The sequence below is a fragment of the Pleurodeles waltl genome, chromosome 9 (genome assembly GCF_031143425.1).
Source record: "Pleurodeles waltl isolate 20211129_DDA chromosome 9, aPleWal1.hap1.20221129, whole genome shotgun sequence".
In the NCBI taxonomy this organism is placed as follows: domain Eukaryota; kingdom Metazoa; phylum Chordata; class Amphibia; order Caudata; family Salamandridae; genus Pleurodeles; species Pleurodeles waltl.
Window position 1 is genome coordinate 188,972,483 of NC_090448.1, and position 72,089 is coordinate 189,044,571.

Genomic DNA, 72,089 nt, shown 5'->3' on the forward strand with positions numbered 1-72,089 from the left:
AAAGAAAAGAAATTAGCAAAAACATAGAATTACCAAAACACAGAATACAAGAAAAAGAGAAAAAGAGAAGAAATTAGCAAAACACACTAGCACTTACCACTAGACACCAGGGAGGATCAGGTCGAGGAGTGCCTCGATCCCTTGGCAGCAGCGAGGGAGGGGTGGGGGAGACACGGGCACGGCTCGGTGGTGCTGTGCGCGCGGGAAGTGTTCACCTGCCGAAAACAGGTCAGGGGTCACTCCTAACAGAAGATCTGGTTCCCTTTGATTGGGGGGTCTCTGGTACTTTAAAAGTAGCTGTGAGTCCTGCCATGCCTGTAGATTGTCTGTTGATCAATGACCTTGAGCACGCTACCTGGAAAGACGTGGAGCTCAGGTCCCAGTGGAGATGTTAGGTTTGCCTGAATGGGTCCGCATGACCACATGATCCATGGCTGCCCGGGAAGGGAGTCAAGTGCAAGGGGCGCTGGAAACTGGCCCCAGAAGTTCCTGCAGTGGTTGACGGGTGCCCAGAAGACGAGGCCCCTGGGCCAACTGGGGAAGAGATTGCCGCCCTGGGTAACCTGCCTGAACTTGCCTGCTGGCGAGTAGCAGGTTGGCCAACCAGGGAGGAATTCTGAAAAGCGCAGAAGTAGTGCCCCACTATTGAGGGTCTGAGGCAACAGGCCTCAGCCCAAGCAGCAGGTGAAGCCTCCGGGGATCACCACATATTGGGAGAATTCTGTCCTCTACAGTAAACCTACGGTACAGGCCGCTGGAGCTGCACAGGTGCTGGTGGTCCCCCAGTGTTACCAGGCCTTCCTACTGGCCTGGCTCATGACATCACCCTGGTGGGACATTTGGGGCAAGACAAGACCTTTACCAGGCTTTTCATCCACTTTTATTGGCCACGAATGCAGGTAGCCTCAGATGCTTTCTGTAGGTCCCTTGGACACCAAAACCTCCCTAGGCAACAGGGTTACCATACCACCCGCTATCCAGAGGCAATCCCTCTAAGTGACTGCATCGGTGGTGACCAGAGCTATTATGGGGATATTTACCTGTGTGGGGTTTGTGAGAAGTTGGCCTGGTTTGTAGTGGGTACCAGAGGTACTTACACCATATACCAGGTCCAGTGGTCCACCTTAGTGTCTAGCAGCTTAGGCTGTCTAGCTGTAGCGACGCAGCCAAGGCTGAACTAGGAGACATACATAGCTCTTGCGATACCACTATAGTCACACAGTACTTATATACAAGAATGACAATACCAAAAATAAAGGTATTTTATTTTAGTGACACAAGGCAAAAAATATCTTAGAGGCTATACTCACTTTGGAGGTAAGTATTATACACAAAATATACACTAGTATTAAAATCAGGTAAGTAAACAGTCATAGAAAAGTGCAAACAGTAAAAAACACAATAGGTTACAATTGGCCTAGAGGCAACACAAACCATGTACTAAAATAGTGGAATGTGAATGTTGGTTTCCCTCCAAGTGTATTGTGGAGAGGGGCCCTGGGAGTGTAGGAAAACACCAAAGGTAAGTAAAGTACCCCACAACAGAGCCCAGCAAAACAGGAGTAAAGTACAGCACGTTTCCACATAGCACACCAGAAATCGTGGTAACGGATTATACAAAAACCAAGCAAGACTGCAAGTCACCAATGATGGATTTCTGGACCTGAAAACCTGTGGAGAGAGGAGACAAAGTCCAGAAGTCGATGAAGAGTCCAGGAAGAACAGGAGCCCCTGCTAACCCTGATGAAGGTGCAAAAGAGGATTCTCCAGTTGGAAGAAAAAGTCAGAAATGCACGAAGAAGACAGCTGCGGATTCCTGCTTGGTGTAAGAGATGTCCCACGTTGAGTCGTTGGATGCGGGCTGGTTTTCGATGTTGGATTCTGCCAACAAGCCTTGGCTCACACAAGTGTTGCAGTTGGTGGAAAAAGGTGCTACCTGGACCCAGGAGGGACGTGGGTGTCTCAGCTCTGACTGTGGAGACAGAGGGTGCTCTCAATACTTTATAGAGCCCTCAGACGACCAGGCAGCACCCACAGGGGTCCCAGAACACTAGGACAAAGGAAATGCAAAATGTGGTCACCACAGCACTACACACAGGGATCCCACACCGCCGGAAAACAACTCAGGGAGCTGAGCGTCACAGGATAGAGTGCTGGGGACCTAGGCTACGCTGTGCATGAAGGATTTCTGGAAGAAATGCATAGAAGCACTAGGAGCTGCAGAACATGCGGTGCACAGGGTACTGCCTCGGGGAGGCAAGCTCTTACCTCCTTCAAATTTGTCAGCTGGACCTTTGGACAGTCAGGATCACTTCGGTCCATCACCTGTGTTCCAGGGGTCACACTCGTCACCAGGAGAGGAGTCAGAGAGTACCTGTTGTCATTGCAGAGGGGTGCCTGCTGAAGCAGGGAAGTGACTCTGTCACTCCAGGGGAGATTCCTTCAGTCCGTCCGGTGCAGGATGAAGACAGGCATTCCTCATAGCGTGCACCATCTGGATACTTTTGCAGTTGCTGGCAGGAGCTGAAGTTGCAGAGTTGTGGTAGCATTCTTGGATCCTTTGTTGCAGTTACAGTCTTCCTGGAGCAGTCTGTGGGTGATACGACTGCCAGAAGCTTAAACAGAGGATGCAGATGAGTCCTGATGAAGTCTTGCAAACTGAATCTGAGGACACACCCACATGAGAGACCCTAAATAGCCCTCAGAGGGTGATTGGCTACCTAACTAGGTATGCACCTATCAGGAGGGGTCTCTGATGTCACCTGCTGGCACTGGCCACTCAGATGCTCCCAGAGGGTTCCCACATCTTGGAATACAAGATGGCTAACAACAAGGACACTCTGGAGGAACTCTGGGCACCACCCCTGGGGTGATGATGGATACAAGAGTGGTCCCTCCCCTTTCCTTTGTCCAGTTTTATGCCAGAGCAGGGATTGGGGGTCCCTGAACCGGTGCAGAACAGATTATGCAAGGAGGGCACCGTTTGTGTCCTTCAATGCATTTTCAGCGGCTCTGGGAGGCTACCCCTCCCCTTTGTGTTTAACACCTATTGCCAATGAGAGAGGGTGTAACACCCCTCTCCTAAAGGAAATGCATTGCTTTGCTTTCCTGGGATTGAGCTGCTCAATCCCCAGGAGGACAGAAACATGTCTGTGAGGTGGCAGCAGCTGGGGCTGCAGTATAAACCTTAGAGAGCTGGTTTGGCAGTACTGGGAGTCCATGGTGGAGCCCCCAGGATGCATGGAATTGGCCCCCAATATGAGAATTGAACTGGGGGTGCAATATTTCAATCTTAGACACCTCACATGGCCATATTCAGAGTTGCTATTGTGAAGCTACATATATGTATTGACATATATGTAGTGCACGCTTATAATGGTGTCCCGGCACTCACAAAGTCCGGGAAATTGGTCCTGGACAACATGGGGGCACCTTTGCTAGTGCAAGGGTACCCTCACACACTGTAACTTTGCACCTAGCCTTCAGTAGCTGACGGTTAGACATATGGGTGACTTATAAGTTACCTGGTGCATTGAAAATGGCTGTGAAGTAGTGTTTGCACTATTTCACTCAGGCTGCAGTGGCAATCCTGAAGGAGTATTTGTATGAGCCCCTTATGGGTTGCAAAAGAAATGCTGCAGCACATAAGGATCTACTGGAGCCCCAATATCCTGGGTACCTAGGTAACACATACTAGGGACTTATAAAGGGGGTCCTGTGTGCCAATTTGGATTGGAATATGGAGTCACTAGACTATAGTAACAAATTTGGAAACAGAGAGAGCATAAGCACTGGAGTTCTGGTTGGCAGGACTCCAGTGACACACAAGCATACTGACAACACAGTAAAACATACTGACATATAGGCCACGAACTATGAGCACTAGGGTCCTGCCTAACAGGATGCCAGTGAGACAGTAAAACCTCCCTGGTTATAGACAGTTACATGCTGGCCCTCTGCAACCAGATGCAGTGTTTCTGGAAACAGGCCAAGAGCAACCTCGAGGCCAGTCAAGAGGTGATGAAGGAATGATGTGACCAGAAGGCCACCCTTGTAGAATTCTTACCTGGAGACAAAGTATGGGTGACGGAGCCAGTACAACCTAGAGCTCTCAAGGACTGCTGGACCAGCCCATTCAAAGTCAAGAAGAAAAAGGGGGAGACCACTTACCTATTGGACCTCAAGACCTCCAGAAACCCCCTAAGGGTTCTCTATCACAACCGATTGAAGCCTAATTTTGAGAGGTCTGAGGTCAGCATGTTTCTCGTGACAGATGAGGGCATGGAAGAGGAGAATGAGCCTCTCCCTGAACTCCTCTAGCCAAGGAAGGTGATGGGTCAGTGGAGGGTGTTAATCCCTCTGACTCCGTGACACTAGATCAGAGAGGAGCCTGTTACGAGTTGTTGGAGCAGTTCTCCTCCCTGTTCTCCCTCACACCTGAGCTCACACACTTGTGTGTCCATGATATTGACACAGGAGACAGTTCACCTGTAAAGAATAATATTTACAGGATGTCAGATAGAGTGAATTCCAGCATCAAGGATGAAGTTGCCAAGAGGCTGGCTCTTGGGCTGATAGAGAAGTCCAGCAGTCCCTGGTCCTGCCCAGTGGGGTTGGTTATCAAGGCTGCTGCTGCTGGTGCCAAACCAGAACTTAGGTTCTGCGTAGACTACTGGGGTCTCAACCCTGTCACAAAGGCAGATGCTCACCCCATCCCCCAAGCTGATGAGCTCGCAGACAGGCTAGGCGCTGCCAAGTTCCTTAGTACCTTTGACCTCACTTCAGGGTACTGGCAAATCGCCTTGACTAAAGGGACTCAAGCGAGACCATCTTTTTCTACTCCTGAGGGCCCTTTCCAGTTCAGAGTAATGCCCTTTCGATTGAATGGCGAGGTGAACCCCTTCCAGGTCAAGATTGAAACTATCAAGGCCTGGCAACCACCTAGAACTCAAACAAAGGTGAGGGCTTTCTTAAGACTCACCGGACATTACAGCAGATTTGTTAAGGATATGGCACCATAGTAGCCCCTTAACAGAACTGATCCAAGAAGGAACCTAGGTTGGTGAATTGGACAGAGGCTTGTCTGGAAGCCTTTGACTCCCTGAAGGAAGCCATGTGCACTTCCCTCGTGCTCAAGGCACCTGCCTACTCCAAAGAATTCATTGTGCAGACAGACCCTCCAGAGCATGGCATAGGGGTGGTCCTAGCACAGCTGAATGAGGAGTAGTCTTTGTTAGCAGAAAACCATTACCACAGGAACAGAGGTAGAGTGCTATTGAGAGAGAGGCATTTGCTGTGGTCTGGGCATTGAAGAAGGTGAGACCATACTTGTTTGGTACTCACTTCCGGGTTCAGACAGACCACAGACCCCTCAGATGGCTCATGCAAATGAGGGATGAAAATCCTAAACTCTTGAGGTGGTCCATTTCCCTATAGGCAATGGGCTTTATGGTGGAGCATCGCCAGGGATTGAGCATGCCATCTCTCAAGATACTTCTGCCTTAGTGATGAGAGCTCCCCAGGGGGTTGTGTAGCTCGTCCCACTTTTAGCTGGGGGGGACACATGTTAGACCTGACAGCCTTAGGGTTGTCACCCCTAACGTTTTGCCTGCCTTTCTCAACTTTTCAACACTGTTTTTGCTGGTTTTGGGTACTCTGTGCATGTTACCACTGCTAACCAGTAATAAAGTACATACCCTTAAAACATGGTGACCTAGGCTACGCTGTGCATGAAGGATTTCTGGAAGAAACGCATAGAAGCACTAGGAGCTGCAGAACATGCGGTGCACAGGGTACTGCCTCGGGGAGGCAAGCTCTTACCTCCTTCAAATTTGTCAGCTGGACCTTTGGACAGTCAGGATCACTTCGGTCCATCACCTGTGTTCCAGGGGTCACACTCGTCACCAGGAGAGGAGTCAGAGAGTACCTGTTGTCATTGCAGAGGGGTGCCTGCTGAAGCAGGGAAGTGACTCTGTCACTCCAGGGGAGATTCCTTCAGTCCGTCCGGTGCAGGATGAAGACAGGCATTCCTCATAGCGTGCACCATCTGGATACTTTTGCAGTTGCTGGCAGGAGCTGAAGTTGCAGAGTTGTGGTAGCATTCTTGGATCCTTTGTTGCAGTTACAGTCTTCCTGGAGCAGTCTGTGGGTGATACGACTGCCAGAAGCTTAAACAGAGGATGCAGATGAGTCCTGATGAAGTCTTGCAAACTGAATCTGAGGACACACCCACATGAGAGACCCTAAATAGCCCTCAGAGGGTGATTGGCTACCTAACTAGGTATGCACCTATCAGGAGGGGTCTCTGATGTCACCTGCTGGCACTGGCCACTCAGATGCTCCCAGAGGGTTCCCACATCTTGGAATACAAGATGGCTAACACCAAGGACACTCTGGAGGAACTCTGGGCACCACCCCTGGGGTGATGATGGATACAAGAGTTGTCTCTCCCCTTTCCTTTGTCCAGTTTTATGCCAGAGCAGGGATTGGGGGTCCCTGAACCGGTGCAGAACAGATTATGCAAGGAGGGCACCGTTTGTGTCCTTCAATGCATTTTCAGCGGCTCTGGGAGGCTACCCCTCCCCTTTGTGTTTAACACCTATTGCCAATGAGAGAGGGTGTAACACCCCTCTCCTAAAGGAAATGCATTGCTTTGCTTTCCTGGGATTGAGCTGCTCAATCCCCAGGAGGACAGAAACATGTCTGTGAGGTGGCAGCAGCTGGGGCTGCAGTATAAACCTTAGAGAGCTGGTTTGGCAGTACTGGGAGTCCATGGTGGAGCCCCCAGGATGCATGGAATTGGCCCCCAATATGAGAATTGAACTGGGGGTGCAATTTTTCAATCTTAGACACCTCACATGGCCATATTCAGAGTTGCTATTGTGAAGCTACATATATGTATTGACATATATGTAGTGCACGCTTATAATGGTGTCCCGGCACTCACAAAGTCCGGGAAATTGGTCCTGGACAACATGGGGGCACCTTTGCTAGTGCAAGGGTACCCTCACACACTGTAACTTTGCACCTAGCCTTCAGTAGCTGACGGTTAGACATATGGGTGACTTATAAGTTACCTGGTGCATTGAAAATGGCTGTGAAGTAGTGTTTGCACTATTTCACTCAGGCTGCAGTGGCAATCCTGAAGGAGTATTTGTATGAGCCCCTTATGGGTTGCAAAAGAAATGCTGCAGCACATATGGATCTACTGGAGCCCCAATATCCTGGGTACCTAGGTAACACATACTAGGGACTTATAAAGGGGGTCCTGTGTGCCAATTTGGATTGGAATATGGAGTCACTAGACTATAGTAACAAATTTGGAAACAGAGAGAGCATAAGCACTGGAGTTCTGGTTGGCAGGACTCCAGTGACACACAAGCATACTGACAACACAGTAAAACATACTGACATATAGGCCACGAACTATGAGCACTGGGGTCCTGCCTAACAGGATGCCAGTGAGACAGTAAAACCTCCCTGGTTATAGACAGTTACATGCTGGCCCTCTGCAACCAGATGCAGTGTTTCTGGAAACAGGCCAAGAGCAACCTCGAGGCCAGTCAAGAGGTGATGAAGGAATGATGTGACCAGAAGGCCACCCTTGTAGAATTCTTACCTGGAGACAAAGTATGGGTGACGGAGCCAGTACAACCTAGAGCTCTCAAGGACTGCTGGACCAGCCCATTCAAAGTCAAGGAGCAAAAGGGGGAGACCACTTACCTATTGGACCTCAAGACCTCCAGAAACCCCCTAAGGGTTCTCTATCACAACCGATTGAAGCCTAATTTTGAGAGGTCTGAGGTCAGCATGTTTCTCGTGACAGATGAGGGCATGGAAGAGGAGAATGAGCCTCTCCCTGAACTCCTCTAGCCAAGGAAGGTCAGTGGAGGGTGTTAATCCCTCTGACTCCGTGACACTAGATCAGAGAGGAGCCTGTTACGAGTTGTTGGAGCAGTTCTCCTCCCTGTTCTCCCTCACACCTGAGCTCACACACTTGTGTGTCCATGATATTGACACAGGAGACAGTTCACCTGTAAAGAATAATATTTACAGGATGTCAGATAGAGTGAATTCCAGCATCAAGGATGAAGTTGCCAAGAGGCTGGCTCTTGGGCTGATAGAGAAGTCCAGCAGTCCCTGGTCCTGCCCAGTGGGGTTGGTTATCAAGGCTGCTGCTGCTGGTGCCAAACCAGAACTTAGGTTCTGCGTGGACTACTGGGGTCTCAACCCTGTCACAAAGGCAGATGCTCACCCCATCCCCCAAGCTGATGAGCTCGCAGACAGGCTAGGTGCTGCCAAGTTCCTTAGTACCTTTGACCTCACTTCAGGGTACTGGCAAATCGCCTTGACTAAAGGGACTCAAGCGAGATCATCTTTTTCTACTCCTGAGGGCCCTTTCCAGTTCAGAGTAATGCCCTTTCGATTGAATGGCAAGGTGAACCCCTTCCAGGTCAAGATTGAAACTATCAAGGCCTGGCAACCACCTAGAACTCAAACAAAGGTGAGGGCTTTCTTAAGACTCACCGGACATTACAGCAGATTTGTTAAGGATATGGCACCATAGTAGCCCCTTAACAGAACTGATCCAAGAAGGAACCTAGGTTGGTGAATTGGACAGAGGCTTGTCTGGAAGCCTTTGACTCCCTGAAGGAAGCCATGTGCACTTCCCTCGTGCTCAAGGCACCTGCCTACTCCAAAGAATTCATTGTGCAGACAGACCCTCCAGAGCATGGCATAGGGGTGGTCCTAGCACAGCTGAATGAGGAGTAGTCTTTGTTAGCAGAAAACCATTACCACAGGAACAGAGGTAGAGTGCTATTGAGAGAGAGGCATTTGCTGTGGTCTGGGCATTGAAGAAGGTGAGACCATACTTGTTTGGTACTCACTTCCGGGTTCAGACAGACCACAGACCCCTCAGATGGCTCATGCAAATGAGGGATGAAAATCCTAAACTCTTGAGGTGGTCCATTTCCCTATAGGCAATGGGCTTTATGGTGGAGCATCGCCAGGGATTGAGCATGCCATCTCTCAAGATACTTCTGCCTTAGTGATGAGAGCTCCCCAGGGGGTTGTGTAGCTCGTCCCACTTTTAGCTGGGGGGGACACATGTTAGACCTGACAGCCTTAGGGTTGTCACCCCTAACGTTTTGCCTGCCTTTCTCAACTTTTCAACACTGTTTTTGCTGGTTTTGGGTACTCTGTGCATGTTACCACTGCTAACCAGTAATAAAGTACATACCCTTAAAACATGGTGACATTGGCTCATACCCAATTAGTTTATTTAATTTACTTATAAGTCCTTAGTAAAGTTCAGTACATGTGCCCAGGTTCTGTAGATTAAATGCTACTAGTGGGCCTGCAGCACTGATTGTGCCACCCACGTAAGTAGCCCCTTAACCATGTCTCAGGCCTGCCATTGCAAGGCCTGTGTGTGCAGTTTCACTGCCAATTCGACTTGGCATTTAAAAGTACTTGCCAAGCCTTAAACTCCCCTTATACTACATATACGTCACCCCTAAGGTGGGCCCTAGGTAATCCATAGGGCAGGGTGCTATGTAGAGAAAAGGCAGGACATGAACCTGTGTAGTTTATATGTCCTGGTAGTGTAAAACTCACAAATTCATTTTACATTGCTGTAAGGCCTGCTCCTCCCTGGCATTAGGGTTACCCTCATATACTGTTTGAGTGGTAGATTCTGATCTGAAAGGAGTAACAAGGTAATATTTAATAAGGCCAGAATGTTAATACAAAATCCTACTGACTGGTGAAGTTGGATTTAATATTAATATTTTAAAAATACCACTTTTAGAAAGTGATAATTTCTCTGCACTTAAATCCTTCTGTGCCTTACAATCCACATCTGGCTAGGTTAGTTGGCAGCTACCTTTTGCATGTCACTCAGACAACCCCAAATACAGGCTCATTCACATCTGCACACATCTGCATACTGAATGGGTCTTCTAGGGCTGGGAGGGTGGAGGGCCTGACACTTACATGTCAAAGGACAGTGGCCTGCCCTCACACGATGGACTACCAAACCCCCTACTGGGACCCTGGGTGACAGGATGGAACTGTAAGTGGACCTTGTGAACTTCTAAGCCACTCTTTGAAGTCTCCCCCACTTCAAAGGCACATTTGGGTATTATTTAAACCAGGACTCTGACCCTACTAACTCAGAAACTTCTTGACAAGATACCACCTGGGAAAGAAACTCTGAACCAGAACCTTCAATCTGCTGAGAGAAGCTGCCTGGCTGCCCAAAGGACTCATCTGACTGATTTGCTATAAGGGACTGCTGTCTTGCTGGTGGGCTGCCCCCTTGCTGCCCTCAGGCTCTGCTGAGAAGTGCTCTCCAAGGGCTAAAATTGAGGTTGCCTCCTGTTGCTGAAGTCTTAGGTCCAAAAAGACTTTACTGTCTGCAAAGAAATTGTTTTGAGCAGAAAATTCGACACACAGCCTCTTGGAAACGATGCACAGCCTGCACCGCAATGAAAATATTGTTGCATCGCCGAACCGGAACAAAAGAGCCTGGCTCCCCAAGAGATTGATGCATCGCCAGCGTTGCGGCAGGAACCTCAACGCATGGCACACCGGATCAACGCATTGCCGAACCGGAACAATGCAACCCGACTTCCTGTGAGAGGAATCGATGCATCGCCTGCCTTGTGACACAAATTTCCCCGCATCACCCACTGGATTGATGCAGCTACTCTGACTTCATCCTGTGCACCCAGGATTTCTCTGCTTTGTCCCAGTGGCATCCAAATACCCCACAACTCGAAGAGGATCCAAGTCTGAGCGCCGCAAATTGAAGCAAAGCTCTTGCTGCGTGGAAAACAATTGACACATCATCTGTGTGTGCCCAGAGAAAATGATGCACACCTTCCTGTTTTGCACGCATCTCCTCCTCTACAGTCCTGTGCGGATAATTAAGACGCAAGCCAGGTACTTTGCAAGGGGCCATTGTTGTCTTTAAGAACTAAAAGACTCTTTCATTACAAAAGTGATATTTCAACTTGTATTTATCAAATCTTGATCGTTTTGACCTTAATGTACTCAGAGAAATATTCTATGGGGCATATTTATACTTTGTTTGCGCCAAATTTGTGTAATTTTTTTAAAGCAAATCCAGCACAAACTTATTTCCATCTTTAGATCTTGACGCTAGACCCGTCTGCGTCAAAATATTGGAGTTAACGTCTTTTTGTGCCTGTGGAAAACTACCTTGCGTCATTGAGATGCAAGGTAGGCTTTCCCAAGAAAAAAATTACTCTAAGGCCATTGCGCCTTATTTATCCTCCTTTGCTAAAATCACGCACAGGAGGAGGAGGGCCTTAAATAATGGCGCTAAGCCTGTATAGCGCCATTATTTAACGCCTGGGTCAGGGCAGGCGTTAAGGGTCCTGTGGGCCATTTTTAATGGTCAGAGGCCATGGAAACAGCCCACAGGAGTCCTTCCCTGTACCCAGGGACACCCCCACTCAACCCCACCCGCACCTGGAGGACACCTCAGGATGGGGCGACCCATCCCAGGTAAGTCCAGGTAAGTTTTGGTTTTCTTTTTATAAGTGCAATGGGGGGGTCTAACTTTGCCCCACTCCCACATTGCACTGTGCCCACTGGCCATGCCCAGGGGACATAAGTCCCCTGAGAATGGCCAATGGGTAGGTGGGCATGACTCCTGTCTTTACTAAGACAGGAGTCATGTCCATGGGGGTTGGGCGTCAATAAATGACGCTATTCAAGTTAGTGTCATTTTTCTGATTCTACCCTGACTAGCGCCATTCTTTGACGCACAACCTCCTGTTTCCCCTACGCCTTCCCCACCCGGTTAGCATCATTTATTTTGATGCTAAACAGCCTTACCGCTGGCTAGTGTCATTACTTAAATATGATGCCGGCTGGCGTCCAGGAATGGCGCTAGCGGGCGATACACTTTTTGACGCAAACCTGCGCTAACACAAGTTTGTGTCAAAAAGTATAAAGCAGGGCCTATATTTTTCTAAACCTCTGTGGTGTATTTTTTGTGTTTGCACTGTGTTATTGCATGATTTATTTCACAAATACTTTACACATTGCCTTCTAAGTTAAGCCTGACTGTCCGTGCCAAGCTACCAGAGGGTGAGTACAGGGTAATTTGGATTGTGTGTGACTTACCCTGACTAGAATGAGGTTGTTTGCATGGACAGGGGGTAACCTGACTGCCAACGAAAGACCCAATTTCTAACAGTCACATATACCTCCTCATGGTACAGTAGATAGAAGAGAATTTTTTTAAATGCAATGCTCAGCAGTGCAATGAGAACCAAATGGATGTAAAAACACAACATTATCAGAAGATGTTGTACAGTGTATACATGATCATAGGACTATGAAATTGGAAAGGTTATATGCAAACCTTGATCACCTAACGATACTGAGATGTCAAGAGTGTGATTTCACTTAAATAAAAAGTCAGACAAAAATGGATGTGCATAGACACAGTTCTTTCCACATAGCCAGATCGAGTGATTTAGATGTGAACTTACCTCAGCATGGCAACAGTTGTGTACCTCTAACCTGAATGTCCAATTGCATAGTTGAACGGATCACAAATATATTATGCACTCAAAGGTGAAAAGTAAGTTGAGTGTGTGCCACTACATATGCCTATGTGAGGGAATGCAATCTCCTTGGACCAGGAGGCACTCACAAAGGCCTGCACTCAGATTCTATGTAGTGCTACTAATGTTGACAGGAGTAAGATACACATCATGTGTGAATGACAGTGCCTTGTTAATTGAACATCACAAGTATAATGGACTATTTAATAGTCCTGGGTAGAGTGTGTGAGTTCAGCAGCGCTGAAAAACCCTTCCACTCTACACATAGCTCTGCAAGCAGCAGAATTTCGATAAGTCAAGTTGTTCGCACTGATTTTCAGCACCAGGAGTTTCTCCTGCGCTATAAAATCAGAATGAATGGCATCATGCAGAGTACCAGAGGGTGCTAAGAAAATCTACCTGAGCGGCTTCTTTCTCAACGCGAATGGCAGCTTTCTTAACGCGGGCAGCAGTGACCTCCTGCGGCCACCCTCGTTTAGAAATCTTGTTCATGCTTGCCAAGTTAGTGATTTCTCTCATATATGTTGATCACAGTATAGTTTACATGATGTCCTGTGAGCGTAAACAGAGGGACATATAATGGGCATGGCCACACAGTGCAGCACAGATAATCACCCTATGCCACACCAATGTTTGCAAGCACATTGCATAAAGGATTAAAATGTTGACTCTTGGCCGGTGCTTGATTGGCTTCCTAGGCCCAATGCAGGCAATGATGCCCCATGAGGAAAGGATGTAACAGTTACATGCAAGAAAGGATGTGACTGTAATGGTGTATTGTACTGTTAAACAAGAATTTCTGTGAGATTTACTGCTCCATCCATGTGTGCTGGTGTAACACAGGGCGGAAAGAAAATCAAAGCAAGGATAAAATGTCAAGGTCTGACAACACATAATATTACTGTCAACGTAGTACTCACTGATGTGCTGCAGGTTTGTTTGGTGTCATCTGTCAGAATTTGCACATCTGAACATCTCGTGTGAATGGCAATCACAATTGAGGTGCACAGAATCCATCTATGGTACAGAATAATGTCATGCAGTGAACTGCGAAACATAGTGGCACTTGGGATTCATCACACTTGTCTGGCCTACTCAAGCTGGACTCCTGATCATCAAACTAAAGGCAAACAGATTTTGCTAACATTTTTACCCAGGTGAATTGTGCATTTCTGACACATATTGTTCCAGAAACAAAGCCCACACAGCAGATGTGTCTGTACCACTAAAATCAATGGTGGCCGTTTTCTATTTTAGTCCACTAAATGATGCCTGCTGAACAGTCACAGGTGTCATGTTGCCTTAGCACCATACCTTTCATATCTATCCAGATAAATATTGAACTGCATGGTACACATACCATAGACTGGCTGAAGCAGCCAATGTCTGTTCTTCTCACAGTGTGTATAGCATCCATAGCACAACCTATGCAGGAATGCAGACAGATAGTATGAAGTTAGACTTATTCATATTCATGAATAGAATAGTGTATTTCACTTGCATAGCACTGCAATATATTTGATTGAAAAGATGCCTACTCTGAGGCTATCTACTTTCACCCAGGCATACAATAACTGTAAGACCAATAAAAGTTTTTGAATGTCTCTGCACATCACAATATGTATGTGTTTTTCACATAAATATATTGTCACTCATAATGTCAGCACAATGAACGCAATGACACACATAGGTACACTTTTACCAATGACATTCAACACACCCCAAGGTATCAAGTTTGTCAGGTAAGAAAAGAGGAGCAAGGAATGTGATCCCAAGGTGTGTTTACAGGCATTGCACAATTCACTACACTGTACCTCACACAATAGACTAGTTGCATGGGTCAGAGCCCACACATTCACCCATTTGTGCAATGCATTGCACCTGGAATGAGGGTAGGAAGCCATGTATCAATGTGTAAATATGATACATTGTGCATTAGCATACATTGTGCGTTAATCCCTCATTGGCAATTTCTGTACCGATGCACCATAAAAAACTACACATTTGTTGAAAAGGGTGAGATACACCCAGGAAATGGTGCATTGTCTCTGACAGGCTGCAAACGAGGAAGTATGAAGTTACTTTCACTTACAGACATTTTGGCCCATATTTATACTTTTTTTGCACCACATTTGTGTCATTCTTTGACGCAAAAGCAGAGCAAACTTACAAAATATAATTGTATTTTGTAAGTTTGCAGCACTTTTGTGCCAAAAAATTATGCAAATGCAGCGCAAAAAAATATAAATATGGGTCTTTGTCTGTGCTGGTTTTATGAAGTGTTTTGTTTGTTGTATTTGCTCCTTATATTGTTATTGTCACTGTATTGTTGGGTGTTATTCTATTTAGGGTTTTTTTTCTTTCAAGTGTAGGGGGAAAGACTAAAGAGTATTTTATATAGTGTTAAGGGGGTATAGTGCGGTTAGTGTCATGTTGGGGAAGAGGACAGCAAAGAACCTGTCAAAGGGAGAATTAGGGGCCTACTTTTGAAAGTGGCACATTATGTATAGCTACGGGCTACCCCACTAAGGAGAGCAAGGAGTAGTGGGAGAATCTGATGTGGCACATGAGCAGGGTTTTTGATGTAGACCTAACTGTACACCAGCTGAAACACTGATAAGTGAATGTTGTGAGCTGCAAGGCTGATCTACCAGATCACCTCACCAATGGAAGTTGGCGACCCATTGGTAAGTATATATTTACCATCTGCTTGTAGTTGTGTGCGTATATAAATATTATGTAATCTACTTCTGAACAGTAAGGGGCAGATATCGTGAGGAGCAATATGTCATAATGTAGGCTAAATCTGTCAAACAATACCACTGTGCCCCATCGGGCTTGTTAGAAATGGGGTCCTTGGTTGGCTATCTGGTTGAACACTGTCCAAGCAAGGACCGTCACTCTAGTCAGGACAAAGGAGAAACACACCTAGTTAACACCTGTTCAACCCCTTGGTAGCTTGGCACAAGTACAAAGGCTTAAACCAGAAGCAATGTGTAAAGTATTTGTAATGACACACACAGGCATACAGTGAAACACTACGAAATGGACACCACACAGGTTTATAAAAATAGTAAATATTTATCTAAATAAACAAGAACAAATAGGATAAAAATCCACAGTACACAATTAAAAATATGATTTTAGCAATCAAAAACACAAAAATAGTGTCTAGAAGCAACAATGCTGCAATTTGATGTTAATTGGCGTCATGACAGAGCCGTTTCCCACAATGATACACCACTGGCGCCGTTTAACCCCTTCTGTGCCGCGGACGTAGTGGTTACGTCCTGCGGCACAGTGCTGCTGTGCCGAGGACGTAACCACTACGTCCTCGGCACACAGCCCAGAGGGAGCGCTCTCGCTCCCTCTGTGGGGTTCCCCCCCACCCCCCCAAGTCAGGGATGGAAGGGGAAGCCCTTCCCCTCCCACCCCCGACCCCCCCCAACCCCCCCTGTGACGTCAGCGCGCGAGCGCGCGCTGATTAGTCACAGGGTCTCCCCCATCGCGCTGGAAGCAGAGCTTCCAGCGCGATTGAAAAAGAAATGCTTTTGCATTTCTTTTTCAATCCCATGGGGGAGGCCCCGAGAGGCTTCAAAGGGAAGGAAATGTATTTCCTTCCCTTTGAAGTCTCTCACAGGTTTCAAAAGCTGGATTGCTTGCAATCCGGCTTTTGAAACCCCACTAGACACCAGGGATTTTTTTTTTTTTCTTGAAATTGGCAAAAGGGAGCGACCCCTTGGGCAAGGGTCGCTCCCAGGGGGGCATTTTTTTAGGAAGGCCTTTTCTGCCCCCCCTGGGGGCAGATTGGCCTATTATTAGGCCGATCTGCCCCCAGGGGGGGCAGAAACCTCTAGGCACCAGGGACCATTTTTTTTTTTTTTTTTTTTTGGTGATGAATTCTTTTTTTTTAGGTGGGGAGCGATCCCTTAGGCAAGGGTCGCTCCCCTACGGGGCAATATATATTTAGGCCATTTCTGCCCCCCTTGGGGGCAGATTGGCCAATTTTGATAAGGCCAATCTGCCCCCAAGGGGGGCAGAAACCATTAGACACCAGGGAGTTTGTTTTTGCGCGCGAATGTCACGCAACAAAGCGACCCCTTTGGCAAGGGTCGCTCCCAGGGGGGGCAATTTTTTGGGAAGGCCTTTTCTGCCCCCCCTGGGGGCAGATCGGCCTATTATTAGGCCGATCTGCCCCCAGGGGGGAAGAAACCTCTAGGCGCCAGGGCAATTTTTTTTTTTGTGTTTTTTTTTTGTTCTTTTTTTTTTTTTTTAGAGATGGGGAGCGACCCATCAGGCAAGGGTCGCTCCCCTGGGGGGCAAATTGTATTTAGACCATTTCTGCCCCCCTGGGGGCAGATTGGCCGATTTTAGGTCAATCTGCCCCCAAGGGGGCAGAAACCACTAGGCACCGGGGATTTGTTTTTTGGCGCCAATGTCACGCAGGGGGAGCGACCCCGTAGGCAAGGGTCGCCCCCGGGGGGGGGGGCAGAAAACTCTAGGCGCCAGGGCAATTTTTTTTTTGTGTTTTTTTTTTTTGCTGTTTCTTTTTTTAGAGATGGGGAGCGACCCATCAGGCAAGGGTCGCTCCCCTGGGGGGGCAAATTGTATTTAGACCATTTCTGCACCCCTGGGGGCAGATTGGCCAATTTTAGGTCAATCTGCCCCCAAGGGGGCAGAAACCACAAGGCACCGGGGATTTGTTTTTTGGCGCCAATGTCACGCAGGGGGAGCGACCTCGTAGGCAAGGGTCGCTCCCGGGGGGGGGTGTGGGGGTTGGGGGGGCAAATTTATTTTCGGCCATTTCTGCCCCCCCGGGGGACAGATCGGCCTATTATTAGGCCGAACTGCCCCCGGGGGGGGGGCAGAACACTCTAGGCGCCAGGGCAATTTTTTTTTTTGTGTTTTTTTTTTTTGTTGTTTCTTTTTTTAGAGATGGGGAGCGACCCATTAGGCAAGGGTCGCTCCCCTGGGGGGGCAAATTGTATTTAGACCATTTCTGCCCCCCTGGGGGCAGATTGGCCAATTTTGGGTCAATCTGCCCCCAAGGGGGCAGAAACCACAAGGCACCGGGGATTTTTTTTTTGGCGGCAATGTCACGCAGGGGGAGCGACCCCGTAGGCAAGGGTCGCTCCCGGGGGGGAGGGGGTTGGGGGGGCAAATTTATTTTAGGCCATTTCTGCCCCCCCGGGGGACAGATCGGCCTATTTTTAGGCCGAACTGCCCCCGGGGGGGGGGCAGAACACTCTAGGCGCCAGGGCAATTTTTTTTTTGTGTTTTTTTTTTTTGTTGTTTCTTTTTTTAGAGATGGGGAGCGACCCATCAGGCAAGGGTCGCTCCCCTGGGGGGGCAAATTGTATTTAGACCATTTCTGCCCCCCTGGGGGCAGATTGGCCAATTTTAGGTCAATCTGCCCCCAAGGGGGCAGAAACCACTAGGCACCGGGGATTTGTTTTTTGGCGCCAAAGTCACGCAGGGGGAGCGACCCCGTAGGCAAGGGTCGCTCCCGGGGGGGGTGGAGGTTGGGGGGGCAAATTTATTTTAGGCCATTTCTGCCCCCCGGGGGACAGATCGGCCTATTATTAGGCCGAACTGCCCCCGGGGAGGGGCAGAACACTCTAGGCGCCAGGGCAATTTTTTTTTGGTGTTTTTTTTTTTTGTTGTTTCTTTTTTTAGAGATGGGGAGCGACCCATCAGGCAAGGGTCGCTCCCCTGGGGGGGCAAATTGTATTTAGACCATTTCTGCCCCCCTGGGGGCAGATTGGCCAATTTTAGGTCAATCTGCCCCCAAGGGGGCAGAAACCACTAGGCACCGGGGATTTGTTTTTTGGCGCCAATGTCACGCAGGGGGAGCGACCCCGTAGGCAAGGGTCGCTCCCGGGGGGGCGGTGGGGGTTGGGGGGGCAAATTTATTTTAGGCCATTTCTGCCCCCCCGGGGGACAGATCGGCCTATTTTTAGGCCGAACTGCCCCCGGGGGGGGGGGGCAGAACACTCTAGGCGCCAGGGCAATTTTTTTTTTGTGTTTTTTTTTTGTTGTTTCTTTTTTTAGAGATGGGGAGTGACCCATCAGGCAAGGGTCGCTCCCCTGGGGGGGGCAAATTGTATTTAGACCATTTCTGCCCCCCTGGGGGCAGATTGGCCAATTTTAGGTCAATCTTCCCCCTAGGGGGCAGAAACCACTAGGCACCGGGGATTTGTTTTTTGGCGCCAATGTCACGCAGGGGGAGCGACCCCGAATGCAAGGGTCGCTCCCGGGGGGGGTGGAGGTTGGGGGGGCAAATTTATTTTAGGCCATTTCTGCCCCCCCGGGGGACAGATCGGCCTATTATTAGGCCGAACTGCCCCCGGGGGGGGGGGCAGAACACTCTAGGCGCCAGGGCAATTTTTTTTTTGTGTTTTTGTTTTTTGTTGTTTCTTTTTTTAGAGATGGGGAGCGACCAATCAGGCAAGGGTCGCTCCCCTGGGGGGGCAAATTGTATTTAGACCATTTCTGCCCCCCTGGGGGCAGATTGGCCAATTTTAAGTCAATCTGCCCCCAAGGGGGCAGAAAGCACTAGGCACCGGGGATTTGTTTTTTGGCGCCAATGTCACGCAGGGGGAGCGACCCCGTAGGCAAGGGTCGCTCCCGGGGGGGGGGTGGGGTTTGGGGGGGCAAATTTATTTTAGGCCATTTCTGCCCCCCCCGGGGGACAGATCGGCCTATTATTAGGCCGAACTGCCCCCGGGGGGGGGCAGAACACTCTAGGCGCCAGGGCAATTTTTTTTTTGTGTTTTTTTTTTGTTGTTTCTTTTTTTAGAGATGGGGAGCGACCCATCAGGCAAGGGTCGCTCCCCTGGGGGGGGCAAATTGTATTTAGACCATTTCTGCCCCCCTGGGGGCAGATTGGCCAATTTTAGGTCAATCTTCCCCCTAGGGGGCAGAAACCACTAGGCACCGGGGATTTGTTTTTTGGCGCCAATGTCACGCAGGGGGAGCGACCCCGTAGGCAAGGGTCGCTCCCGGGGGGGGGTGGGGGGGCAAATTTATTTTAGGCCATTTCTGCCCCCCCGGGGGACAGATCGGCCTATTATTAGGCCGAACTGTCCCCGGGGGGGGGCAGAACACTCTAGGCGCCAGGGCAATTTTTTTTTTGTGTTTTTTGTTTTTTTTGTTTCTTTTTTTAGAGATGGGGAGCGACCCATCAGGCAAGGGTCGCTCCCCTGGGGGGGCAAATTGTATTTAGACCATTTCTGCACCCCTGGGGGCAGATTGGCCAATTTTAGGTCAATCTGCCCCCAAGGGGGCAGAAACCACAAGGCACCGGGGATTTGTTTTTTGGCGCCAATGTCACGCAGGGGGAGCGACCCCGTAGGCAAGGTTCGCTCCCGGGGGGGGGTGTGCCGGTTGGGGGGGCAAATTTATTTTAGGCCATTTCTGCCCCCCCGGGGGACAGATCGGCCTATTTTTAGGCCGAACTGCCCCCGGGGGGGGGCAGAACACTCTAGGCGCCAGGGCAATTTTTTTTTTGTGTTTTTTTTTTTTGTTGTTTCTTTTTTTAGAGATGGGGAGCGACCCATCAGGCAAGGGTCGCTCCCCTGGGGGGGCAAATTGTATTTAGACCATTTCTGCCCCCCTGGGGGCAGATTGGCCAATTTTAGGTCAATCTGCCCCCTAGGGGGCAGAAACCACTAGGCACCGGGGATTTGTTTTTTGGCGCCAATGTCACGCAGAGGGAGCGACCCCGTAGGCAAGGGTCGCTCCCGGGGGGGTGGTGTGGGGGTTGGGGGGGCAAATTTATTTTAGGCCATTTCTGCCCCCCCGGGGGACAGATCGGCCTATTATTAGGCCGAACTGCCCCCGGGGGGGGCAGAACACTCTAGGCGCCAGGGCAATTTTTTTTTGGTGTTTTTTTTTTTTGTTGTTTCTTTTTTTAGAGATGGGGAGCGACCCATCAGGCAAGGGTCGCTCCCCTGGGGGGGCAAATTGTATTTAGACCATTTCTGCCCCCCTGGGGGCAGATTGGCCAATTTTAGGTCAATCTGCCCCCAAGGGGGCAGAAACCACTAGGCACCGGGGATTTGTTTTTTGGCGCCAATGTCACGCAGGGGGAGCGACCCCGTAGGCAAGGGTCGCTCCCGGGGGGGCGGTGGGGGTTGGGGGGGCAAATTTATTTTAGGCCATTTCTGCCCCCCCGGGGGACAGATCGGCCTATTTTTAGGCCGAACTGCCCCCGGGGGGGGGGGGCAGAACACTCTAGGCGCCAGGGCAATTTTTTTTTTGTGTTTTTTTTTTGTTGTTTCTTTTTTTAGAGATGGGGAGCGACCCATCAGGCAAGGGTCGCTCCCCTGGGGGGGGCAAATTGTATTTAGACCATTTCTGCCCCCCTGGGGGCAGATTGGCCAATTTTAGGTCAATCTTCCCCCTAGGGGGCAGAAACCACTAGGCACCGGGGATTTGTTTTTTGGCGCCAATGTCACGCAGGGGGAGCGACCCCGTATGCAAGGGTCGCTCCCGGGGGGGGGGTGGAGGTTGGGGGGGCAAATTTATTTTAGGCCATTTCTGCCCCCCCGGGGGACAGATCGGCCTATTATTAGGCCGAACTGCCCCCGGGGGGGGGTGGCAGAACACTCTAGGCGCCAGGGCAATTTTTTTTTTGTGTTTTTTTTTTTTGTTGTTTCTTTTTTTAGAGATGGGGAGCGACCCATCAGGCAAGGGTCGCTCCCCTGGGGGGGGGGCAAATTGTATTTAGACCATTTCTGCCCCCCTGGGGGCAGATTGGCCAATTTTAAGTCAATCTGCCCCCAAGGGGGCAGAAACCACTAGGCACCGAGGATTTGTTTTTTGGCGCCAATGTCACGCAGGGGGAGCGACCCCGTAGGCAAGGGTCGCTCCCGGGGGGGGGGTGGGGTTTGGGGGGGCAAATTTATTTTAGGCCATTTCTGCCCCCCCGGGGGACAGATCGGCCTATTATTAGGCCGAACTGCCCCCGGGGGGGGGCAGAACACTCTAGGCGCCAGGGCAATTTTTTTTTTGTGTTTTTTTTTTTGTTGTTTCTTTTTTTAGAGATGGGGAGCGACCCATCAGGCAAGGGTCGCTCCCCTGGGGGGGGCAAATTGTATTTAGACCATTTCTGCCCCCCTGGGGGCAGATTGGCCAATTTTAGGTCAATCTTCCCCCAAGGGGGCAGAAACCACTAGGCACCGGGGATTTGTTTTTTGGCGCCAATGTCACGCAGGGGGAGCGACCCCGTAGGCAAGGGTCGCTCCGGGGGGGGGGTGGAGGTTGTGGGGGCAAATTTATTTTAGGCCATTTCTGCCCCCCCGGGGGACAGATCGGCCTATTATTAGGCCGAACTGCCCCCGGGGGGGGGGCAGAACACTCTAGGCGCCAGGGCAATTTTTTTTTTGTGTTTTTTTTTTTTGTTGTTTCTTTTTTTAGAGATGGGGAGCGACCCACCAGGCAAGGGTCGCTCCCCTGGGGGGGCAAATTGTATTTAGACCATTTCTGCCCCCCTGGGGGCAGATTGGCCAATTTTAGGTCAATCTGCCCCCAAGGGGGCAGAAACCACTAGGCACCGGGGATTTGTTTTTTGGCGCCAATGTCACGCAGGGGGAGCGACCCCGTAGGCAAGGGTCGCTCCCGGGGGGGGGATGGGGGTTGGGGGGGCAAATTTATTTTAGGCCATTTCTGCCCCCCCGGGGGACAGATCGGCCTATTATTAGGCCGAACTGCCCCCGGGGGGGGGCAGAACACTCTAGGCACCAGGGCAATTTTATTTTTGTGTTTTTTTTTTTTTGTTGTTTCTTTTTTTAGAGATGGGGAGCGACCCATCAGGCAAGGGTCGCTCCCCTGGGGGGGGCAAATTGTATTTAGACCATTTCTGCCCCCCTGGGGGCAGATTGGCCAATTTTAGGTCAATCTTCCCCCTAGGGGGCAGAAACCACTAGGCACCGGGGATTTGTTTTTTGGCGCCAATGTCACGCAGGGGGAGCGACCCCGAATGCAAGGGTCGCTCCCGGGGGGGGTGGAGGTTGGGGGGGCAAATTTATTTTAGGCCATTTCTGCCCCCCCGGGGGACAGATCGGCCTATTATTAGGCCGAACTGCCCCCGGGGGGGGGGGGCAGAACACTCTAGGCGCCAGGGCAATTTTTTTTTTGTGTTTTTTTTTTTTGTTGTTTCTTTTTTTAGAGATGGGGAGCGACCCATCAGGCAAGGGTCGCTCCCCTGGGGGGCAAATTGTATTTAGACCATTTCTGCCCCCCTGGGGGCAGATTGGCCAATTTTAAGTCAATCTGCCCCCAAGGGGGCAGAAACCACTAGGCACCGGGGATTTGTTTTTTGGCGCCAATGTCACGCAGGGGGAGCGACCCCGTAGGCAAGGGTCGCTCCCGGGGGGGGGGTGGGGTTTGGGGGGGCAAATTTATTTTAGGCCATTTCTGCCCCCCCGGGGGACAGATCGGCCTATTATTAGGCCGAACTGCCCCCGGGGGGGGGCAGAACACTCTAGGCGCCAGGGCAATTTTTTTTTTGTGTTTTTTTTTTGTTGTTTCTTTTTTTAGAGATGGGGAGCGACCCATCAGGCAAGGGTCGCTCCCCTGGGGGGGGCAAATTGTATTTAGACCATTTCTGCCCCCCTGGGGGCAGATTGGCCAATTTTAGGTCAATCTTCCCCCTAGGGGGCAGAAACCACTAGGCACCGGGGATTTGTTTTTTGGCGCCAATGTCACGCAGGGGGAGCGACCCCGTAGGCAAGGGTCGCTCCCGGGGGGGGAGGGGGGGCAAATTTATTTTAGGCCATTTCTGCCCCCCCGGGGGACAGATCGGCCTATTATTAGGCCGAACTGCCCCCGGGGGGGGGCAGAACACTCTAGGCGCCAGGGCAATTTTTTTTTTGTGTTTTTTTTTTTTTTGTTTCTTTTTTTAGAGATGGGGAGCGACCCATCAGGCAAGGGTCGCTCCCCTGGGGGGGCAAATTGTATTTAGACCATTTCTGCACCCCTGGGGGCAGATTGGCCAATTTTAGGTCAATCTGCCCCCAAGGGGGCAGAAACCACAAGGCACCGGGGATTTGTTTTTTGGCGCCAATGTCACGCAGGGGGAGCGACCCCGTAGGCAAGGTTCGCTCCCGGGGGGGGGTGTGCCGGTTGGGGGGGCAAATTTATTTTAGGCCATTTCTGCCCCCCCGGGGGACAGATCGGCCTATTTTTAGGCCGAACTGCCCCCGGGGGGGGGCAGAACACTCTAGGCGCCAGGGCAATTTTTTTTTTGTGTTTTTTTTTTTTGTTGTTTCTTTTTTTAGAGATGGGGAGCGACCCATCAGGCAAGGGTCGCTCCCCTGGGGGGGCAAATTGTATTTAGACCATTTCTGCCCCCCTGGGGGCAGATTGGCCAATTTTGGGTCAATCTGCCCCCAAGGGGGCAGAAACCACAAGGCACCGGGGATTTTTTTTTTGGCGGCAATGTCACGCAGGGGGAGCGACCCCGTAGGCAAGGGTCGCTCCCGGGGGGGAGGGGGTTGGGGGGGCAAATTTATTTTAGGCCATTTCTGCCCCCCCGGGGGACAGATCGGCCTATTTTTAGGCCGAACTGCCCCCGGGGGGGGGGGCAGAACACTCTAGGCGCCAGGGCAATTTTTTTTTTGTGTTTTTTTTTTTTTGTTGTTTCTTTTTTTAGAGATGGGGAGCGACCCATCAGGCAAGGGTCGCTCCCCTGGGGGGGCAAATTGTATTTAGACCATTTCTGCCCCCCTGGGGGCAGATTGGCCAATTTTAGGTCAATCTGCCCCCAAGGGGGCAGAAACCACTAGGCACCGGGGATTTGTTTTTTGGCGCCAAAGTCACGCAGGGGGAGCGACCCCGTAGGCAAGGGTCGCTCCCGGGGGGGGTGGAGGTTGGGGGGGCAAATTTATTTTAGGCCATTTCTGCCCCCCGGGGGACAGATCGGCCTATTATTAGGCCGAACTGCCCCCGGGGAGGGGCAGAACACTCTAGGCGCCAGGGCAATTTTTTTTTGGTGTTTTTTTTTTTTGTTGTTTCTTTTTTTAGAGATGGGGAGCGACCCATCAGGCAAGGGTCGCTCCCCTGGGGGGGCAAATTGTATTTAGACCATTTCTGCCCCCCTGGGGGCAGATTGGCCAATTTTAGGTCAATCTGCCCCCAAGGGGGCAGAAACCACTAGGCACCGGGGATTTGTTTTTTGGCGCCAATGTCACGCAGGGGGAGCGACCCCGTAGGCAAGGGTCGCTCCCGGGGGGGCGGTGGGGGTTGGGGGGGCAAATTTATTTTAGGCCATTTCTGCCCCCCCGGGGGACAGATCGGCCTATTTTTAGGCCGAACTGCCCCCCGGGGGGGGGGGGCAGAACACTCTAGGCGCCAGGGCAATTTTTTTTTTGTGTTTTTTTTTTGTTGTTTCTTTTTTTAGAGATGGGGAGCGACCCATCAGGCAAGGGTCGCTCCCCTGGGGGGGGCAAATTGTATTTAGACCATTTCTGCCCCCCTGGGGGCAGATTGGCCAATTTTAGGTCAATCTTCCCCCTAGGGGGCAGAAACCACTAGGCACCGGGGATTTGTTTTTTGGCGCCAATGTCACGCAGGGGGAGCGACCCCGAATGCAAGGGTCGCTCCCGGGGGGGGTGGAGGTTGGGGGGGCAAATTTATTTTAGGCCATTTCTGCCCCCCCGGGGGACAGATCGGCCTATTATTAGGCCGAACTGCCCCCGGGGGGGGGGGCAGAACACTCTAGGCGCCAGGGCAATTTTTTTTTTGTGTTTTTTTTTTTTGTTGTTTCTTTTTTTAGAGATGGGGAGCGACCAATCAGGCAAGGGTCGCTCCCCTGGGGGGGCAAATTGTATTTAGACCATTTCTGCCCCCCTGGGGGCAGATTGGCCAATTTTAAGTCAATCTGCCCCCAAGGGGGCAGAAAGCACTAGGCACCGGGGATTTGTTTTTTGGCGCCAATGTCACGCAGGGGGAGCGACCCCGTAGGCAAGGGTCGCTCCCGGGGGGGGGGTGGGGTTTGGGGGGGCAAATTTATTTTAGGCCATTTCTGCCCCCCCGGGGGACAGATCGGCCTATTATTAGGCCGAACTGCCCCCGGGGGGGGGCAGAACACTCTAGGCGCCAGGGCAATTTTTTTTTTGTGTTTTTTTTTTTGTTGTTTCTTTTTTTAGAGATGGGGAGCGACCCATCAGGCAAGGGTCGCTCCCCTGGGGGGGGCAAATTGTATTTAGACCATTTCTGCCCCCCTGGGGGCAGATTGGCCAATTTTAGGTCAATCTTCCCCCTAGGGGGCAGAAACCACTAGGCACCGGGGATTTGTTTTTTTGGCGCCAATGTCACGCAGGGGGAGCGACCCCGTAGGCAAGGGTCGCTCCCGGGGGGGGGTGGGGGGGCAAATTTATTTTAGGCCATTTCTGCCCCCCCGGGGGACAGATCGGCCTATTATTAGGCCGAACTGTCCCCGGGGGGGGGGCAGAACACTCTAGGCGCCAGGGCAATTTTTTTTTTGTGTTTTTTGTTTTTTTTGTTTCTTTTTTTAGAGATGGGGAGCGACCCATCAGGCAAGGGTCGCTCCCCTGGGGGGGCAAATTGTATTTAGACCATTTCTGCACCCCTGGGGGCAGATTGGCCAATTTTAGGTCAATCTGCCCCCAAGGGGGCAGAAACCACAAGGCACCGGGGATTTGTTTTTTGGCGCCAATGTCACGCAGGGGGAGCGACCCCGTAGGCAAGGTTCGCTCCCGGGGGGGGGTGTGCCGGTTGGGGGGGCAAATTTATTTTAGGCCATTTCTGCCCCCCCGGGGGACAGATCGGCCTATTTTTAGGCCGAACTGCCCCCGGGGGGGGGCAGAACACTCTAGGCGCCAGGGCAATTTTTTTTTTGTGTTTTTTTTTTTTGTTGTTTCTTTTTTTAGAGATGGGGAGCGACCCATCAGGCAAGGGTCGCTCCCCTGGGGGGGCAAATTGTATTTAGACCATTTCTGCCCCCCTGGGGGCAGATTGGCCAATTTTAGGTCAATCTGCCCCCTAGGGGGCAGAAACCACTAGGCACTGGGGATTTGTTTTTTGGCGCCAATGTCACGCAGAGGGAGCGACCCCGTAGGCAAGGGTCGCTCCCGGGGGGGTGGTGTGGGGGTTGGGGGGGCAAATTTATTTTAGGCCATTTCTGCCCCCCCGGGGGACAGATCGGCCTATTATTAGGCCGAACTGCCCCCGGGGGGGGCAGAACACTCTAGGCGCCAGGGCAATTTTTTTTTGGTGTTTTTTTTTTTTGTTGTTTCTTTTTTTAGAGATGGGGAGCGACCCATCAGGCAAGGGTCGCTCCCCTGGGGGGGCAAATTGTATTTAGACCATTTCTGCCCCCCTGGGGGCAGATTGGCCAATTTTAGGTCAATCTGCCCCCAAGGGGGCAGAAACCACTAGGCACCGGGGATTTGTTTTTTGGCGCCAATGTCACGCAGGGGGAGCGACCCCGTAGGCAAGGGTCGCTCCCGGGGGGGGCGGTGGGGGTTGGGGGGGCAAATTTATTTTAGGCCATTTCTGCCCCCCCGGGGGACAGATCGGCCTATTTTTAGGCCGAACTGCCCCCGGGGGGGGGGGCAGAACACTCTAGGCGCCAGGGCAATTTTTTTTTTGTGTTTTTTTTTTGTTGTTTCTTTTTTTAGAGATGGGGAGCGACCCATCAGGCAAGGGTCGCTCCCCTGGGGGGGGCAAATTGTATTTAGACCATTTCTGCCCCCCTGGGGGCAGATTGGCCAATTTTAGGTCAATCTTCCCCCTAGGGGGCAGAAACCACTAGGCACCGGGGATTTGTTTTTTGGCGCCAATGTCACGCAGGGGGAGCGACCCCGTATGCAAGGGTCGCTCCCGGGGGGGGGGTGGAGGTTGGGGGGGCAAATTTATTTTAGGCCATTTCTGCCCCCCCGGGGGACAGATCGGCCTATTATTAGGCCGAACTGCCCCCGGGGGGGGGTGGCAGAACACTCTAGGCGCCAGGGCAATTTTTTTTTTGTGTTTTTTTTTTTTGTTGTTTCTTTTTTTAGAGATGGGGAGCGACCCATCAGGCAAGGGTCGCTCCCCTGGGGGGGGGGCAAATTGTATTTAGACCATTTCTGCCCCCCTGGGGGCAGATTGGCCAATTTTAAGTCAATCTGCCCCCAAGGGGGCAGAAACCACTAGGCACCGAGGATTTGTTTTTTGGCGCCAATGTCACGCAGGGGGAGCGACCCCGTAGGCAAGGGTCGCTCCCGGGGGGGGGGGGTGGGGTTTGGGGGGGCAAATTTATTTTAGGCCATTTCTGCCCCCCCGGGGGACAGATCGGCCTATTATTAGGCCGAACTGCCCCCGGGGGGGGGGGCAGAACACTCTAGGCGCCAGGGCAATTTTTTTTTTTGTGTTTTTTTTTTGTTGTTTCTTTTTTTAGAGATGGGGAGCGACCCATCAGGCAAGGGTCGCTCCCCTGGGGGGGGCAAATTGTATTTAGACCATTTCTGCCCCCCTGGGGGCAGATTGGCCAATTTTAGGTCAATCTTCCCCCAAGGGGGCAGAAACCACTAGGCACCGGGGATTTGTTTTTTGGCGCCAATGTCACGCAGGGGGAGCGACCCCGTAGGCAAGGGTCGCTCCGGGGGGGGGGTGGAGGTTGTGGGGGCAAATTTATTTTAGGCCATTTCTGCCCCCCCGGGGGACAGATCGGCCTATTATTAGGCCGAACTGCCCCCGGGGGGGGGGCAGAACACTCTAGGCGCCAGGGCAATTTTTTTTTTGTGTTTTTTTTTTTTGTTGTTTCTTTTTTTAGAGATGGGGAGCGACCCACCAGGCAAGGGTCGCTCCCCTGGGGGGGCAAATTGTATTTAGACCATTTCTGCCCCCCTGGGGGCAGATTGGCCAATTTTAGGTCAATCTGCCCCCAAGGGGGCAGAAACCACTAGGCACCGGGGATTTGTTTTTTGGCGCCAATGTCACGCAGGGGGAGCGACCCCGTAGGCAAGGGTCGCTCCCGGGGGGGGGATGGGGGTTGGGGGGGCAAATTTATTTTAGGCCATTTCTGCCCCCCCGGGGGACAGATCGGCCTATTATTAGGCCGAACTGCCCCCGGGGGGGGGGGGCAGAACACTCTAGGCACCAGGGCAATTTTATTTTTGTGTTTTTTTTTTTTTTGTTGTTTCTTTTTTTAGAGATGGGGAGCGACCCATCAGGCAAGGGTCGCTCCCCTGGGGGGGGCAAATTGTATTTAGACCATTTCTGCCCCCCTGGGGGCAGATTGGCCAATTTTAGGTCAATCTTCCCCCTAGGGGGCAGAAACCACTAGGCACCGGGGATTTGTTTTTTGGCGCCAATGTCACGCAGGGGGAGCGACCCCGAATGCAAGGGTCGCTCCCGGGGGGGGTGGAGGTTGGGGGGGCAAATTTATTTTAGGCCATTTCTGCCCCCCCGGGGGACAGATCGGCCTATTATTAGGCCGAACTGCCCCCGGGGGGGGGGGCAGAACACTCTAGGCGCCAGGGCAATTTTTTTTTTGTGTTTTTTTTTTTTGTTGTTTCTTTTTTTAGAGATGGGGAGCGACCCATCAGGCAAGGGTCGCTCCCCTGGGGGGCAAATTGTATTTAGACCATTTCTGCCCCCCTGGGGGCAGATTGGCCAATTTTAAGTCAATCTGCCCCCAAGGGGGCAGAAACCACTAGGCACCGGGGATTTGTTTTTTGGCGCCAATGTCACGCAGGGGGAGCGACCCCGTAGGCAAGGGTCGCTCCCGGGGGGGGGGGTGGGGTTTGGGGGGGCAAATTTATTTTAGGCCATTTCTGCCCCCCCGGGGGACAGATCGGCCTATTATTAGGCCGAACTGCCCCCGGGGGGGGGCAGAACACTCTAGGCGCCAGGGCAATTTTTTTTTTGTGTTTTTTTTTTGTTGTTTCTTTTTTTAGAGATGGGGAGCGACCCATCAGGCAAGGGTCGCTCCCCTGGGGGGGGCAAATTGTATTTAGACCATTTCTGCCCCCCTGGGGGCAGATTGGCCAATTTTAGGTCAATCTTCCCCCTAGGGGGCAGAAACCACTAGGCACCGGGGATTTGTTTTTTGGCGCCAATGTCACGCAGGGGGAGCGACCCCGTAGGCAAGGGTCGCTCCCGGGGGGGGAGGGGGGGCAAATTTATTTTAGGCCATTTCTGCCCCCCCGGGGGACAGATCGGCCTATTATTAGGCCGAACTGCCCCCGGGGGGGGGCAGAACACTCTAGGCGCCAGGGCAATTTTTTTTTTGTGTTTTTTTTTTTTTTGTTTCTTTTTTTAGAGATGGGGAGCGACCCATCAGGCAAGGGTCGCTCCCCTGGGGGGGCAAATTGTATTTAGACCATTTCTGCACCCCTGGGGGCAGATTGGCCAATTTTAGGTCAATCTGCCCCCAAGGGGGCAGAAACCACAAGGCACCGGGGATTTGTTTTTTGGCGCCAATGTCACGCAGGGGGAGCGACCCCGTAGGCAAGGTTCGCTCCCGGGGGGGGGTGTGCCGGTTGGGGGGGCAAATTTATTTTAGGCCATTTCTGCCCCCCCGGGGGACAGATCGGCCTATTTTTAGGCCGAACTGCCCCCGGGGGGGGGCAGAACACTCTAGGCGCCAGGGCAATTTTTTTTTTGTGTTTTTTTTTTTTGTTGTTTCTTTTTTTAGAGATGGGGAGCGACCCATCAGGCAAGGGTCGCTCCCCTGGGGGGGCAAATTGTATTTAGACCATTTCTGCCCCCCTGGGGGCAGATTGGCCAATTTTAGGTCAATCTGCCCCCTAGGGGGCAGAAACCACTAGGCACCGGGGATTTGTTTTTTGGCGCCAATGTCACGCAGAGGGAGCGACCCCGTAGGCAAGGGTCGCTCCCGGGGGGGTGGTGTGGGGGTTGGGGGGGCAAATTTATTTTAGGCCATTTCTGCCCCCCCGGGGGACAGATCGGCCTATTATTAGGCCGAACTGCCCCCAGGGGGGGCAGAACACTCTAGGCGCCAGGGCAATTTTTTTTTGGTGTTTTTTTTTTTTGTTGTTTCTTTTTTTAGAGATGGGGAGCGACCCATCAGGCAAGGGTCGCTCCCCTGGGGGGGCAAATTGTATTTAGACCATTTCTGCCCCCCTGGGGGCAGATTGGCCAATTTTAGGTCAATCTGCCCCCAAGGGGGCAGAAACCACTAGGCACCGGGGATTTGTTTTTTGGCGCCAATGTCACGCAGGGGGAGCGACCCCGTAGGCAAGGGTCGCTCCCGGGGGGGGCGGTGGGGGTTGGGGGGGCAAATTTATTTTAGGCCATTTCTGCCCCCCCGGGGGACAGATCGGCCTATTTTTAGGCCGAACTGCCCCCGGGGGGGGGGGGGCAGAACACTCTAGGCGCCAGGGCAATTTTTTTTTTTGTGTTTTTTTTTTGTTGTTTCTTTTTTTAGAGATGGGGAGCGACCCATCAGGCAAGGGTCGCTCCCCTGGGGGGGGCAAATTGTATTTAGACCATTTCTGCCCCCCTGGGGGCAGATTGGCCAATTTTAGGTCAATCTTCCCCCTAGGTGGCAGAAACCACTAGGCACCGGGGATTTGTTTTTTTGGCGCCAATGTCACGCAGGGGGAGCGACCCCGTATGCAAGGGTCGCTCCCGGGGGGGGGTGGAGGTTGGGGGGGCAAATTTATTTTAGGCCATTTCTGCCCCCCCGGGGGACAGATCGGCCTATTATTAGGCCGAACTGCCCCCGGGGGGGGGGGTGGCAGAACACTCTAGGCGCCAGGGCAATTTTTTTTTTTGTGTTTTTTTTTTTTGTTGTTTCTTTTTTTAGAGATGGGGAGCGACCCATCAGGCAAGGGTCGCTCCCCTGGGGGGGGGGGCAAATTGTATTTAGACCATTTCTGCCCCCCTGGGGGCAGATTGGCCAATTTTAAGTCAATCTGCCCCCAAGGGGGCAGAAACCACTAGGCACCGAGGATTTGTTTTTTGGCGCCAATGTCACGCAGGGGGAGCGACCCCGTAGGCAAGGGTCGCTCCCGGGGGGGGGGTGGGGTTTGGGGGGGCAAATTTATTTTAGGCCATTTCTGCCCCTCCGGGGGACAGATCGGCCTATTATTAGGCCGAACTGCCCCCGGGGGGGGGGCAGAACACTCTAGGCGCCAGGGCAATTTTTTTTTTGTGTTTTTTTTTTGTTGTTTCTTTTTTTAGAGATGGGGAGCGACCCATCAGGCAAGGGTCGCTCCCCTGGGGGGGGCAAATTGTATTTAGACCATTTCTGCCCCCCTGGGGGCAGATTGGCCAATTTTAGGTCAATCTTCCCCCTAGGGGGCAGAAACCACTAGGCACCGGGGATTTGTTTTTTGGCGCCAATGTCACGCAGGGGGAGCGACCCCGTAGGCAAGGGTCGCTCCGGGGGGGGGTGGAGGTTGGGGGGGCAAATTTATTTTAGGCCATTTCTGCCCCCCCGGGGGACAGATCGGCCTATTATTAGGCCGAACTGCCCCCGGGGGGGGGCAGAACACTCTAGGCGCCAGGGCAATTTTTTTTTTGTGTTTTTTTTTTTTGTTGTTTCTTTTTTTAGAGATGGGGAGCGACCCACCAGGCAAGGGTCGCTCCCCTGGGGGGGCAAATTGTATTTAGACCATTTCTGCCCCCCTGGGGGCAGATTGGCCAATTTTAGGTCAATCTGCCCCCAAGGGGGCAGAAACCACTAGGCACCGGGGATTTGTTTTTTGGCGCCAATGTCACGCAGGGGGAGCGACCCCGTAGGCAAGGGTCGCTCCCGGGGGGGGGATGGGGGTTGGGGGGGCAAATTTATTTTAGGCCATTTCTGCCCCCCCGGGGGACAGATCGGCCTATTATTAGGCCGAACTGCCCCCGGGGGGGGGGCAGAACACTCTAGGCACCAGGGCAATTTTTTTTTTGTGTTTTTTTTTTTTTGTTGTTTCTTTTTTTAGAGATGGGGAGCGACCCATCAGGCAAGGGTCGCTCCCCTGGGGGGGCAAATTGTATTTAGACCATTTCTGCCCCCCTGGGGGCAGATTGGCAAATTTGAGGTCAATCTGCCCCCAAGGGGGGCAGAAACCACTAGGCACCGGGGATTTGTTTTTTGGCGCCAATGTCACGCAGGGGGAGCGACCCCGTAGGCAAGGGTCGCTCCCGGGGGGAGGGGCAAATTTATTTTAGGCCATTTCTGCCCCCCCGGGGGACAGATCGGCCTATTATTAGGCCGAACTGCCCCCGGGGGGGGGGGGGCAGAAACCTCTAGGCGCCAGGGGAATTTTTTTTTTGTGTTTTTTTTTGTTGTTGTTTCTTTTTTTAGAGATGGGGAGCGACCCATCAGGCAAGGGTCGCTCCCCTGGGGGGAGGGTGGGGGTTGGGGGGGCAAATTTATTTTAGGCCATTTCTGCCCCCCCGGGGGACAGATCGGCCTATTATTAGGCCGAACTGCCCCCGGGGGGGGGGCAGAACACTCTAGGCGCCAGGGCAATTTTTTTTTTGTGTTTTTTTTTTTTTGTTGTTTCTTTTTTTAGAGATGGGGAGCGACCCATCAGGCAAGGGTCGCTCCCCTGGGGGGGCAAATTGTATTTAGACCATTTCTGCCCCCCTGGGGGCAGATTGGCCAATTTTAGGTCAATCTGCCCCCAAGGGGGCAGAAACCACTAGGCACCGGGGATTTGTTTTTTGGCGCCAATGTCACGCAGGGGGAGCGACCCCGTAGGCAAGGGTCGCTCCCGGGGGGGGGATGGGGGTTGGGGGGGCAAATTTATTTTAGGCCATTTCTGCCCCCCCGGGGGACAGATCGGCCTATTATTAGGCCGAACTGCCCCCGGGGGGGGGGGGGCAGAACACTCTAGGCACCAGGGCAATTTTTTTTTTGTGTTTTTTTTTTTTTGTTGTTTCTTTTTTTAGAGATGGGGAGCGACCCATCAGTCAAGGGTCGCTCCCCTGGGGGGGCAAATTGTATTTAGACCATTTCTGCCCCCCTGGGGGCAGATTGGCAAATTTTAGGTCAATCTGCCCCCAAGGGGGCAGAAACCACTAGGCACCGGGGATTTGTTTTTTGGCGCCAATGTCACGCAGGGGGAGCGACCCCGTAGGCAAGGGTCGCTCCCGGGGGGAGGGGCAAATTTATTTTAGGCCATTTCTGCCCCCCCGGGGGACAGATCGGCCTATTATTAGGCCGAACTGCCCCCGGGGGGGGGGGGCAGAAACCTCTAGGCGCCAGGGGAATTTTTTTTTTGTGTTTTTTTTTGTTGTTGTTTCTTTTTTTAGAGATGGGGAGCGACCCATCAGGCAAGGGTCGCTCCCCTGGGGGGAGGGTGGGGGTTGGGGGGGCAAATTTATTTTAGGGCATTTCTGCCCCCCCCCCCCTGGGGCCGGCTGAGCTACAGGCCAAACACCACAGGTAGGCACCTTGCAAAAAACACCTCTGTTTTCTGTGAAAAAATATGTTGTGTCCACGTTGTGTTTTGGGCCATTTCCTTTTGTGGGCGCTAGGCCTACCCACAGAAGTGATGTACCATTTTTATCGAGAGACTTAGGGGAACGCTGGGTGGAAGGAAATTTGTGGCTCCTCTCAGATTCCAGAACTTTCTGTCACCGAAATGAGAGGAAAAAGTGTTTTTTGGGCCAAATTTTGATGTTTGCAAAGGATTCTGGGTAACATAACCTGGTCAGAGCCCCGCAAGTCACCCCATCTTGGATTCCCCTGGGTTTCTAGTTTTCAAAAATGCACTGGTTTGCTAGGTTTCCTCAGGTGTCGGCTGAGCTACAGGCCAAAATCCACAGGTAGGCACTGCTTTTTATAAAAAAATGTGATGTGTCCACGTTGTGTTTTGGGCCCTTTCCTTTCGTGGGCGCTAGTCCTACCCACACAAGTGAGGTATCATTTTTATCGGGAGACTTGGGGGAACGCTGGGTAGAAGGAAATTTGTGGCTCCTCTCAGATTCCAGAACTTTCTGCCACAGAAATGTGAGTAACATGTGTATTTTTAGCCAAATTTTGAGGTTTGCAAAGGATTCTGGGTAACAGAACCTGGTCCGAGCCCCGCAAGTCACCCCTCCTTGGATTCCCCTAGGTCTCTAGTTTTCAGAAATGCACAGGTTTGGTAGGTTTCCCTAGGTGCCGGCTGAGCTAGAGGCCAAAATCTACAGGTAGGCACTTTGCAAAAAACACCTCTGTTTTTTTCCAAAATTTAGGATGTGTCCACGTTGCGCTTTGGGGTGTTTCCTGTCGCCGGCGCTAGGCCTACCCACGCAAGTGAGGTATCATTTTTATCGGGAGACTTGGGGGAACGCTGGGTGGAAGGAAATTTGTAGCTCCTCTCAGATTCCAGAACTTTCTGCCACAGAAATGTGAGGGACATGTGTTTTTTTAGCCAAATTTTGAGGTTTGCAAAGGATTCTGGGTAACAGAACCTGGTCCGAGCCACACAAGTCACCCCTCCTTGGATTCCCCTAGGTCTCTAGTTTTCAGAAATGTACAGGTTTGGTAGGTTTCCCTAGGTGGCGGCTGAGCTAGAGGCCAAAATCTCCAGGTAGTCACTTTGCTAAAAACAGCTCTGTTTTCTGTGATGTGTCCACGTTGTGTTTTGGGGCATATCCTGTCGCGGGCGCTAGGCCTACCCACACAAGTGAGGTATCATTTTTATCGGGAGACGTGGGGGAACGCTGGGTGGAAGGAAATTTGTGGCTCTTCTCAGATTCCAGAACTTTCTGCCACAGAAATGTGAGGAACATGTGTTTTTTTAGCCAAATTTTGAGGTTTGCAAAGGATTCTGGGTAACAGAACCTGATCCGAGCCCCACAAGTCACCCCTCCTTGGATTCCCCTAGGTCTCTAGTTTTCAGAAATGCACAGGTTTGGTAGGTTTCCCTAGGTGGCGGCTGAGCTAGAGGCCAAAATCTACAGGTAGTCACTTTGCTAAAAACAGCTCTGTTTTCTGTGATATGTCCACGTTGTGTTTTGGGGCATATCCTGTCGCGGGCGCTAGGCCTACCCACACAAGTGAGGTATCATTTTTATCGGGAGACGTGGGGGAACGCTGGGTGGAAGGAAATTTGTGGCTCCTCTCAGATTCCAGAACTTTCTGCCACAGAAATGTGAGGAACATGTGTTTTTTTAGCCAAATTTTGAGGTTTGCAAAGGATTCTGGGTAACAGAACCTGGTCCGAGCCCCGCAACTCACCCCTCCTTGGATTCCCCTAGGTCTCTAGTTTTCAGAAATGCACAGGTTTGGTAGGTTTCCCTAGGTGGCGGCTGAGCTAGAGGCCAAATCTACAGGTAGTCACTTTGCTAAAAACAGCTCTGTTTTCTGTGATATGTCCACGTTGTGTTTTGGGGCATATCCTGTCGCGGGCGCTAGGCCTACCCACACAAGTGAGGTATCATTTTTATCGGGAGACGTGGGGGAACGCTGGGTGGAAGGAAATTTGTGGCTCCTCTCAGATTCCAGAACTTTCTGCCACAGAAATGTGAGGAACATGTGTTTTTTTAGCAAAATTTTGAGGTTTGCAAAGGATTCTGGGTAACAGAACCTGGTCCGAGCCCCGCAAGTCACCCCTCCTTGGATTCCCCTAGGTCTCTAGTTTTCAGAAATGCACAGGTTTGGTAGGTTTCCCTAGGTGGCGGCTGAGCTAGAGGCCAAAATCTACAGGTAGTCACTTTGCTAAAAACAGCTCTGTTTTCTGTGATATGTCCACGTTGTGTTTTGGGGCATATCCTGTCGCGGGCGCTAGGCCTACCCACACAAGTGAGGTATCATTTTTATCGGGAGACGTGGGGGAACGCTGGGTGGAAGGAAATTTGTGGCTCCTCTCAGATTCCAGAACTTTCTGCCACAGAAATGTGAGGAACATGTGTTTTTTTAGCCAAATTTTGAGGTTTGCAAAGGATTCTGGGTAACAGAACCTGGTCCGAGCCCCGCAAGTCACCCCTCCTTGGATTCCCCTAGGTCTCTAGTTTTCAGAAATGCACAGGTTTGGTAGGTTTCCCTAGGTGGCGGCTGAGCTAGAGGCCAAAATCTACAGGTAGTCACTTTGCTAAAAACAGCTCTGTTTTCTGTGATATGTCCACGTTGTGTTTTGGGGCATATCCTGTCGCGGGCGCTAGGCCTACCCACACAAGTGAGGTATCATTTTTATCGGGAGACGTGGGGGAACGCTGGGTGGAAGGAAATTTGTGGCTCCTCTCAGATTCCAGAACTTTCTGCCACAGAAATGTGAGGAACATGTGTTTTTTTAGCCAAATTTTGAGATTTGCAAAGGATTCTGGGTGACAGAACCTGGTCCGAGCCCCGCAAGTCACCCCTCCTTGGATTCCCCTAGGTCTCTAGTTTTCAGAAATGCACAGGTTTGGTAGGTTTCCCTAGGTGGCGGCTGAGCTAGAGGCCAAAATCTACAGGTAGTCACTTTGCTAAAAACAGCTCTGTTTTCTGTGATATGTCCACGTTGTGTTTTGGGGCATATCCTGTCGCGGGCGCTAGGCCTACCCACACAAGTGAGGTATCATTTTTATCGGGAGACATGGGGGAACTCTGGGTGGAAGGAAATTCGTGGCTCCTCTCAGATTCCAGAACTTTCTGCCACAGAAATGTGAGGAACATGTGTTTTTTTAGCGAAATTTTGAGGTTTGCAAAGGATTCTGGGTAACAGAACCTGGTCCGAGCCCCGCAAGTCACCCCTCCTTGGATTCCCCTAGGTCTCTAGTTTTCAGAAATGCACAGGTTTGGTAGGTTTCCCTAGGTGGCGGCTGAGCTAGAGGCCAAAATCTACAGGTAGTCACTTTGCTAAAAACAGCTCTGTTTTCTGTGATATGTCCACGTTGTGTTTTGGGGTATATCCTGTCGCGGGCGCTAGGCCTACCCACACAAGTGAGGTATCATTTTTATCGGGAGACGTGGGGGAACGCTGGGTGGAAGGAAATTTGTGGCTCCTCTCAGATTCCAGAACTTTCTGCCACAGAAATGTGAGGAACATGTGTTTTTTTAGCCAAATTTTGAGGTTTGCAAAGGATTCTGGGTAACAGAACCTGGTCCGAGCCACACAAGTCACCCCTCCTTGGATTCCCCTAGGTCTCTAGTTTTCAGAAATGCACAGGTTTGGTAGGTTTCCCTAGGTGGCGGCTGAGCTAGAGGCCAAAATCTACAGGTAGTCACTTTGCTAAAAACAGCTCTGTTTTCAGTGATGTGTCCACGTTGTGTTTTGGGGCATATCCTGTCGCGGGTGCTAGGCCTACCCACACAAGTGAGGTATCATTTTTATAGGGAGACGTGGGGGAACGCTGGGTGGAAGGAAATTTGTGGCTCCTCTCAGATTCCATAACTTTCTGCCACAGAAATGTGAGGAACATGTGTTTTTTTAGCCAAATTTTGAGGTTTGCAAAGGATTCTGGGTAACAGAACCTGGTCCGAGCCACACAAGTCACCCCTCCTTGGATTCCCCTAGGTCTCTAGTTTTCAGAAATGCACAGGTTTGGTAGGTTTCCCTAGGTGGCGGCTGAGCTAGAGGCCAAAATCTACAGGTAGTCACTTTGCTAAAAACAGCTCTGTTTTCTGTGATGTGTCCATGTTGTGTTTTGGGGCATATCCTGTCGCGGGTGCTAGGCCTACCCACACAAGTGAGGTACCATTTTTATCGGGAGACTTGGGGGAACATAGATTAGCAAAACAAGTACTATTGCCCCTTGTCTTTCTCTACATTTTTTCCTTCCAAATATAGGAGTGTGTGTAAAAAAGACATCTATTTGAGAAATTCCCTGTAATTCACGTGCTACTATGGTCACCCCGGAATTCAGAGATGTGCAAATAACCACTGCTCCTCAACACCTTATCTTGTGCCCTTTTTGGAAATGCAAAGGTTTTCTTGATAGCAATTTTTTACTCCTTATATTTCAGCAAATGAATTGCTGTATACCCGGTATAGAATGAAAACGCACTGCAGGGTGCAGCTCATTTATTGGCTCTGGGTTCCTCGGGTTCTTGATGAACCTACAAGCCCTATATATCCCCGCAACCAGAGGAGTCCAGCAGACGTAACGGTATATTGCTTTCGATAATCTGACATTGCAGGGAAAAGTTACAGAGTAAAACGTAGAGAAAAATTGATGGTTTTTTCACCTCAATTTCAATATTTTTCTTTTTCAGCTGTTATTTTCTGTAGGAAACCCTTGTAGGATCTACACAAATGACCCCTTGCTGAATTCAGAATTTTGTCTACTTTTCAGAAATGTTTAGGTTTCTGGGATCCAGCATTGGTTTCATGACCATTCCTGTCACTGACTGGAAGGAGGCTGAAAGCACAAAAAATTGCACAAATGGGGTATGCCCCAGTAAAATGCCAAAATTGTGTTGAAAAATTGGGTTTTCTGATTCAAGTCTGCCTGTTCCTGAAAGCTGGGAAGCTGCTGAGTTTAGCACCGCAAACCCTTTGTTGATGCCATTTTCAGGGGAAAAACCACAAGCCTTCTTCTGCAGTCACTTTTTCCAATTTTTTTGAAAAAAACGAAATTTTCACTGTATTTTGGCCAATTTCTTGGCCTCCTTCAAAGGAACCCACAAAGTCTGGGTACCTCTAGAATCCCTAGGATGTTGGAAAAAAAGGACGCAAATTTGGCTTGGTTAGCTTATGTGGACAAAAAGTTATGAGGGCCTAAGCGCGAACTGCCCCAAATAGGCAAAAAAAGGCCCGGCACAGGAGTGGGAAAAGGCCTGGCAGCGAAGGGGTTAAAGAGTCACACGGACCCCAGATATACAGTACCTTATCAAAAGTGTGGAAAACAGGCCGGAGCACAGAGCCTGGGAACAAGGCCTAGCTGGATCAGATGTGGCATTGGTTCCGGTGCTGCGAGGCGAAGAAGCGGAGGCATCATGAAGAGGCGTTGGGTCCTTGGTGAGGAGCGGTGGAGGTGAGGCAGCATTGGTTGTGAGGAGTCTGTCCTGGGCACCTGCAGCAATGTTGAAGTCCAGCAAATTCACAAGGATGAGGGGCGACCTCATGGGATCGCAGTCAGATCGCAGGGTCACAGGCGCTGGGGTAGAGTTGGGTGTCATGAATGTCGGTGCTACAACACTCCGATCTTGCTAGTTCTTGGGACATCAGCGGCATCGGTGATGTGGGGCCTGCGAGGTCAGTGGGGTAGTTGCGCTTCTGTGAGGTCCATGGCTTCATGTGCAGGCGGTGTCATGGGTTCAATGTAGCGGGATCCTTACTAAGTCGCACAACGTCGTCACACCTTGTTACACAGCATTTCACCAGGAATTCACTCTCAGGGGCCCAGTAAAAGGAATGACACCTTCTGACAAGATAGAGTCCACAGCATGCAGACTCGGAGACTAGTTGGTGAAGCCTTTGCTGTCTCTGAGGCTTCGAAAACAGGAGGCAAGCTCAGTCCAAGTCCTTGGAGGTATCTTTCAAGCAGGAATGCACAACAAAGTCCAGCCTTTGTCCCCTTTCACAGGTAGAATCAGCAACTGCAGGATAGTCCAACAACGTACAGTCACAGGCAGGGGCAGCACTTCTCTTCAACTCTTCAGCTCTTGTCCTGGCAGAGGTTCCTCTTGACTCCTTCTAGCAGCCTTGAGGTGATCTAAAGTCTGGGGTTATGGGTCCAATACGTATACCCCTTTCTGCTTTGAATTTGCCGAGCTTCAAAGAAAAGTCTCTGTTGTTTACAGGATTCTGCCTTGCTCAGGCCAGTCCCCAGACACACACTCGGGGGTTTAAGACTGCATTGTGTGAAGGCAGGCACAGCTCATTCAGGTATAAGTGCCCACTACTCCCTCTGCTCTAGCCCAGATAGCTTATCAGGATATGAATGCTACACTCCAGCTCCCTTTGTGTAGAGGAGATTCACAAACAACCCAACTGTCAATCTGACCCAGACAGGGGATCCACAAACAGGCAGAGTCACGGAATAGTTTAAGCATGAAAATGCCAACTTTCTACTAAAAGGGGCATTTTCAAGCTAACAATCTAAAAACCAACTTCACTAAAAGTTGTATTTTTAAATTGTGTCTTTGGTGACCCCAAACTCAACATTTCTATCTGCTCTCAAAGAGAAGCTACACTTTAAGGATATTTAAAGTCACCCCCCATGTTAACTTATGAGAGAGATAGGCCTTTCAACAGTGAAAAACTAATTTGACAGTATTTCACTGTTAGGACATGTCAAAACACATTACTATATGTCCTACGTTTAACAAAAACTGCACCCTGCCCATGAGACTACCTAGGGCCTACCTTAATGGTACCTTGTAGGAGGCTGGCCTGGCTTATAGTGGGTACCTGATGGTGCTTACACCTTGTGCCAGGTCCAGTTATCCCTTATTAGTAGATTAGTAGTGTACTAGCAGCTTAGGCTGATAGAGGTCGCTCGCTATAGCAGAGCAGCTTAGGCTGATCTAGGAGACATGCAAAGCTCCTACTATACCACTTATATCAAATAGCACTGTATTATAAGAATCACAATACTCAGAGTTACAAAAACTAAAGGTATGCAATATGCCAAGAAGTATCTAAGAGGATATACTCCCTTAGGAGGTAAGTAAAATATACAAAATATACACACAAACCAAAAATCAGGTAAGTAAACAGTTAGAAAAGTAGTGCAAACACTGTAGAACACAATAGAATGCAAAAGGAGACAATAGGCCTAGGGGCAACACAAACCATATACTCCAAAAGTGGAATGTGAACCACAAATGGACCCCAGACCTGTGTAGAGGGTAGCTGGGAGTGTAAGCAAACACTAAGGATGTCCAAGATACCCCACCCCAAGACCCTAAAAAGTAGGAGTAAAGTTACCCTACTACCCCAGAAAAACAGGAAAGCCGAGATAGGGGATTCTGCAAAGACAACATCTGACTGCAAAGCACTGAAGATGGATTCCTGGACCTGAGGACCTGCAAAGGAAGGGGACCAAGTCCAAGAGTCACGCAAGTGTCCGGGGGGGGGCAGAAGCCCACTAAACCCCGGATAAAGGTGCAAAAGGGCTGCCTCCAGGTGAAAGAAGCAGAAGATTCTGCAACAACGGAAGGTGTCAGGAACTTCTCCTTTGGTCAGAAGATGTCCGACTGTGTGCTGGAGGAAGCAGAGGTGATTTCACACAGAAAGACTTCAAACAAGCCTTGCTAGCTGCAAGAGTCATGGTTAAAGATATTGGGTACTGCCAGGGCCCACCAAAGACCAGGAGGTTGTCCCTTGAAGGAGAAGACAGAGGGGGAACTCAGCAACAGAGGGAACCCATGCAGAAGCAGGCAGAACCTGCAAAAGCACTTGAACAGGCATTCAAGAAATCTGAGCAAGGCGGTCATCTCAGCACAACAAAAGAAGGTCCCACGAACTCGGTGGTCAACTCAGTGAGTTGAGCAATGCAGGACACAGTGCTGGGGACATGGGCTGTGCTGTGCACAAAGGAATCCTTGCACAAGTGCACAGAAGCCCTAGCAACTGCAGATCATGAAGTACACAGGATTACTGTCTGGTGTGGCGAGGCAAGGACTTATCTCCACCGAATTCGGACAGAAGGACCACTGTACTGTCGGGGTCACTTGGCTCCAGCTCCTGTGTTCCAGGGATCACGCTTGTCAAGATGCAAGGGGACCCAGAGGACCGGTGATGCAGAACTTTGGTGCCTGCGTTAGCAGGGGTTAGATTCAGTTGACCCACAGGAGATTTCCTCTTGGCTTCCAGTGCAGGGTGAAGGCAGACAGCCCTCAGAGCATGCACCACCAGGAAACAGTCAAGGAAGCTGGCAGGATTAGGCGCTACAATGTTGCTAGTAGTCTTCTTGCTACTTTGGTGCAGTTTTGCAGGCGTCCTGGAGCAGTCAGCAGTCGATCCTTGGCAGAAGTTGAAGAGAGAAGTGCAGAGGAACTCTGGTGAGCTCTTGCATTCGTTATCTGAAGAGAAACCCACAGGAGAAATAGCCCTTAGAGGAGGATTGGCTACCTCACCAGGTGAGAGCCAATCAGGAGGGGTCTCTGACGTCACCTGCTGGCACTGGCCACTCAGAGGCCTCCATTGTGCCCTCACACCTCTGCATTCAAGATGGCAAAGGTCTGGGATACACTGGAGGAGCTCTGGGCACCACCCCTGGGGTGTTGATGGACAGGGGAGTGGTCACTCCCCTTTCCGTTGTCCAGTTTCGTGCCAGAGCAGGGGCTGGGGGCTCCCTGAACCGGTGTAGACTGGCTCAAGCAAGGAGGGCACCATCTGTGCCCTCCAAAGCATTTCCAGTGTCTGGGGGAGGCTATTCCTCCCCAGCCCTTAACACCTATTTCCAAAGGCAGAGGGAGTAACACCCTCTCTCAGAGGAAATCCTTTTTTCTGCCTTCCTGTGACTGGGCTGTCCAGACCCAAGGAGGGCAGAAACCTGTCTGAGGGTTGGCAGCAGCGGTAGCTGCAGAGAAAACCCCAGAGAGCTAGTTTGGCAGTACCCAGGGTCCATTCTGGAGCCCCAGGTATGCATGGGATTGGCACCCCAATACCAGACTTTGCTTGGAGGGACAATTCCATGATCTTAGACATGTTACATGGCCATGTTCGGGGTTACCATTGTGAAGCTACACATAGGTATTGACCTATATGTAGTTCACTCGTGTAATGGTATCCCCGCACTCACAAAGTCCGGGGAAATTGCCCTGAACAATGTTGGGGCACCTTGGCTAGTGCGAGGGTGCCCTCACACTTAGTACCTTTGCACCTAACCTTCACTAAGTGAGGGTTAGACATACAGTATAAGTGACGTATAAGTTACTTAAGTGCAGTACCAAATGGCTGTGAAATAACTAACCGTTATTTCACTTAGGCTGCAGTGGCAGTCCTGTGTAAGAATTGTCTGAGCTCCCTATGGGTGGCAAAAGTAATGCTGCAGCCCACAAGGCTCCCCTGGAACCCCAATAACCTGGATAACTATGTACCATATACTAGGGAATTATAAGGGTGTTCCAGTGTGCCAATTAGAATTGGTAAAATTAGTCACTAGCCTGCTGTAACAATTTTAAAAGTAGAGAGATCATAAACACTGAGATTCTGGTTAGCAGAGCCTCAGTGATACAGTTAGGCAACACACAGGGAACACATATAGGCCACAAACTATGAGGACTGGGTCCTGGCTAGCAGGGTCCCAGTGACACATATCAAACACACGGACAAAATAGGGTTTCCACTATGAGCATTGGGGTCCTGGCTAGCAGGATCCCAGTGAGACAGTAAAAACACCCTGACATATACTCACAAACAGGTCAAAAGTGGGGGTAGCAAGGCCAGAAAGAGGCTACCTTCCTACACATCCCCCCAAACGATGGACAATAAGGCTAACCTTGGCCAGTTGAGTCTTTATTGTCTAAGTGATGATAAGTGGAGAATAGCTCTGTAATAGATTGGTTAACCCCTTTATCATCCACTGTATGGTTACTTCCCTGTGGGGATGTGAACCACCCTGTTTGAAGTCTTTTATCTATCCAACAATGTGAAGTTATATTCTCAGAGTTCCTATTAGTATGTTTAAGTTTAGAGCAGTAGGAATTGCCCACTGGGCTTATATCAAGTGATGGGAATGCCAGACAGGGATGCTGTCTCAATAAAGCCATAGCTGGGCAAAAACTTTGTTCATATGGCTGTAAGAGAGAACAGGTTTGCTATTTCTCTTGAGTTGGAGCAGGGCAGGGCAGGGCTGCTGCCTGTAGGCTCAACACTAGGGAAGGGTTGCTGTCCTAAGTGTTGTGAGGCAGTGCATGGTTGCTGCACTAAAGTTTCTCTGGGATGGTTGGAGGGATGCTCCATGTTAATTAAAATAGTGCACTTTTTCTCACCAATATTAGTTATCCCACAGAGAGGTACTTCTACTCAGGGAGTACAGCTGTGTTAGCTGATGATTCCCTTGTTTAAAGTGGCCACCCCAGGAGAGGTCTCTCCCACCACAGGAATGGAATCCTGAATGGCAGGGTTGGTAGGGGATACTTTGATGCCCTATTTACCTGTTGTTTTTGAAGGATTCTGAGTTTTCAGGCCTTTTTCTCTCCTTTGCTTTTTCATTTCAGCTGAAATAAGAGGAAGCAATTCATCAGGGATACCCAGCATGGCTGCATGGGTATTAAACTCTACCTCAGCCCAACCTGAGGTCTCTAGGTCATTACCTAAGAGACAGTCTACAGGTAAGCTAGATGATACTACCACCTGCTTAGGGCCAGTAACTCCACCCCCAACTAAACTGAATTATAGCTAAGGGGAAGAACTTAGTGGAGTTATGGACATCAATAATTTTGTACTGTTGTCCAATGATGTGTTGTGCAGGAGACACTAGGTTTTCAGTCACCAAAGTGATACTGGCACCTGTGTCCCTGTAGGCCCGAGCCTCAACAGCATTTATTGAATCTGTCTGCCTGTACTTATCCATTGTAAGGGGACAAGCAGCCTGTGTGGCAAGGCCAATGCATACCAGGTGTGCCAGAAACTGTCTTGGGACTGACTACCCCAGTTTCTATGATGGACCCAAAAGTGAACCCAACTACACCCTTATTTTGACTGTTGCCAGAAGTCCCACCACTATTACCACTAATGCTAGGGGCAGTAGAGTTTGATGTATTAGTGGTGGTAGGCTCAGGGGTTTACCTGGGCAGGACTTATCCCCTGGCCTATGGCCTTTATTTTTACACACATAGCACTACAGCCTTTAAATGTGTGTGGGTTGTTTAGAAAAGGAAGAAGTTGATTTATCCCCACCCCCTGAAGAGTGTTTAGGATGTGAGGAAGGATCTTTAGTTTTACATTTATCCCCATTTTTATCCTGAGATTTCTCACCATCTTTCTTCTTGCCATCCCTGTCACCTCCTGTATGAACTTTTCTGTTCACTCTTGTTCTGACCCATTTGTCTGCCTTCTTTCCCAATTCTTGGGGAGAGGTCAGATCTGAGTCTACCAAGTACTGGTGCAACAAATCAGACACACAATTGTTCAAAATATGCTCTCTCACGATTAGATTATACAGGCTTTCCTAGTCAGTCACCTTACTGCCATGTAACTAACCCTCCAAGGCCTTCACTGAACAGTCCACAAAGTCTGTCCAGTCTTAAGAGGACTCTTATCTGGTGTCTCTGAACTTAGGGCCAGATGTAGAAAGAAATGATTCTGTGAATCGGAAATTGCGAGTCGGTGCGACTCGCAATTTCCAATTCACAAAATCATATGCAGAATGGTGTCTCACACACCTTCTGCGAATCGCAAGGGGGTCGCAAAGACCCACCTCATTAATATTAATGAGGTGGGTCGCAATTTGCAACCCCCTTGCGATTACCTGCACTCACAGGGATGGTGGCCTGCTGGAGAAAGCAGACCTCCATGCCTGTGACTGCTTTTTTAATAAAGCAGTTTTTTTTTGTATTGCAGCCCGTTTTACTTTAAGGAATACGAGCTGCAATACAAAATAAAAAATTCAACTATTTGGTTTCGTTTTTTCAGAGTAGGCAGTGGTTCATTGGACCACTGCTTGCTCTGAAAAAATATTTTGGGCGACAATCACAAAGGAGTAGGGGTCCCCCTTTTGCGAATGAGTTAGCACCCACTTCACATGGGTGCTAACTGCGAATTGCTTTGCGACCGGGTTCGCGGTCACAAAGCAATTCTGCATTACGGTGCAAATCGCAAATAGGAAGGGAACACCCCTTCCTATTTGCAAGTCACATTCCTGTACCGACTCACAAAACGGGAATGTGCATCGCGATGCCCGTTTTGCATGGCGCAAACTGCGAATTTCGCAGTTTGCACCATGCAAAACGGTTTGTACATCTGGCCCTTAATCCTGTATTGTTCAGTGGTTAAGCCAAATCCATCCAAGAGTGCATCCTTCAACACTTTGTAATTGTTAGCATCACTTTCTCTGACAGTAAGGAGCCTAACCCTACCCTTACCAGTAAAAAATAGACACAACATAGCAGCCCACTGCCTTTGAGGGACCAACTGTACCATACAGGCCCACTCAAGTGCAGCAAACCACTTGTTAATGTCACCCCCCTCCTTATAAGGAGGGACTATCTTATGCAGGTTTCTGGAATCTTGCTCTCTTGGCCTCTTCCAACCACAGCTTTCTGAGTTCCCTTTCCATTAAGTTATCCTCAGGGTGGGAGGCTTGGGAATTGTGAGACACAGAAGAAATGTGAGAATTGGCAGAGTTGGACCTGTCCCTAACTGGCTGCACCATAGTAACCTGGCCTTTAGGAGTGAAAGATGCCCTACTAATGTGTGACCCCCACCCACTGCCAGTGTCACTAGGTGGCCTGCTAGCTGGCAGGTCCTTGAATGAACCATCCCCAGCATCCTCAGGAGATTCCTCTGAGTCTGGCTGGGTACTCCCCTCCTCTACCTCCTGATCCTGGGATGGGCCAGACTGATTCTGATCACCTTCTAGGAGAAGGCTAAGGAGAAGATCTTTTGTGGAATTCTTACCAATTGCTAAACCTCTTTCAATACAGAGACCCCTCAAACATTTAAAGTTTAGATTCCCATATGTTGCCTGGACAACTGTGGGAGTATGTTCTACTGCAGACATGATAGAAAAGGTTTAGGACAGAGAGAGAAAAAAGTTTTGGAACTTTTTTTTTAAGAACAGAGAAAACTTTTTCAAACTTTTTCAAACTTTAAAAACTTTTCAGAAACTTTTTAGAAAAGTTTTAGAAAATGAAAGTTCAACTCTTTAGGTTACTGTGTATATTCTGAAGTATTTGGTATATGTTTTTCTTATGAAAAGCACCAATGACAAAGTGGTAAAGCAGTTACAAGTACTTATACCACCGCTGCACCACCAATGTAGGAGGCTGGCCCGGGTTACAGTGGGTACTAGATGGTACTTACACCTTGTGCCAGGTCCATTTATCCCTTATTAGTAGATTAGTAGTGTTCTAGCAGCTTAGGCTGATAGAGGTAGCTATAGCAGAGCACCTTAGGCTGAACTAGGAGACATGCAAAGCTCCTACTATAACATTTATATCATATAGCACTATTTCATAAGAAAACACAATACTCAGAGTTACTTAAAATAAAGGTACTTTATTTTAGTGACAATATGCCAAAAGTATCTCAGAGGATATACTCCTTCAGGAAGGACCACTGGACTGTCGGGGTCACTTGAATCCAGCTCCTGTATTCCAGGGACCAAGCTCGTCAAGATGAGAGGGGACCCAGTGGACCGGTGATGCAGAAGTTTGGTGCCTGCGTTAGCAGGGGGAAAATTCAGTCGGCCCACGTTAGATTTCTTCTTGGATTCCAGTGCAGGGTGATGGCAGACAGCCCTCAGAGTATGCACCACCAGGAAACAGTCAAGAAAGCTGGCAGGATTAGGCGCTACAATGTTACTGGTAGTCTTCTTGCTACTTTGTTGTTAGGGTTTTGCAGGTGTCCTGGAGCAGTCAGCGGTCGATACTTGGCAGAAGTTGAAGAGAGAAGTGCAGAGGAACTCTGGTGAGCTCTTGCATTCGTTATCTGAAGAGAAACCCACAGGAGAGACCCTAAATAGCCCTCAGAGGAGGATAGGCTACCTAACCAGGTAAGAGCCTATCAGGAGGGGTCTTGACATCACCTGCTGGCACTGGCCACTCAGAGGTCTCCATTGTGCCCTCACATGGCAGAGGTCTGGGACACACTGGAGGAGCTCTGGGCACCACCCCTGGGGTGGTGATGGACAGGGCAGTGGTCACTCCCTTTTCCTTTGTCCAGTTTAATGCCAGAGCAGGGGCTGGGGGCTCCCTGAACTGGTGTAGACTGGCTTATGCAAGGAGGGCATCATCTTGTTTCTTCAAAGCATTTCCAGAGGCTTGGGGAGGCTACTCCTACCCAGCCCTCAACACCTATTTCCGAAGGGAGAGGGTGCAACACCCTCTCTCAGAGGAAATCCTCTGTTCTGCCTTCCTGGGACTGGGCTGCTTAAACCGCAGGAGGGCAGAAACCTGTCTGAGGGTTGGCAGCAGCGGTAGCTGCAGAGAAAACCCCAGAGAGCTAGTTTGGCAGTACCCAGGGTCCAATCTGGAGCCCAAGGGATGCCCAAGGGATGCATGGTATTGGCACCCCAATACCAGATTTGGCTTGGGGGGACAATTCCATGATCTTAGACATGTTACATGGCCATGTTCGGAGTTACCATTGTGAAGCTACACAAAGTTATTGACCTATATGTAGTTCATGCGTGTAATTGTGTACCCGCACTCACAAAGTCTGGGGAAATTGCCCTGAACAATGTGGGGACAGCTTGGCTAGTGCCAGGGTGCCCTCACACTTTAACTTTGCACCTAACCTTCACTAAGTGAGTGTTGGACATATAGGTGACTTATAAGTAACTTAAGTGCAGTGTAAAATGGCTGTGAAATATCATGGATGTTATTTCACTCAGGCTGCAGTGGCAGTCCTGTGTAAGAATTGTCTGAGCTCCCTATGGGTGGCAAAAGAAAGGCTGCAGCCCTTAGGGATCTCCTGGAACCCCAATACCCTGGGTACCTAGGTACCATATACTAGGGAATTGTAAGGGTGTTCCAGTGTGCCAATCAGAATTGGTAAAATTAGTCACTAGCCTGCAGTGACAATTTTAAAAGCAGAGTTAGCAGAGCCTCAGTGATACAGGTAGGCACCACACAGGGAAAACATATAGTCCACAAACTATGAGCACTGGGGTCCTGGCTAGCCGGGTGCCAGTTACACATATCAAACACACTGACAAAATAGGGTTTCCACTATGAACACTGGGGTCCTGGCTAGCAGGATCCCAGTGAGACAGTAAAAACACCCTGACATATACTCACAAACAGGCCAAAAAGGGGGTAACAAGGCTAGAAAGAGGCTACCTTCCTACAGTAAAACAACAAGCAAGTGGGCATGGACAACAAAGAACCCATGCAGGCCTGGGGTTAAAGCTCACTGACTAGTTGCACACAATTGCAGCTTGCCACATGGTCAAACAACAACAGCAAGCCAGGAGACAATGAGAATAAAGAACCCATGTAGGCCTGTTGTGAAATTCACTGACCAGCTACACAAAATGGCCACCGGCCACATGATAAACAACAACAGGAAGCAAGGAGCCATGGAGAACACAGAACACATGCAGGCCTATGACAAAAGCAGATTGACTATTTACACAAAATGTCTGCAGGCCACATGGTCAAACAACAGCAGCAACCAAAGAGACATAAGCAACTTAGAACACATGCAGGCCTATGCAAAAGCACACTGACTGGCTGCACAAAAATATGGCCGGACACATGGTCAAACAACAACAACAAGCAAGTAGCCATGGCCAACAATACACACGCAGGCCTGTGGGTGGACACTGACTACACAAAATTACCACCAGTCACATGGCATGTAGAAGAAAGCCAAAAAGTTAGCCTATGACAGAGACAAATGGACACACACTAGCCAGACAAAAAAAGGCATGGTAAACAATGGAGAAACCACCACCATTAATTCAGCAATGGCAAAAACTAAAATTGTCAGCTTTGAACATTTTTATAACACACATCTTCCCAAAGAACGATATTATCCCACCAGACAATAGTTTTTTCAGAAACAAAAAAAAAAAATTGAAATACAAAAACAATCCATTTGATACAGTGCCATCTCTTGGCCAAATCATGGATGTTTTAAAACAACATATAAAACAGAAACTGCTGTTTCATATACCCATTGATTAGTGCCAGCTGGATGGCCAGTGGCCAGCCTAGTCCAAGTGGGAAAATAAATGAATAGTACAAAGTTAGCAAACATGGAGAAAATCTACTCAACTGTGCAGCCTCCTCTACCGATAAAAGATTTTAAAAAATCAAGTACAATAGAGTACTTGCCCTCTACTGAAACTCCAGGCTACCCACCACAACCACAGTCAAATTTAAAAATTGAATAAAAGTACAAATGAAAATACTGGTGAATGTTCTCTATCAAGCAACACCCTTATCCAATTTTTTAAACATATTTCTTTTGATTGCACAAATATAAGTTCTTAAAATCCAGTAGTATATATGGAGCAGGAATTACAGGCAAAGAGAGTGATCATTTCACTTTGAAAGGAAAAGTGAGCTAGAGATGGACAAAGCACTGGGAAGGAGTCTTCTGGTCAGAAAGAGGAAGATGGAGTCTGTAGGCACATCTTTCCTGTTGGGGAAAAAATAAAATAAGAAAAAATGTTTTTCACACTAAATAACAACCTGAACCATCTGTTCGAGTAGAATATCATCTAGAAAAGTTATTTTTGTGTTGATTTAGCTGCTTCTTGAGTAGAAACTCTGCTCAAGAGGCAGTCACTCATGATCGCCTGCCTCAGAAAATGAAGTAGGAAGGGTCTGTTGTAAATGGAAATTGCACCAGTGGGTGGCAAAGTCCGTTCTCGCTCACAAGTGCACTTTTACAGAGGGCAGATTTAGACTATAACATAGATTTACCCAAATTCTGCCAACTCTGCGAGCAGAGTTATATTTCCACCTGCTCTATGTTTGAACCAGTTCTCTAGGTAGGCTATTGGGTCTTGTCCCTCTGTGCCCTCTGCTGGGACTATTATGTCCATATTACTCCTGTGTGTTTGACCAATGGCACCTTCACCATGATCCTCAAGGATTTTCACCTGGTCAAACAAGCTCAAAAATTGTTTTGGCCCGTCCAATGTTTGCAGTTGTATAGATTCTATTGCTCACTCCGTACTAGTGACACTATTAGACAAACTTCTGTGATCATCTTGTAACAGGTTAAGTTCAATGTCCACTGTATAGATTTTAGTTTTGAGGGTGGATCTCGAATGCTCTATTGTTGCCAGTATAGCATCTAGTTTCTTGTTCTCATCTGTGGTCTGCTATAGGGCACTATGTTCAGAGATCAAGAGTGTGGAGGAGTGATTTGTGGCATGCGTAGTCAAAGATGATCGTAGCTTCTGCATTGCAATTAGATTTTTTTTAGCAAAGCACTCAACACAGTCCCCAGGCCATGAGCATGTTTGCAGGTTTGGTTATTAATAGTTAGGACCACTCCCCAGCAGAAGCAGCCCCGGTATGCAGCCTGTCATGGAGGTGAAGCAGTCTAGTCTGACAGGACAGTGAGATGTTGTGGGCTGTGTTTGGTACCTTCCTTCACAAAATAACGTTTATGTTCAAGTAGTATCTTCTGATATTACTGCCCAGATTGAGTGACTGTCCAAAGCTACAGGGTGTATGCAGTGAGTAGGGTTTAAATGGTATGAATCTTGGCTAAAATTGCAATGGCAGCAGTTGGCTGTAGCAGGGGACTGGGCTGGTGCTTGAGTCTGGGCAAAGAAAGTCTGCCTTGGCTAATTCCTGTAAGGGATTTGCCCTTATGTTCCCTTGAAATGGTCGATTGAAAGTCTTGCCCTGGTCTGCCAAAATACGGTCATCAGTAATTATGAATGCAATGTCTACTGGCCAAACCACGCTGTTAGGGAATATCTGATGTTCCCATGGAATGGTGCCATCGGAAGTCTTGTCCTTATCTGCCGAAATATGGTCATCAGCAATTACTGAGGCAATGTCTGATGGCCAAACCATGCTGTAAAGGGCTATCTTTTATAGGTGGATGGACCCTGATGGCATTAACTCTTTGGGTTGAGGAGAATGATGCAATTAATTTTGTTGTAAAAGAGGCTGTGATCTCTGATGGTCAATAGCCTGCCTTGGAGACTGGGGGCCACATGTACAAAGATCTGGTTTTGCGACTTGCAAACTGCAAGTCTTAGCAACTCGCAGTTTGTGAGTTGCAAAATCGGATGTACAACAGTGTACTTAACACTGTTTGCGATTCCCAATGGGGTCACAAAGGACCTATCTCATGAATATTTATGGGGTAGGTCACAATTTACGACCCCATTGAGAATGGCCGCCCTCACGGGGATGGTGGCCTGCTGGAGACAGCAGACCACCATGTCTGTGACTGCTTTTAAATAAAACATTTTTTTTTTTACATGCAGCCTGTTTTCCTTAAAGGAAAACGTGATGCATTTCAAAAGAAAAATGCACAGTTTTCTTTTCATTTTTTTCAGAGCAGGCAGTGGTCCTTAGGACACTGCCTGCTCTGAAATATTTCCACTGCCATTCACAAAGGGGAAGGGGTCCCTTGGGGACCCCTTCCCATTTGCGAATAGGTTAGTGCCAGTTAGAAACTGGTGCTAACTGCGATTGTTTTGCGACCACATTTGCGGTCACAAAACAATCATACATACCATTTAGAATCAGTACTAGGAAGGGACGCCCTTGTCACGCCCCTTCCTAATACTGATTTGCAAAACCCAAACTGCAATTCAGTAACAAGTTACTCAATTGCAATTTAGGCTTTGTACATCCCAAAAAGCATTTTTCAAGTCGCAAACGGGCTGATTCTGCGAATCGCCCCTTTGTGACTTGAAAAATGCTTTGTACATCTGGCCCTAGGAGGCTTGTGGGGGCTTTGTTTTTGAAGCCGTTTCTTTTATCAGCGTGTTGGTCCTTGCCTTCCTGAGGCATTTGCACTCTCTTTCAGTCATGGGTGGCTTAGCTGTTTGCGGTGGTCCATGCTGAGCTCGCGTGGGAGGTCTCAATGATGAGCTGTGGTCTAGGGACGTCCTGGGCTCCAGTGGGTCCTCCACATTACAATTCTTGGAATTTGACTTTGCTTGATTTCCTGTGACAACCAGGAACCTTGAGTAGGCTCAAGTGACAGTTTCTGATTAAAGACCTTCTACACCCTCCAAGACTGGCTCACTTCTTGAGTCACCCGCCGGGAAGAAGGTGAGTGAAAATTATCACCAATGCCACAATTGTTTTTAGGAGCGCCAAAGGATTTTTTGAGAGTTTGATGGCTGCTGGGATTTCTGCCAGAATAGGTTTTTAAATGATCCATAAATGAAGAACATTGGTACAAGTGGTACACTGTGTTGTGATCTTTCTGTATTCGCTTTATAAGGATGTTTAGTGCTTGCAACATTTGATCTATGCCAATGAGGTGGGCCCCCATCGAATTTAAGATGTCAAATTGAAGATTACGTTTTTCTGAATTAAATCTAGTTTGAAGAAATCACCTCCATTATATTTAAGTGCAGAGTCCACAAAGAGGATGGCATTGTGTCCTTTATCAGTGGTGGGCCCCTGGTCATGATCTTCATACCAGAGGGCTTTTGAGGATCCTGCTGTGTGAGGAAACTTGTACATTGTTCTCCAACTTATTACTTGGCCCACCGAGAGTTGACCCAGTACTGTGGCCCTTAAGATGGAATAAGCCTGTATTGGGCTGTAAGCAATCCTCAAGGGTTAGCCGTACAGGTGGACTATGGTCCCTTTGAGCTGGTCCATTGCACTGCTGAATATTTATTGGAGAAAGCAGAATGTTATAATCGTGTTTGGGGCCTGAGTTTGTTGTTGTGTCTTGTTGCTCAATAAGGACTTCTTGGCTACCTTCAAATGGCCTCAATAGGAGGTCTTGTCAAAGGACCAAAGCCTCCAAGGGTCTTTCAAGTGTCTTTTGAGAGGGGAGTTGGCTTTGCTTAGGTAACTCAGGGGGAGTGGCATCTTCTTAAACGTGGGTTTTTTGAAAGTGATGTAATTTTCCACAATGAATCTGAAGGTCAGATCCCTTGAGCACAAGTCTTTGTCAGATGTGTGCACTTCAGCTTTGACTTTGTGTTGGTTTGGCCTGTTTATGCTGAAAGGCTCCTCAGTCGGTAAAAGGGACTATAGAGCAGCCATGGGCAGAAGCAGAATTAGCAAATAGAGATTTTAGAAAATGTGTGCTTTTTGCCTTCTGGGGTCCCTTATGTGCAGGGCTTGGTGTGTCAGAGGAGCTCTCATTGGGCCCCTCGGCATGTTTGGAAATGACCTTAGCCTTTGGGCCTTGTCTCTTAAGAATTTTAGACTCACCGTGCATCTTACCTGATCTCATTGCATAGAAGCAGTGAGTTGTCATAAACTGATGGTTAGTAGGTGGGACCTGGCACGTTGGACCTTGTGTTTCACCAAAGGGGCCAATGAGGGGCCAGCCACAAGTGTCTGGTTAATTGGCTTGTTACTCTGTTAACTCCAACCTCAGTAAAAGGCTGCTGCTGCGAATAGCCAATGGAGGCCACACCTCACCTAACGACTTGGGTGGGGGGTACGTGCATGCTCAATGGGTTATAACTGGCGTTGCCATACCCCACCTTCCACTGGAGGTGGGGGGCACAAGCCCGCCCCAAAGTAATTGCAGTTATCGATGGAAAGAGAACCATGGCACCCCTCCCGGTTATGTGGGGTTCAGGAGGGGGCATGTACACACTTGGATTTATGTTGGAAAAGAAGTGGAGACTGGGGCTGGTGGGCTTCAAATTGAAAAATGAAAAATGAAAATAAAAAATAAAAAAAATACTAGTTGGGATTGCAATAATACAAAAATGTGGCCAAAAGCGTGCCCACCGAAGACGCCAGCTGCACCGGCCTAATGTAGGCCTCCTCTGTTCCTCCTGGTACTACTTGAGGCTCTAAGCCTATCACACACTCACCCCAGCTCACCGCACAGCTCTGTAGGCATTTGGGGGCTAAAACACATCAACGTCAGGTGGTTCAAGAACACCCTTGTGTGTTGTTGTGTGTCCTTGTTGACCGTGCCATTATCCCTGTGGAGGTGTCTGTGGTGCAATGATATTGCTGTGTGGCATATCTGTGGTTGACCTGTAGTAGCCCTATAGTAGTCCTTACCCAACCAAGGCAACAAAGATGCAGGTAGAGGGTCACTCATGGAGCGACCATACAGACATACTGTGTGAACTCTTGGACACTCAAGCTTCGTTCTTCTTACTATCGGAGGGCAGGCAGTATGTCACTCATGGGGTTAGAATCAATATTGCACTGCTGGAGATGACAAGAACACCACAGAATGCTTCAACGGTCCATTACTCAACTAGCCCGCTTAGTCATGCTCGCTCAACTGTTCAAGGAATGTTGCCTGCTCTGTCTTGTGCTTCCAGTAATGCAAACCCAACAGGTCTTATTTAGAATTGTATTACTTGGTTCCAAAGAGGCACCCATAGGTCAACATGGCATGTCCCCACAACAATGGATCAGTGCATGTGTCTGTAGCTGAGTGAGGAGGTAGGGACGTGTAGGGCAAAGGCAGCTCCAGCAACCGAGGCCAGCAGTGCAGTAGAAACTCCCTTCCTAAGTGCCACACCACAGAGTGTTCATACCCCACCTAGTGCGCACCTTCATCAACCTAGTCCCGGGTGAGATGATGTTCTCAGAGCCAATCTGTTTTGGAGTCCTAGGATGTTTCTCATAGATCGACCACAGGGCCCAACATCCGGTAGACTGTCACTCCTCTGTCAGCCATCTGGTGATCGCAGGAGTGGCAGGCAATTATTGTTGCCCCTCGAGTCCAAACAACTAGCCAGCCGCATGAGAGCAGTGCCAGCAGCATAAGAGTCGTGTTAGGATTGGCCATAGGGCAGGCTGGGAGCCTGTGCCTGAGATGGAATCAGAGGAGCAGAAGAGCAGCGATCCCTCGTGAGGCAGGTAAGTTCCTTTTCTTTAAATGTATTTTCTCATTTTAGGACCCTCCCCCCCACCCCTACACCCCCCACCACCACACTTCCTTGACATCAGCCGCTATTGTTAGCGCGTCAGACCTTAATAAGTATACTTACAAGTGGATGCGAATAGGTCGATGAACCTTTTGACTCGCAAGTAAGAAGTTCTTACCATAGCTCCAGCACATAATCAATAATCAATACACAATAATCAATAATCAGTAACCAATAAAATCAATAATCAATGGAGTCAGTAATTATCACGCACCATGACCTTTCAGTCATGAATAACCACACCTTTAGTAGAAGTTTAGAAATGTTTATTTCCCTATATTAACAATGCTAAGGTCATGTAGATTAACCTCAAAATCAAATGAAACACATACAAAAACAACACTGGTTATCCAAAGCGGTGGAAGAAACGCAATCTAATCAAAGCTTGAACTACAATACTTTCCTAAGATACAGTGTAAATCAATAGCAGAGTCAGCTACGTTAATGAGATGTAATGCATGTAGTTAAGCAGAGAAATCCATCAAACATTAGTCTTTTCGTCATGTCAGAATCCTCAACTAACATCAGATTAGCTTCAGCATGTTGGACTTCATGCAAAACAATTTAGTAACACAAATTTGGAAAACATCTAACTATGGTTCTATCAAAAGAGCGCAGTTGGTACCTAGAAAGGAAGAGCAAATATGCATAGAAATCACAGTTTATCGCATTATACTTATCCACAGTGTGGATCAGCAAAGCAGAATCAATCTTCGTCCTCAGGACATCAGTCGATCAACAAGGCATCAGGCTCTCATTCAGGGAATATGAGCCCAATGTCGGGATGAATGTCTCCCTCCTAAAATCTCGAATCTCTCCTAAAGTTCTGGATAAGTCTGAAGTCTTTTCCCTCTGCGGCGTTGTTATATCAAAGTCACCTAAACTATCCCTTAATTCCATATTGGTCAGTTAATCATATGTTCACACTTTGTCCAATAATTTTATTATACCAAATCTATGAATTCTAATATTTCTCCATTTACATACAGTTGATTAGTCCATTTTACAATGTTCTTATCATGTGGCTTGTCGGGTAACAATATTGTTGCAGCTTCTACTTCTGTCAGTATCTTCATTGTTCTTGTCCTGGGAAAGTCAGTCTCACACACATTACACATAAAATGTTGCATTAGCAAGAACATCATCTCCTAGCAGTTGATTCTCACGAAAAGCTTCCGTTAAACACATTTAACAATACAGTAGATATTTCACAGTTTAATTTGCTTGGTCAGCATTTTTATTAACTGCGAAGAAATACAGCTTCTGCATGAGGCCTGGCAAAATAGGCCAGGACACTCACTAAGTTAAGGCCTACAATTAATAAAGCTAAAACATACCCCTTAATATGACATATTACTGCATTAATCTATTACCTTTCAACATTTCATATGCATTAATCATTAATTAGTACATTTCGTGTACATTGGTGGCCGTTCTTTGAGGTCACATCTTCAAATATGTGCATTATTTCCTACGTTAATTCATTTTCTACATGAATTCATTATCCAAAATACATGAACACTCATTAATAACTTTTATTAGTGACACCTGCACTAGCACTACGTAATCTTCTCCCAAAACGTTTGCCTTCTCCCCTCCTGTTTGCTAAATATTTTTGGCTTTAGGATGCTAATTAGTGCTAAAGTGCTTGTGCTCACTCCTTTAAACATGGTAATATTAACTAATACCCAATTGCTGCATTTAATTTATGTAGAAGTCACTAGTAAAGTTGTGGTATATGTACCCAGCACCTGTAAATTAAGTACCTATTGTGCCACCTACCAAAGCAGCCTTTTCAAAGATGGGTCAGGTCTGTCATTAAAGTCAGCACAGGTCTGTGTGCTGTTTTAAACTGCCAAGCAATCTGACAAAAGAAATCTTTTGCAGCATCTAATTTCTCCCTTTTTAATACGTGTAAGTCATCCTTATGGTAGGCCTTAAGCAGCCAATAGGGCAGGGTGATCTGTATTAAAAAGGCAGGGCATTTGTGTTTAGGTCTTACATGTCCTCTTAGTGAAAGACTCAAATTCTACAGATTTTATTTTAGTTCAAAACATTAATGTTGTTACTGACATATTCACTTAATTATAACGTTAGGTTAACCTTTTTTCCCATTGAATATGTATGTATGCATAGTATAAATTACTCAAAGTGCATAGTGCTACTTGATCAAGTAGCTAGTCTCAGGAAGGATTCTACATTTATAACTACTTTTGGACCCAAATAAAGGAATTTCTGATTCTGATATGTATGCAGACACAAATTATTGATACTATGCTGAGGGCCAGAAACAGTGTAGATTGCCACACTATGGGGGTTATTCCAACTTTGGAGGAAGTGGTAATCCGTCCCAAAAGTGACGGTAAAGTGACGGATATACCACCAGCCGTTTTACGAGTCCATTATATCCTATGGAACTCGTAATACGGCTGGTGGTAAATCCGTCACATTTGGGACGGATTACCACCTCCTCCAAAGTTGGAATGACCCCCTATGTCTTAGGCACATAAAACACTAATGCACCACACATCTTCTTTATACATTTTGTGGATTTACAAAATTAATAATTGACATGCTATGTTACTGGGGGGACAGTGCAGACTGTTTTGATAGCAGGCACATGAATCATTTGTAAATTGTTCCAAGGCTCAATAGGATATACCTTTATAAACGTTCATTCATTTTACCCATTTCACATACATGTTCATGTAAAAAATGCATATGATATGATGCAGGATGAGGTATGTTGACACCCGAGTATCTTTTAACTTTTTGGGACATTATACGGAATTAAACAACGATCTCAAAATCTTAAAACTCAGTAAATACGCATGAACAGAGAAAACTGTGTCCACGTTTACCAGTGTCTGGAGAAAACAAAATGTCATCTACAGACTACAATACTGCATTGTTTTCTCTGAAAAGGAAGCAATGAAAGGGAATCTTAATAGGTCAAATGGAAAGAAATATATCTCTTGGAAAATGTCCTGAAAATGGTCATTGGATCATCCAGATGAGCCGCCCTTTTTTGAAATGTCAAATGTCAGGGTCTCTTAAATTCATCCAACTATAAATATGGTTCGGAGTGAAAATCAATACATATTGATAAAGCATACTGTCCGTCCTATGCAGATGCACTGATAATTGAAAGAAAACTCTTCTTTAACACCTCTCAGGTCATCTGTGTGTCTTCAAAGAAATTCAGGCTTAAAGCCAGCTGTTAGGTTGAAGAGCAAATATTTCGCTGCAATTGCTTAGCAATGTAGAGCATTTAGACTCAGGAATGTGGACTCCACTCAACAAAAAAAAACTAAAAACACAGCTCGGTGTAGGCTTATATAACACCACCCCTTTTAAACTATGTACATGAGGGGATAAGACATATATACACCGTAACGTGATTTCTAGTTATTTTTTATTGTATTTTAAGTGAAGTGTAAGGAAGTAAACAACACTTGAGTAAAACTCTCGTACCAGGCAAATATTACATTTAGAAAACATAAATGTAGCGAATTCTTGTTAGCAAGACGTCATACCTCTAGAAACCTTCAGCAGTCTCCAAAAGGCAGATCATTTTACTTAAGAGGCAGAAGAACTTCACTAAGGAGGAGACACAAATTGTGGTAAATTTTGTAGAAATTTTAGATTCTGGTCCAAAAGGTGTATTTTCTTTTTTTTATTTTATTTGCTGTACCTCTTTCCATGATTTTTGAGAAATTAAAGTTTTAAATATATGTATATATCTCACCACGGAGGATCTGCTGAGCTAACAAACCTGTTGTTTTATTATGTTATGTGGGTTTGTGCAGTGCGCTAATCAACCATGAGGGTATCTGTTAAAAATTGGGTCTTTGGTTGGCAGTCAGGTTGCCCCCTGTCCAAGCAATAACTCTCACTATAGTTAGGGTGAAGGAGAGTCACCCTCAGTTGTCCCCTGCTCACCTCCTTGGTAGCTTGGCACAAGCAGTCAGGCTTAACTTCAGAGTGCTAGGTGTAAAGTATTTGTACAACACACACAGTAATTCCATGAAAACGCTACAAAATGACACAACACAGGTTTAGAAAAATAGGGAATATTTATTTAAACAAAACAACACCAAAATGACAAAAATCCAACATACAAAAGTCAAGTTATGAATTTTCAAAGAATAAGGCCCATATTTATACTTTTTTAGCGCCGCATTTGCGTCATTTTTTGACGCAAAAACGGCGCAAACTTGCAAAATGCCATTGTATTTTGTAGGTTTGCGCCGTTTTGCGTCAAAAAGCGGCGCAAATGCGGTGCTAAAAAAAGTATAAATACGGGCCTAAGAGTCTTAAATCCTTTAGAAAACAGTGAGAACGTTGTTAGGGTGCAAAAGTACCTGGGTAGCGTCAAAATAACACACACCGGAGTGTGTGTCAGAAAAGGCCAGCGATACATCATTCCTCCTCCGGTCGGGTTGGCGTGCGTCGTTTCTCCTCTTCTGCAAGAGAGCAATGCGTCGATCCGAACAGGCACCTCGGGTCCGGGCATGCTTTGTGTTGTTTTTCTGCACCCAGCGATGTTGCATTGAAAATCCAGTTGCACGGTATCACAAAACAGTGCTGCATGGGGTTTGCATAGTTATCAGCCTCCGTTAGCAGGTGTTGCGTGTTGTATCTCCAGCCGTGTTGCATCGATCTTCCAGCTAGGATGCAGGTGGAGCGTTGATTTGAGCCTCGAAGCTGGCGGCGCATCGTTTATCAGCCGCATCACGGAAGGTGAATCGAAAATTTCCACGCACAGTGGTCTGTGCGTGGATCTTCAGTCTTTGTCTGTCAGCTTCACCTTTCAAGGGCCCAGGAACCAGGAACTGGATAGGGCACCACTTGGCAGGGCAGGATTCTCAGAAGAGAGTCCAGATGCTGGCAGGAGAAGTCTTTGATGGCCCTGAGACTTCAACAACAGGAGGCAAGCTCAGTTTAAGCCCTTGGGGATTCTTCAAAAGCAGGAATGCTCAACAAAGTCAAGTATTTGTCCCCTTTTACAGGCAGAAGCAAAACTGCAAAATAAGTCCACAAAGTACAGTCACAGGCAGGGCAGCACTTCTCCTCAGCTCTTCAGCTCATGTCCTTGGCAGCGGTTCCTCTTTGTTAGAAATGGGGTTTTTGGTTGGCAGTCAGGTTGCCCTCTGTCCAAGCAAGAACCCTCACTCTAGTCAGGGTAAGTCACACACAATCCAAAATCAGCCTGTGCTCACCCTCCGGTAGCTTGGCACGAGCAGTCAGGCTTAACTTAGAAGGCAATGTGTAAAGCATTTGTGCAATAAATCATACAACACCATAGCATAACACCACAAAAATACACCACACAGTATTTAGAAAAAATATATAATATTTATATGGGTATCTTTAGGTCAAAACGATCAAAGTTGCAATATGAATTTGTAAAGTTATCACTGAGAAGTGATAGAAAGTGTCTTAAGCCTTTAGAAAGTAAACAAAGTCTCTTTCAAACACAAAGTACCTGGTTTCTGGTGGAAAATCTCCTCAGAGGGCCACAGGAGAAGAGGTGCGTGGAAAACTGGTCTGTGCGTCAATTTCTCCTCAGCACACACGGACTTGCGTCGTTATTTTCCACGCGGGGAGTCGGGCATCATTTTCCGGCGCACAGACAGTCTCTTACTGTGGTTTGCGGGGAGTACCAGATGTCCCGGGTCTGTGCGTGGATTTTCCTGCTTGTTTTCCGGCTGCGCATCGTTCTGCGGGGCTGCGCGTCGGAGTTTCGATCTCACGGCAGGCGTTGCGTCGATTTCTCCGGCGGAGTCGGGCGGCGTTGTCCTTGCGAGGCCGTGTGTCAAAGTTGTGATCTCACGGCAGACGTCGCGTCGATTTCTCCCGGGAAGTCGGGTGGCGTTGTCCTTGCGAGGCCGTGCGTCAAAGTTTCGATCTCACGGCAGGCGTCGCGTCCATTTCACCTGCGGAGTCTGGCGGCGTTGTCATTGCGAGGCCGTGCGTCAAAGTTTTGATCTCACGGCAGGCGTCGCGTCGATTTCTCCCGGGAAGTCGGGCGGCGTTGTCCTTGCGAGGCCGTGCGTCGAAGTTTCGGTCGTCCCGAAGACGTCGCGTTGATCAGCGTCGGTGTGCGGCATTTTTCTTGCCGCGGAACAAGCTGTGCGTCGAAAAGTTCGGTGCACGGAGCGTCCAAGAGGAAGAGAGAAGTCTTTTTGGTCCTGAGACTTCAAGGAACAGGAGGCAAGCTCTATCCAAGCCCTTGGAGAGCACTTTCACAGCCAGACAAGAGTTCAGCAAGGCAGCAGGGCAACAGCAAGGCAGCAGTCCTTTGTAGAAAGCAGACAGGTGAGTCCTTTGAGCAGCCAGGCAGTTCTTCTTGGCAGGATGTAGTTTCTGGTTCAGGTTTCTTCTCCAGCAAGTGTCTGATGAGGTAGGGCAGAGGCCCTGTTTTATACTAAGTTGTGCCTTTGAAGTGGGGGTGACTTCAAAGAGTCTCTAAGAAATGCACCAAGCCCCCTTTCAGCTCAATCCTGTCTGCCAGAGTCCCAGTAGGGGGTGTGGCAGTCCTTTGTGTGAGGGCAGGCCCTCCACCCTCCCAGCCCAGGAAGACCCATTCAAAATGCAGATGTATGCAAGTGAGGCTGAGTACCCTGTGTTTGGGGTGTGTCTGGGTGAATGCACAAGGAGCTGTCAACTAAACCTAGCCAGACGTGGCTTGAAGGGCACAACAAGATTTTAGTGCAAAGAAATGCTCACTTTCTAAAAGTGGCATTTCTAGAATAGTAATATTAAATCCGACTTCACCATTCAGTAGGATTTTATATTACCATTCTGGCCATACTAAATATGACCTTCCTGCTCATTTCAGATCAGCAGCTGCCACTTCAACAATGTATGAGAGCAGCCCCAATGTTAGCCTATGAAGGGAGCAGGCCTCACAGTAGTGTGAAAACGAATTTAGGAGTTTTACACTACCAGGACATATAACCACACAAGTACATGTCCTGCCTTTTACCCACACAGCACCCTGCTCTAGGGGTTACCTAGGGCACACATTAGGGGTGATTTATGTATAGAAAAAGGGGAGTTCTAGGCTTGGCAAATACCTTTAAATGCCAAGTCGAAGTGGCAGTGAAACTGCACACACAGGCCTTGCAATGGCAGGCATGAGACAAGGTTAAGGGGCTACTGAGGTGGGTGGCACAACCAGTGCTGCAGGCCCACTAGTAGCATTTAATCTACCTGCCCTAGGCACATGTAGTGCACTCTACCAGGGACTTACAAGTACATTAAATAGTCAATCATGGATAAACCAATCAGTAGTACAATTTACACAGAGAGCATATGCACTTTAGCACTGGTTAGCAGTGGTAAAGTGCCCAGAGGTCAAAAGCCAACAACAACAGGTCAGAAAAAATAGGAGGAAGGAGGCAAAAAGTTTGGGGATGTCCCTGTCAAAAAGCCAGGTCCAACATGACCCCCTACCAGCCTAAAGCCAGGGGAGAACAATCACTATCCTGATGTACTTCCCTGTTTGAGGCGACAGAACAAGGACCCAGGCCCACAACAGCAGGGGCATGCTCCAGTTCTTCGCCTTCCTGACTCCAATTGGATCACTCTGTCCATACTCTCAGGGCCCACTAAGCCAACCCATGGGGAACCTTTCTCCTTACCTGCGGATCCCATCTGTGCAGCACCTAACCTTACTTTGCTCACAGATGTATCCCAGGAGCAGGATAGTACCACCATGACCAACACAGTGGTGTTGCCCACTCTACCCCCGGGGTGTGACACTTGTCTCCTCCCCAGGGATAACTCTGTCTACCCGGACAGCAAGCCACAGTGATTACTGACAGCTGCCAGGGATGAGAGCCAGGCCCCAGGCCTCTCAAAGCTCTCCAACCCCTGTGGCTGTGGAGAGTGGGGGGCGGTAGCCCCAGGTGCTGGGCACCCTTTAATCACTCTCCCTTCCACCAGGTCAGGGATGACAGCCTGAACCTGGTCCTCCCCTCTGGGGCTCTGTACCCTCCCTCCTGGAGCGGTACCCCCAGAGTCCAACATGGTCAGGGTGCTTAAAGAAGTCGCCCTGTACCATTCCTCCACCAGTGCAGGGCTGTTAACCTGCAACTGGCCCTCCAACCTGGGGCCTGTACCTTCAGGTTGGACTAGGGCCCGGGGTGAGGCTTCCCTCCCCCTGCCTTCCCTTCTGGGGTCTAGCACCCTCCAACTAGGAGTGGCCTCCTCAGAAGGCAACATGGTAGGGGCACTGTTATCAGTAGCCCCTCCCTCCAGGTCCGGGGGGACACCCTGAACCTGGTCTTCCAGCCCAGGGTCTGTACCCTCAGACTGGATCACTGCCTGGCAAACCAGGACTTCCTGGGGGGCACACCTACCCCCCACCAGGTCAGAGTTTAACCTCTGCACCTGACCATTCAACTCAGAGTCACCACCCTGAAGTTGAACAATTGCCTGGCACGCCAGGACTTCCTGGAGGGCACACTGACCCTCCACCAGGTCAGAGTTTAACCTCTAAACTTGGGCATTCAACTCAGAGTCACCACCCTGAAGTTGGACAATTGCCTGGCACGCCAGGACTTCCTGGAGGGCACACTGACCCTCCACCCGGTCAGAGTTTAACCTCTGGACCTGGTTTTCCAACCTAGGGTCATCACCCTGAGGTTGGGCAACTGCCTGGCACGCCAGGACTTCCTGGAGGGCACACTGACCCTCCACCAGGTCAGAGTTTATCCTCTGAACCTGGTTCTCCAACCCAGGGTCACCACCCTGAGGTTGAACAATTGCCTGGCACGCCAGGACTTTCTGGGGGGCACACCTACCCCCCACCAGATCAGAGTTTGACCTCTGAACCCGGTTATCCAACCCAGAGTCAGCACTCTGAGGTTGGACCACTGCCTGGTACACCAGGACTTTCTGGGGGGCACACCTACCCCCCAACAGGTCAGAGTTTATCCCCTGAACCTGGTTAGCCAATCCAGAGTCACCACCCTGAAGTTGAACCATTGCCTGGCAGGCCAGGACTTCCAGGGAGGCACACCTACCTCCCACCAGGTCAGAGTTTAACCACTGAGCCTGGTTCCCCAACCCAGGGTCACCACCCCGAGGTTGGGCAATTGCCTGGCACGCCAGGACTTTCTGGGGGGCACACCTACCCCCCACCAGGTCAGAGTTTAACCTCTGAACCTGGTCATCCAACCCAGAGTCAACACCCTGAGGTTGGACAATTGCCTGGCACAGCAGGACTTCTTGGGAGGCACATCTAGCTCCCACTAGGTCAGGGTTTAACCTCTGAACCTGGGTATCCAACCTAGAGTCACCACCCTGAGGTTGAATCTTTGCCTGGCATGCCAGGACTTCCTGGGGGGCACTCTCACCCCCCACAAGGGACATACCGTCCCCAAGGGTCACACAAGAGTCTGGTTGGCGCAGGTCTCCCGACCTCTGCCCATCCGGCAGAGTCTGGGTTTCCCCCAAACCAGAAACGGTTTCACCTGGGTCATTCCTGGGGGTCTCTGCTCTCAGAGCTGTCCCCTGACTCTCAAGGTCCTCCACTGGGGTCTGCAACCCCCTCTCAACCCTATGTCTGGACTTCTGCACCCCCTCACTAGGAGGGGTACTGCCAGACACCAGAACTGTTGGGATGCTGGCTACAGTCACCCCCCCAAGTTCTTCTGACACTGCGGGGCTTCCCTCAAAAGATGGCCCTACGGTACAGGCTAGGCTTCCCTCCTGGTGTTCCCTCATGGAACCCTCTAGGACCTGGGACCTACCTGGGACACTACAATCCTTTCCCACCTCACTTGGTTGGGAACCACCTAGACCACTCCCTTCAGGAGCACCCCCAAATGCCTCTTCAGACTCTCTGGTACTCACGCAGAAGTCTGCCTCCATTGTAAGTTCCCTGGGGTCAGAGAACTCACACTCCACCTGGTGTTGGCGTAGCTCTGGAAAATAGGGACCAGACATATGCTCTCCAGCAATTACATCATTCTGCCCTTCACATGTATTAACCACAGTACCCTTCACCCAACCACCCAGTAACTCAACCTTGGAAAAGCACTCTACTTCACCCTCCTGAGACTGGTGAGACAGTATCTGTCTGTCCCTGACACTCAACCCATACTCTTCTGGGATGTCTCTACACTCTATATCCAGGACGTCCACCAGGGGGGAACCCTTTACTCTGTCACTCTCTGCTAGAGTCAGTAAAGTGTCCCTCCCCCCAGTAGGAATATGACTCCCTGTACCAGTTCCCCAATCCTTCTCAGGGACCCTGTGCATAACGGGAACTACCTCATACCCTTGAACTGCCTGGGGTGTGTCAACTCCCTTCTTCAAGTTGGGCACCACATCTCTGGGCTTGTGCCCTTCTTCAGCAGTACTGGATGCAAGATTTTTGCTGCCACCATCTGAACTGGACTCAGCCCTTCCGGCCTCCAGTTTCAGCTCTTCACAGCTCGGCTCTTGAGCTGCAATCTTTTCTTCTTCCAGGGCTAAGAGACTTGCTGCCTCAGCCCTTTCAAGCTGCTCATCTAGCTCTTCCAAACACCGCTCTAGAGCTAGGAGCCCTTCATCTCCCACTAGTTCTCTTTCCTCATCTGAGTAGTCTTCCTCCTCATGTGAGCAGTCTTCCTCCTCATGTGAGTAGTCCTCCTCCTCATCTGAGGGGTACTTAGTCATTTGGTTTCTTGCTGCCTCTCTCTCTGCCCATATTTCTTCCCCCCAGACTATGTAGGCATGTAGCATCTCCGCCTTAGTAGATCTCCTTGCTACAGGAAGGCCCCATTTTCTGCAAAGCTTCCTTAGGTCCCCCTTAGTGAGGTGGTCAGTAGGCACAAAGAATGAGTAGGTAAGCAGTCTCATTGCTGACAAAGTCTTACTGGCAAGAACCAAAATCCAAAGTCCAAAATATCAATAGTATATCCAGGAGGACATCAGAGAACCAAAAGCAAAAAAGATGAAAAATCAAGTTGACCTTCAACTGTGGGTAGGTAGTGAAATACTTAGCTACTGTATGTCACTGCACAAACACAAGTCCTATCCTCACCGCTGATCACCAATGTTAGAAATGGGGTTTTTGGTTGGCAGTCAGGTTGCCCTCTGTCCAAGCAAGAACCCTCACTCTAGTCAGGGTAAGTCACACACAATCCAAAATCAGCCTGTGCTCACCCTCCGGTAGCTTGGCACGAGCAGTCAGGCTTAACTTAGAAGGCAATGTGTAAAGCATTTGTGCAATAAATCATACAACAACATAGCATAACACCACAAAAATACACCACACAGTATTTAGAAAAATATATAATATTTATCTGGGTATCTTCAGGTCAAAACGATCAAAGTTGCAATACAAATTTGTAAAGTTATCACTGAGAAGTGATAGAAAGTGTCTTAAGCCTTTAGAAAGTAAACAAAGTCTCTTTCAAACACAAAGTACCTGGTTTCTGGTGGAAAATCTCCTCAGAGGGCCACAGGAGAAGAGGTGCGTGGAAAACTGGTGTGTGCGTCGATTTCTCCTCAGCATACACGGACTTGCGTCGCTATTTTCCACGCGGGGAGTTGGGCATCATTTTCCGGCACGCGGACAGTCTCTTACTGTGGTTTGCGGGGAGTACCAGATGTCCCGGGCCTGTGCGTGGATTTTCCTGCTTGTTTTCCGGCTGCGCGTCGTTCTGCGGGGCTGCGCGTCGAAGTTTCGATCTCACGGCAGGCGTCGCGTCGATTTCTCCGGCGGAGTCGGGCGCCGTTGTCCTTGCGAGGCCGTGCGTCAAAGTTTTGATCTCACGGCAGGCGTCGCGTCGATTTCTCCTGGAAAGTCGGGCGGCGTTGTCCTTGCGAGGCCGTGCGTCAAAGTTTCCACCTCACGGCAGGCGTCGCGTCGATTTCACCTGCGGAGTCGGGCGGCGTTGTCCTTGCGAGGTCGTGCATCAAAGTTTTGATCTCACGGCAGGCGTTGCGTCGATTTCTCCCGGGAAGTCGGGCGGCGTTGTCCTTGCGAGGCCGTGTGTCAAAGTTTCGGTCGTCCCGAAGACATAGCGTTGATCAGCGTTGGTGTGCGGCGTTTTTCTTGCCGCGGAACAAGCTGTGCGTCGAAAAGTTCGTCGCACGGAGCGTCCAAGAGGAAGAGAGAAGTCTTTTTGGTCCTGAGACTTCAAGGAACAGGAGGCAAGCTCTATCCAAGCCCTTGGAGAGCACTTTCACAGCCAGACAAGAGTTCAGCAAGGCAGCAGGGCAACAGCAAGGCAGCAGTCCTTTGTAGAAAGCAGACAGGTGAGTCCTTTGAGCAGCCAGGCAGTTCTTCTTGGCAGGATGTAGTTTCTGGTTCAGGTTTCTTCTCCAGCAAGTGTCTGATGAGGGAGGGCAGAGGCCCTGTTTTATACTAAGTTGTGCCTTTGAAGTGGGGGTGACTTCAAAGAGTCTCTAAGAAATGCACCAAGCCCCCTTTCAGCTCAATCCTGTCTGCCAGAGTCCCAGTAGGGGGTGTGGCAGTCCTTTGTGTGAGGGCAGGCCCTCCACCCTCCCAGCCCAGGAAGACCCATTCAAAATGCAGATGTATGCAAGTGAGGCTGAGTACCCTGTGTTTGGGGTGTGTCTGAGTGAATGCACAAGGAGCTGTCAACTAAACCTAGCCAGACGTGGATTGAAGGGCACAACAAGATTTTAGTGCAAAGAAATGCTCACTTTCTAAAAGTGGCATTTCTAGAATAGTAATATTAAATCCGACTTCACCATTCAGTAGGATTTTATATTACCATTCTGGCCATACTAAATATGACCTTCCTGCTCCTTTCAGATCAGCAGCTGCCACTTCAACAATGTATGAGAGCAGCCCCAATGTTAGCCTATGAAGGGAGCAGGCCTCACAGTAGTGTGAAAATGAATTTAGGAGTTTTACACTACCAGGACATATACCCACACAAGTACATGTCCTGCCTTTTACCCACACAGCACCCTGCTCTAGGGGTTACATAGGGCACACATTAGGGGTGACTAATGTATAGAAAAAGGGGAGTTCTAGGCTTGGAAAATACCTTTAAATGCCAAGTCGAAGTGGCAGTGAAACTGCACACACAGGCCTTGCAATGGCAGGCCTGAGACAAGGTTAAGGGGCTACTGAGGTGGGTGGCACAACCAGTGCTGCAGGCCCACTAGTAGCATTTAATCTACCTGCCCTAGGCACATGTAGTGCACTCTACCAGGGACTTACAAGTAAATTAAATAGTCAATCATGGATAAACCAATCAGTAGTACAATTTACACAGAGAGCATATGCACTTTAGCACTGGTTAGCAGTGGTAAAGTGCCCAGAGGTCAAAAGCCAACAACAACAGGTCAGAAAAAATAGGAGGAAGGAGGCAAAAAGTTTGGGGATGTCCCTGTCAAAAAGCCAGGTCCAACACTCTTGATTCCAGAAGTGATCTAATTTTCAGGGGTTTGGGGGGCTCTTCTTATTCCTCTTTCTGACTTTGAAGTAGACCTACTTCAAAAGAAAGTCTCTCTTATTTGTAAGATCCTGCCTTGCTCAGGCCAGCGGCCAGACACACACCGGGGGGGGTCGGAGACTGCTTTGTGTTCAGGTGTAAGGGACCACTCCTCCCCTCCCTCCTAGCACAGATAGCTCATCAGGATATGCAGGCTACACCCCAGCTCCCTTTGTGCCACTGTCTAGAGGAGAGGGGCAAACAGCCCAACTGTCAAACTGACCCAGACAGGGAATCCACAAACAGGCAGAGTCACAGAATGGTTTAAACAAGAAAATGCCTACTTTCTAAAAGTGGCATTTTCATACACACAATCTAAAAAACAACTTCACTAAAAGGTGTATTTTTAAATTGTGAGCTCAGAGACCCTAAACTCACTATTTCTATCTGCTTCCTCAGGGAATCTGCACTTTAATAATATTTAGAGAAAGCCCCCATATTAACCTGCAAGAGAGATATGCCTTGCAACAGTGAAAAAATAATTTGGCAGTATTACACTGTTAGAACATGTAAACCACATAAGTACATGTTCCACTTTTAACATACACTGCACTCTGCCCATGTGGCTACATAGGGCCTACCTTAGGGGTGCCGTACATGTATTAAAAGGGAAGTTTTAAGCCTGACAAGTGGGTACACTTGCCAAGTCAAATTGGCAGTTTAAAACTGCACACACAGACACTGCAGTGTCATGTCTGAGCCATGTTTACAGGACTACCAATGTGAGTGGCACAACCAGTGCTGCAGGCCCACTAGAAGCATTTGATTTACAGGCCCTGGGCACCTCTAATGCACTGTGCTGGGGACTAACTAGTAAATCAAATATGCCAATGGTTAGCAGTGGTAAAGTGCCCAGAGTCCTAGCGACAACAACAACAGGTAAAAAAAATAGGAGGAAGGAGGCAAAAAGATTGGAGATGACCCTGCAAAAGGGAAAAAGTCCAACAGTATCCATGCACTTGAGCAAGTGTGTAGTCTCTAGGCCATGCAGCATTAGTCGAAAAGCCAAATCTTTCTCTTCTTCCGGAATTCAAGCAGTGAGGAGGAGGCACTGATGTGTCATGGGAGGTCATTCCAGAATTTGGGTGCACTGTAGAAATAAACAACCTCCAATTCTACTTTTGTGGATGGGGAGTGTGTGTGAGTGAGAGTGTGGCTGAGCAATGGTGTCTTATCACCTGGTGAAAGTCTATGCAGTTAAGGATTCTGGTCCAATGTTGAGCAGTGTCTTGAATGGTTGCATGAGGAGTTTGAACTAGCAATGTTTGTGTAGGGGGAGCCAGTGGAGCTTTCTGAGGTGTGATGATGTGTGGGTGCTACTCGTGAGGGTGAGGATAATTCTTACTGCAGCAGTCTGGATAGTGTAGCGTGAGTTATTTGACAATGGATACGATTTCCATGCAGCTATTTTTTCATGTCTGGACAGGTTCAGTTAGTGACCTTTTTCTGTGATTGCCTAGTTGCTGGTGGTAAGTCTGAGTGAAGCTTTATATGTAGTTCTGTAAGTGGTCTTGTGATTGGTCCTCCATTTACTTTTTAGCTGTTTGCCGTGATGGTGAGGTTCTCAGAGGTTGTCTGTTTGCCTGTTTGTTTGTTTGCTCTTCTTTGCCCTCTGGCTTTGATGGGTGTAAGGGACTCTGTGCAGTTATTGATCCAATAGTTGAAGCTGGTGATGCCCTTGTTGAGGTTGTTGGTGATGATGGGTTGGTCCATGTTGAGCAGTGTCTTGTATGTGTGCATGGTGAGTTTGAACTAGCATTGTTTGTGTAGGGGGACCCAGTGGAGCTCTCTGAGGTGTGATGAGGTGTTGGTGCTACTCCTGAGGTTGAGGATAATTCTTGCTGCAGCTTTCTGGATGGTGTAGAGTCTGTGTAGGAGAGCATTGTTGAGGACATTGAACCAATCTGCTTCTAAAAACTTTTCTAAGCTGTGGCCTGGTAGACTTATGCTGGTGGCTAAATTGACTTGTGGTTTGGTGATTTGGAAGTGGTCTGTCCATGTGAGTGGTGAGGTGGATTTTTATTTGATCCTGTCACTGGTGGCACAGATTGGGTCCAGTGTATATCCTGCAATATGTGCTGGGACTGTGACAAACTGAGTGAGTTCACTGTTGTCCAAATACAAGTGGTTGGTAGGCAACAGTTCCCTTTTGGCTGAAGCTGCAGCTGACTTGCAGTTTGAAAAACATGAGTTCCATTAAGGGGTGGGTGTTCTCTGTGGGTGTAGAGCATTTGATGATGGTCTGGTGGATAATAGCAAGTTCACTTTCTAGCTTTTGAAGGTGTCCCTGTCACTCAATCTTGTTTACTGCTGAATAGCCATGTCAATGTTGGGGGCAGACTTGGAGTAGAACCAGGTTTCTGAAAAGACAAAAGTGATCTGGCACACTGTTGCCATGGAGATTCCAGATCTCAATAGCCTGTTTGCTGAGTGATTGTGTGTTTGAAAACATGCATTTGACTGACTGTTGGCATACATGTTTGGTGTGTTTGTTGTTGTT